At 48.5% G+C, this 71,075-nt stretch overlaps 1 protein-coding gene and 1 pseudogene across 3 annotated transcripts; both read right to left on the bottom strand.

The window, feature by feature from the left end:
* Positions 1–10,379: 10,379 nt before the first annotated feature.
* On the bottom strand, positions 10,380–12,158 carry LOC131908536 (ADP-ribosylation factor-binding protein GGA2-like; annotated as a pseudogene).
* A 13,217-nt stretch (positions 12,159–25,375) lies between these two features.
* Sirpa (signal regulatory protein alpha) lies at positions 25,376–63,895 on the bottom strand. 3 transcript variants are annotated; one of them, XM_059261404.1, is made up of 8 exons: positions 63,778–63,895; positions 46,879–47,229; positions 41,918–42,235; positions 41,158–41,496; positions 39,283–39,393; positions 36,535–36,559; positions 29,827–29,878; positions 25,376–27,725 (listed from the first exon to the last, which is right to left on the bottom strand). In XM_059261404.1, exons 1-8 carry the CDS (start codon positions 63,857–63,859, stop codon positions 27,468–27,470), a joined length of 1,536 nt encoding a protein of 511 aa, XP_059117387.1. In that variant the 5' UTR covers positions 63,860–63,895; the 3' UTR covers positions 25,376–27,467. The 3 variants fall into 3 exon arrangements, with proteins under 3 accessions (XP_059117387.1, XP_059117388.1, XP_059117389.1); XM_059261405.1 differs by having other exon boundaries at positions 29,839–29,878; XM_059261406.1 differs by lacking the exons at positions 41,158–41,496; positions 41,918–42,235.
* Positions 63,896–71,075: the final 7,180 nt, after the last annotated feature.

The following is a 71,075-nucleotide window of genomic DNA, read 5'->3' as shown; positions in this document are numbered from 1 at the left end:
TGTGACTTGTGTTTTTCCTCTTATAGTTTTCCTTTGTTACATATACTTAGTGTGTTGGTTTTTTTTGGTTTTTTTTTTTTTTGTTTGTTTGTTTGTTTTTTTTGGTTTTTCGAGACAAGGTTTCTCTGTGTAGCTTTGTGCCTCTCCTGGAACTCACTTGGTAGCCCAGGCTGGCCTCGAACTCACAGAGATCCGCCTGGCTCTGCCTCCCGAGTGCTGGGATTAAAGGCGTGTGCCACCACCGCCCGGCTATACTTAGTGTTTAAACTGTGATCTGCTGTGAGGATTTTTGTTTCGGGTCCTATCCATCTGGTATTCTGTGTGCTTCTTGTATCTGCATGGATATGTCTTCCCTGAGTTTGGGGAAGTTTTTTTTCTCTGATCTTGTTGTAGATCTGGTCTACAGCACTGACTTGGGATCCTTCTCTCTCATTTATGCCTATAATTCGAAGGTTTGCTATTTTTCATGGTGTCTCTCATTTCCTGCGATTTTAATGATTTGTTTCAACAGTCCTTGCTTATTTTAAAGTCTAGCTCCTCTACTTTGCTCTGAGTCCCAACAGCCTTTCTTCTGCTTTGTTCATTCAGTTAGAAGGCTTTCCTTTGAGTTTTCTGTTTCAAGTACCGGGTTTTTCCATTCCTTCTCCACTTCAGATTGAGTCCTCTTCAGTGGCGCTATCTCCTGGTTGAATTCCATTCTCAGGTCTTGGATTGTCTTCATCAGCCTTATGTATGTATTTTGGGGAAATCGTTCAGGTACTTATCAGCCTTAAACTCTCCCTCCTTAATTTCATTGAACTGTTTCTTCGTGTCTTCTTTAAGCTCCTTGAATTCTTTGATGAAGTTTATGATTGTTCTTTTAAATTCCATGTCCTGGATTTCATCTAGGTAATTCTCACTGACAAACCTTTCTACGGGACTGATAGTTTTTGGAGAGAAGATACTGATGTGATCTTGCATATTGTTGGTATTCTTGAGATGAAATCTGGGCATGTGAACTTCCTTTGTTAGTTCAGGCTAGACCCTGGAGGAGGACATGGAAAATCTGGGTATCTCTCTTTTCTTTTAGTAGCATATTGAATATGCATGCAATATGATTCCATTGTAATAAAAAGGGTCCTGGTAATGCAAAGGGGTGAGGAAATGAGAGTACGTGCTTGTCTGCCTGCAGTGGACAGGTTGCTGGGAGGAGGTGGCATTAATGACGAAAAGGGTGAAGACGACTTTATACGGTATACAGGACACGGTGTCATGGGTGAAAAAAAAAAGATAGTCCTTGGAGACTAGTAATCCCTTTCAGGTGATAGTGAAAGTTAGGTAGAAGGTGAAGCATGCCCGTGAGAGCCTCCTGTAGGAATCTGGCTCTATCCTGAAGGCATGGGTCCCTTGAGAACTTCTCAGCTCTACCGTGTAGCCTAAACAGTGAACCTGAGCAAGTACCGATCCAGCTAGGCTCTTGTGAGTTCACTAAGCGTGTATGCCAATGCTCTTCCTGTGGCTGCTGGAACCTGCTTAGCTTTGTAAGTCCCTCCTGGAAGGAGACTCCCAAGGCATCCAGATTCATGGATTGAGCAGCTGCTACATTCCAGCCTCTCTATTTTGCAAGCGGCCATTGTTGGACTACCCAGCCCCTGTCACGTAAGGCAATGCTGTACATCCTGTTATAGTATGTACATATTGGTTCTAGTGCTTCTGCCGCTTTTGAGAACGTTGCCGAATCCTCCAGATCAGTTTTAGAAAGATAACATGAAGCAACGTCCAAACAGCCCCACTGCCAGCACTAAAAACAAATTGGCACATGCACACTGCTCGAGAACTGTTGAAATCTTAGCTACCCACTCCTTCCCCAAAATGAACTAGAGAATAGGCTCAAAGTGAGGGGGAAGTAATGGAAGGATGCTTCAATCTCAGCTGCAGTGGCTACTGGTTAAAAGAAAGATCTTTCAAAAGCTGAGTGTAAAAAGAAAACCTTGGCAGCAGAACTGATTTGGAATAGAAGCCAGAAGGTCATTGGCCAGCAGGTGGTGGCTACAACCAGGAGCACCAAGGAGATGGGAGGTAAGAGAGTCAGGTGGGTCTCAGAGGGGCAAAAATTAGAGAGCTCACGGGTCAGTGGCTCCCTGGGTTTCTGGTATTCAGAGAAGTTTGAAGAAGGGTTTGCAGCAGCCTTTCAGTATCTGAAACTGCAGGGCCTGGCTTCACGGCAGTCTCAGGGCAGGGCCTTGCTTTCAGCGCTTAACAGAAGGAAAGCAATTCTGTGTGATTGGAAGAATGGGGGTAAATCGGCCCTCTTCTGGGGGTTGATGGCTGCTTGCTGGCTCCTCTTGGTATAGAAAAAAAAAAACACCCTAGATCAGGGGTTCTCAACCTGTGGGTCTTGACCCCTTTGGGATTGCAGATCAGATATTTACATTATGATTCATAACAATAGCAAAATATAGTTAAAATAATTTTGTGGTTGGGGGTCATCACAACATGAGGAGCTGTATATTAAAGGGTCACAGCATTAGGAAGGTTGAGAACCACTGCCCTAGGCAGTCTTAGCCACTTAGCCTGTTCCTCAGAGTTTCTTCTAAACTATTGGTAACTCCATACTGCATCAAGAAATCCATCAAGAAATGCATTTCCAACTGCTGGGTTTGTGCCAGGGGCAGAGGGTGTGTGCAGAATGTTCTCAGGAGTGTAGCATCTGAGAGTTGGCCGGGTTGAACGTAGGCAGTGCGACATCCTGAGAGTAATGTTCGTGCCTCTGACCCTACCACCTCACTTCTTAGAATTTTTATGCAATGATATTTATGACAAAATTTATTATAAGTAGGGAACACTAGAAGCAGCACAAATCTGTATCAATGGATTTGTAAATTAATTTATTATGGAGATAGCCTGTTTCTCCTTCAACTCCATCCTCATCACCTGGACATGCAGGTCACACCATGGAGGTATGCTCCTAGCTGGAGGTGGCCTCCAGGATCCCACCAGCATCATTTGTCTCATGTGCCTGGGTGACTCCAGGAGTCTAATGGCTTCCACCTTTCTCCGTTGGTGTCCCTCTAGACCATTTTTACACACAGCCCATGTTCCCACCCCAGGGGAGATGTGTGTTGTTCAGGATAAAGTCCAATTTCCTCATGAGGCCCCAGGTCCTACCTCACCCACATCCTTCAGAATGATCCTTCTCTCCCTCCTGGAGCTCAGCTCCACCTCCCAGCCTTAGCCCTTGCTGCTCCTGTCTTGGCTACACTATTCCCTCATCTTCTTCTCTTTCTCCAGGGCGAGGCATAAATGTCACCTCTCCATTTCCCTCTCCAGCCCAGAGAGGGAAAAGGCCCACAACTTTGCCTAGCTTATACTTTTTTGCATAACATTCAGCATAAAGGGATGCATTCTCAATTGGTCATGTTCTTATCTCTCCCCCTAGGACTGGGAGTAAGGATTTAATGGGCCATGTGTGCTTCTCTGTTATCCTTGCTTAGAAGTTGTTCACTCTACGTGTTTGACAAATGAGAGAATGAATGTAAGTTTTTTCTTTAAATGAGGTCTTTCTCATGAGATGTCCCAAACACACACATAAGAGCCTACTTATGAAAACATGAAGACCACAGGCTTAGCACAGCTGCCTGTTTTCAGGACCTCACAATCACTTGGGTCTATTTCTGCTTTCCTATTTATTGACTTACATAAATAGGTCTTCACAATAACTTTATCAGGTTGGCATGGTGTTTGGGACCATTCACAGAGGAGAAAATGGGCAGAGAGGTTAGGAAACTCAAATAACTTTAATCCCCGCACTCAGGAGGCAGATGCAGGCTGATCTCTGTGAGTTCAAGGCCAGGTTGGTCTCTTGGTATTAAGTTCCAGTTCAGCTAGGGTTACAGGGTCAGACCCTGTCTCCAAAATAAACAAACAAATACATAACTAAAGAGTGAACATTTTAGAAAAACTTGAACAAGAACAAGGCACACAGCCAGGAACAGGAATCTGGGAAGTCAGAGGGTCTAGCCTCCTGGAAGACATTTACTAAATGATTTTACAGTGCTCATGGCAGTGAGTGGGGAGGTGGGAGACAGGAGACTGTAAATTCAGGAAACAGTGTCTATACCAGTATACCTCCATAGCACCAAGTGACTTGAACAAACCACCTCCCTTCTCTCTGTGCACTACGGAACTAGAGCTGCTAAGAATACACTGGATAATGTGCTCAAAGTGTCCAGTGGGGACCTCACCACTGTGGACGCTAACAGTACAGCAGCAGACCTGTGGGAAACAGGCCTAGAAGTCACATCTCAATACCTTGACCAGGCCACACAGGGCCCTACGAGCCTGGTGGCTTGGCTTAAGGCATGAGTCCCTTGTGGAGCCCCAGCTGTCCCAAGGCTGTTGTTCCTGTGTGGTGGAACGTGACGCTCTTGGAGTCTCCCCAGGAGAATGTGCCCGGGCCAATTGTGAAATAGCTGGGATTCAGGCAGCCTCCAGGTGCTAAGCGCAGTCGTGACCCCAAAGAGCCTTTGCGGCAGCCCGGGAAAGATGAGCCCTCACAACTTTGCCACAGCAGAAGGAATCATGCAAAAGAGACATCAAGTGTCTGGGAAATGCGATACATGCTGGGCAGCAGCCTGTTTCTCCAAGAAATCTCCCATGAAGACTAGGTTGCACACCTCTCCATTTATGTCCCCTTTCCTTCCCACTGGGGACTTGACACTGACTATGGCGCAGTTCTTTTTCTTTTCCTTCCTTCCCTCCCTCTTCCCTTCTCTCCTTCCCTTCCTTTTTTCTTTCCTCCTGAGGAAGGCAGTTGTTATGTTGCCCAGGCTGGCCTCAGACTCCTAGGCCAAACCACATCCTACCTCTGCCTTTCAAGTGTTGGAACTATGGCCACATACCATGTTATCAGGCCCTGATGTAATTTTGATTACTTGGAAATTCCCCTTATCTTCAAACAAGGCCTTGGGTTTCTCAGCTGCTTTCCATATTCTGACCTGAAGTAGGCATAAAACAAATACTTCTCTAATTAATTTTTTTTTCCTGCTCATTTTGTTCTGTTGGAAAGGCCCCGGAAAGAATATTGCCTTGAACAATTTCAGGTGGGTAAACTTGGACTTTGTTTCATCTTTAACCCATGATCCTCCTGCCTCAGCCTCCCCAGGGCTCTGAAACTTTGCTTTTAAGTGTTGCTGGGCACAGGGATCAGCCTGCCTGGATTTTAACCCAGGCTCTGTTTCTTGCCAGATGTCACCTTGAGAGTTTTAAAATCTTTGTTGTACCTCAGTCTCCTCAACTTGGAAATGGACCCTCATGATACTTGTCTTAGATACTTTTCTATCACTGTGATTAAAACACCGTGACCAGGGCAACTTCTAAAAGGAAGCATGCATTTGAGGCTTACAGTTTCAGTGGCAGGGAGCAGGCAGGCATGGTAGTAGAGCAGTAGCTGGGAATTCACATCTATAGCTAACTGGGAATGACATGGGCTTTTGAAACCTCAACATCCACCCCACCCCCAGTGACACACCTCCTGCAAGGCCACACCTCCCAATCCTTACCAAACAGTTTCACCAACTAGGTACCAAGCTTTCAAACATATGAGCCAATGGGGTCTTTCTCATTCAAACCACCACAGCACCTCTTTAGAGATCGGTGTGGGGCCTATAAATAGATTGGCATACATAAAGTGCTTACAAGAAAAACTGGCACACAGTAGAAGTTAGCTATTACTTATTATTTCTCTTAAGATGAATTTTATTAAAGCATATAAATATTATACCATTTTTTTTTGTTTATAGTTTGACCAGCTCTGCTATCCAGACACTCCCACTGAATCTGCATACAGCACTCAAGATACAGAACATTTCCACCTTCCTCAAGACCCCTCTACCACTTCTGGTCCCCCCCCCACACACCAGCTTCTGATAGGGGAGATGCACTGATTCTTGGTTCTAGCACTTTGCATAAAATGGATGCATATCTGAGTGCTGGCTTCTTTGGATCCACATCATTTTTTTTGTGTGTGTGTGTGCGTGTGTGATTCTCTCTCTGAGTAGTTTACACCTTTTTTTAAATTGCTCTAAGTCAGATTATCGCCAATTATTTTCTCAACCTGAGTTTCTTTATTTGCAAAATGAGGTTAATGCTTTCTACTCTCTTGAAGATGGTAAGGTCACTGAGATTTGCACCCCTCACTGAGAACATGCTGTCTCCCATACTTCCCCTGCTTCTATGAAAGAGCTACCTACATTGATAGGGATTAAGCCCAGAAGGTCAAAGGCATTCTGGAACTGAGAGGGGAAAGCTTCCGAGTAGATTCACAGCTGCAAAAGAATGGCTGTGTTTATCAAGCAGACTGTTATTTTTTAATTTTTTTTGGTCTGGGTATCCTTTCTACCACCTCCCTTTTCTAAGCATAATTAAAATGCAAGCAGGCACTGCCCAGGAGGAGACAGCTGAACATTTAATTGCTCTGAGCAAAAACTTCTAGCAAAAGGTCATGCTACGATGGTAACCCAGGCTCCTTTGCATTCCTTGCCCAACGTCGGTGATAACGCATTAGTCTGCATGCATGTGGGACCCAACCCGGAGACAGCATCAGTCAGGCTACAGGGTTACCATTAAACGCTCACCCAGCCTCATTTTGAAGAATGTTTCTGTGGCTTGGATTCATGCCATTGACTTCCACCCCAGCTGACCCTGCCTGAGTGGACAGGCAGGGTCAGAAGGCCTTGGCCAGCGGGGACAGTTCCTTTTACCATAATGTCTTGGCTTGTTGTCCTTGAAGTGGGGCCAGAAAGACACATCTGCTGAGTGACAGGCAGTGGAACCCTTAGAATTGGGTCATTACCAGCTGGGGCTGTGTAGTCTTAGGATAGGGAAGATTTCGTGAACTCTTGTTTGCTCTAATTTTTATTTCAACATGTTTAAGAAGGGGAAAAAGTAAAGTAAATATAAACAAAAACCTGTTCTTAAACTGATGGCATCTTGTGGTCTCTGCAAAATTGTGCACATCACAAATCCCTGTTGAAAGTCTGGGAAAATTAGGTGAAGTTTATTTATTGCTTTGCTTTTTAGATAGGATCTCAAATATCCCAGGCTAGCCTCAAATCACTATATAGGTGAGGATGGCCTCGAACTTCTGACCTTCCTGCCCCCACCTTTCCTTGTACCATTGTACCTGGTTTTTGAAGTACTGGGACTTGAACTCAGGGCTTTGTGCATTTAAGGCAAGCACTCTAACAGAGCCACACCTGCAGCCTGTGAAGTTTATTTATAAAAAGGAAACAAAATTTAGATTAACAGGACCTATGGCTAGAAGCTAATCACAGGATTGATTTACATACTCATGGATACCACCAGAGACAAGGGTTTTTCCATGTTTCTGCCTCATTCTTCCTAGCAAGATGACTTCCAGCCTCACCTTATGCTGACACTACGAACATTAAGTCCCCTACTTCTGCTTCCCCAAGCTGTTGGTAGCCACTGTTCTATTTCCTGTCTACACATTTGAATATTTTCAATGTCTCATGCAAGGGAGTCAAATAATACTTTTGTGTCTGGCTTCTTACACTTAGTTTGTCTTCAAGTTTCGTTTTTGTTATAACATGTGTTAGATCATTTTCTTCCTATCTGAACAGACTTTTCTCAAAAGAAGACGTACAGAAGGCTAACAAGTCTATAAAAATGTTCAAAACCACCAGCCATCAGGCAAATGCAGATTAAAACAAGAAGGTATCACTTCCTACCTGTCAGGATGGCTACTATCAAAAAAAGCAAAGGGTATGGGAGAGAGTGTGGAAAAAAGGATGACCTTTGAACAGTGTTGTTGGAAATGTAAAGTACCTATGAAAACAGCAAAAAAAAAAAAAAAAAAAAAAAGAAAAGAAAGAAAGAAAGACAGAAAGAAGGCTGGGGTGGCTGCTCAGAGATAGGATACTTGCCTAGTACACACAAGGCCTTGGGTTTGATCCCAGCTTTGTGCAAATTAAAAACAGAACCATCATATGAAAATGAAGCAAACCCACTACTAGGTATATAGCAAAAAGGAGATGGAATCCATATACAAGAGAGAGCTGCACTCCCAATTTTGTGGCTACGTTATCCATGATAGCTAAGACACAGCCTTAAGTGCTCATCAAACAGTGAGTGGATATAACATGTATGCTTAATAAAATCTTTAAAGGCCCCACTTTAAAAACAAGAAAGGAATGCTGTCATATAGGCAACAGCAGGGATGACCAAGGAGGACATCATGCTGAGTGAAATAAACCAGACACAGAAAGAAAATTACAGCCTGACCTCACTTGTGTGTATAATCTGAAAAGACCAAACCCATAGAAGTGGAGAGTAGAATGGTGGATACCAAGGTGGGGTGAGGAGCTTAGGGAGATGTTGGCCAACAGTATAGTTTTAGTAACTCAAGCTGGATAAATTCTAGAGATCTATTTATAGTGTGGTGAGTAGAGATAATAACAACATACTGTATTCTTGACAATTGCTTAGGGAATCGATTTTTAAGAGTTCTCACCACTAAAAAAGATGAGCAATACACCCACTAATTAGCTTGATTTAGTCATTCTAAAATATATGCTTTTCAAACATCTTGTTTGTGATGTGTACAATTTTTATTTGTTAACTAAATATTTATTTTAAAAAAATCTGAAAAATTCCTTCTTAAAGCTGAGTATTTATGTATTTTTGTATTTACCACATTATTTGTTGATGGACCCTTGGGTTGCTTCCACCTTTTATCTGTGAGAATGCTGCTGCTGTGGACTTGGCTAGGCAGCTCTGGAGCCTGCTTTCAGTTATCCCAGGTATACACACAGAAGTAGAGCTGTGGGACACAGGGGGTTTTGTATGTGATTTTGGAAACCATCTACAGTAACTGCACCATTATATACCAGCAATGAATGCGTTTTCCAATTTCTTTATTTGCAAATGCTTGTTATTTTTTATTTGCTTGATGACACCAAATACAACAAGTATGAAATGACATCTCATTATACTTTTTCACTTCCCAGTGTTGTGGTTTGAATGAAAATGACCCCCAGAAGTCCCTAGGGAGTGGCACTATTGGAGGTATGGCCTTGTTGGAGTAGGTGTGGCTTTGTTAGAAGAAGTGTGTCACTGGGGGTGGGCTTTGAGATCTCAGATGCTCAAGCCAGGCCCAGTATCTCACTCTCTTCCTGGTACCTGCCATTCTGGATGTAGAACTTGCAGCTACCTCTCCAGCTCCGTGTCTGCCATGCTTCCCTCCCTGGAAATAATGGACTAAACCTCTAAACTGTAGGCCAGCCCCAATGAAATAGTTCCTTATAAGAGTTGCCATGGTCATGGTGTCTCTTCATAGCAGTAGGAACCTTAACTAAGATACCCAGTAAAGCTGAGCATGTCATTTGTGGATCTTCTTTGGAGAATTATCTAAAGGCCTTGCCTGCTTTGAAATTTTATTATTATTTATTAGTGTTATTATTATTATTGTACACAGTATTTATTTAGTGATGTTCTGTTCTTAATTACCACATGGCTCTCTATCTGCATCACAGTTCCCCACCTCGGATTATGAGGGCCACAGGGCTGGGCAGCTAGCTGTGATTTACAATGACAAACACAGGGTCACAATGAAAGAGCTTTGAGATGTTTGTGAACAGAAAGAATGAGGATGACATTGTGGGTTCTGAGTAAGGGTCCAGACAGGCTGCCCAACCCATAGAACCCGAGGCCTGAGCAAGGCCTCAGAGTGTCCATCTAGGGGAACCTGAGGCACTGTAGTGAAGAACGTGATTGGTCTCCAAGTGTGATTTCCTGGTCTTATGGCAGCCCCTTGCCTGGAACCAGTGCAATAAGCATTCCATTTAGAAGATCTTACTGAACATCTGCAAGCAGCATTTACTAATGAAAATGAAAACAAGGCCATTCTTGGAAGAGTGTGCCCCAGAGGACATTCTCTGTCACAAAACCAACCAGGTCCCTTTCCAAGGTCCCTGAGAATAGCAGCCTGGGAGCAACTAAGACTTTCCAAGGCTGACAAGGCACAGAGTGGATGGGTGAAAAGAACGATACATGGGAAACACTTTGGCTCATAAAACTCTAACCCGAGGCAGAACAATGATGTCAACCAACATGTAGAAGCAGATATGAGTGCAGCAGAGACGATCTCAGAAGTTGTCAGCATCCCCCACACTGCCAAATCCCAAGCCCAGCTCTCCCTCCTCACCCAGCACCCCAATAACACACACACACACACACACACACACACACACACACACACACACACACACACACACACACTCTACATACAGGATCGCCAATCAAGGCCTGACATCGGGAGAGAACACTTGGTACTCTGCACTACATCACAATGAGTCTTGACCAGTGATAGGAATGCTGGCCTAAGCTTGACTGAAGAGTCTTGGTTGAGAAGTTAGGTTTAAGACAGCTGGGCTAGAAAAGCTTTCACTTCTCCTCCTTCGCTGAATGGCTGCCCACACCGGTTGAAAGTCAACTTATACTGCAACCGGATAGGTTCTTCATGTGGGTTGTCAAGCAGCAGCACCTGAGATATCACAACTGGACGCATCAAAGGACTGAATTCAGGGGGCTTGGAACTGGATGCCAGCTGCAGCTTCACTCGCATTGACTTTGGGACAGCCACCTGAAACATATCTCAGACAGGCTGGGTGGCAGTGCTCATCAAGGTCAACATCAACACCTGCACATCCGGGTGGCCAGGGGTCCCAGTCTGGAAGAAGTACAGCAGAATTCTGAAGCCATTCTGGTCATACACAGTGATGGGTGTGTAGGCTGCTGGGCTTCATAGGGACAAACACTTGAGCCAGATATATATTCTGTGAGGCTGGGAAAGAAACCAGTGGTCCAGCCTACCAGAACCAACCTGAAGAGGACTTGGTACCTGGTGGCACTTCCTTGGGGATACTTTTTTTGAGGAACATATTTCAGTGATCCTGGAGATAGTTGTGGTGAGAGGAGATCCAGCAAGTTCCTGTCTGCCGAAAGGCCCTGGACTCCACCCCCCAGGAATGTGAGGGCAGCCGCTACTTCTTGTCTTTCTTTACAGCAACTTGGAATCACAACCTTGTTCCTAGCGGGAACATTGTATCGTTGATCTCTAAAGCTGCCAGGTCCTGATGAAGCAAAATTGGAGCTTCCAGGTCAATGAGAGAGCAGTTTTTCCTGTAGGCTATTTGATTCAGAGAGACTCTGGAGGCAGGAATGTCTCCCACCGCAGTGGATCACCTGTTGACTCATCCTGCTACCACCTGTTTTCACAGCAGAAACCCCTGGGTGAGAAGGTCATTTTCTTGAAGAATCTCCACCAGTGCATCCTCGTCATCGGTGGTGTCATTTGCTAGCCGGAACAGGGTCGGTCACAGCTTCTCCCATCTTTCATACACAACCTGCATGCAGGCAGGACCGGGCCTGGCCTATGGTACATACTCGGCATCTCCTGCAGCACCTTCACATGGCTCCGTACTTCCTCCACTGCGTTGACTCGCTTGAAAACCATCTCCGGACTTTTCTTGTTCTTCCTTGACCTAATTCTTGATCAGCCGGTTGCTCTTGAGACGTCTTGTCAGACAGAGGCTTTGACATTTCCTCATGAGTGTCAAAGCATCTTTGGCCAGGGAGAAGGTGGGGGTAAGATCAGCATCTGATAAGCATCTCCAATCTTGATGTCTTCTGGAAACCAGGCTGTCCAGCTAAAGAAGAGGAATTCAATAACTCTTCCTTTAACCTTCTCCGTGGCCCATGCCCCTAGGTACTTTGGCGATAATACTTTGACCAGCTCATCCAGGAAGCGGAACTTGGCCACCTCATTGTGGAACTACTCCCACACCACGCCCCACACGCACGCACAAGCCGTGGTTCACTCACATCTCCAGCATGGTCAGGGTGTAAGGGTCTTCCTTCTCTTGTGGAGACTGGATCTTGTGAACAAGTAGCCAGGGCACATGTGTCAGGCCATTGGGGTGGCATTCACTTGCTCACAGAAATTCTGGATAGCTGATCAATCCTGCTCCACCATGCTTGGGTATGTGGCTTTGTTGAGCCACAGCTCCAGCACTGCGTCGAGGTCCCGGGGCATCCTCAGCTGAATCGGTCTCCTCCAGGGTTCTTCCGGTCCCCACTGCCACTGCTGTCTCTGCCATCTGCCCAGCCCGGTGCTGAGGCCACAATCACCCCTGCCCAAAAACTGCAGCCACCACCACTGCCTAGCTTTCTCTCCAGCTGCCGACATAGCAGTGAATTTTTTTTTTTTTTTTTTTTTTTTTTGGTTTTTCGAGACAGGGTTTCTCTGTGTAGCTTTGCGCCTTTCCTGGAACTCACTTGGTAGCCCAGGCTGGCCTCGAACTCACAGAGATCCGCCTGGCTCTGCCTCCCGAGTGCTGGGATTAAAGGCGTGCGCCACCACCGCCCGGCAAAATTTTTATTATTGAAGTTTTTTCTTTTATTTTTGAGATTTTAACACAGTTATACCATTTCTCTCTTCCCTTTCTTTCCTGCAAACTCTCCCAAATATCCCTCCCCACTCTCCTTTTTTTCATTAATTGTTGTTATATGCATATTTGTGTATGTATACACAGATACATTCCTAAATATAACCCATGTAGTCTGTGTAATGTTACTTGTATACATGTTGTCAAGGTTGACCGTTTGGTACCAGATGTGCTCTTTCCTGAGGAAGACCATTTCTTCCACTTTTCAGCATTCCTTGGTAGCCTGCAGTTCTTTGTGTAGGGTCGAAGCCTCACAGGCTTATCCCTCATTCTCTTTGGCATGTCTATTGATGTTATTCTTGTTCAGCTCATGTTTAGACAGTCACGTTGGTGAGATTTTACGGGTGTAACTTCTGACATTTCTAGGAGACACAGTCTCACAGCAAACTCCCTGACCTTCTGGCTTTTACAATCTTTCTGCCTCTTCTTCTGTAATATTCCCTGAGCTAGATGCAGGGGTGTTTTGTAGATGTATCCATTGGGACTGGGTTCCACAATGTCACATTTTGATTGGTTGTGGAATTCTATAGTATTTTCCAATTGTTGCAAAGACAAGTTCCCTTGAAGAGAGCTGAGGACTATACTTACCTGTGGTTATAAGGACAAATATTTAGATTGTTGTTGTGGATTATGCTGGTTTAGAAAAGTAGGTTCTCCAAGATCCATGACGTTATTAACCCTAAGCAGTTGGTAGGTTTCCAGTACCATGAATGGTTTCACTCTTACTGAGCACATCTTAAGTCCATTGAGAGAACTGTTGGTTACCACCAAGGTATTCATGCCACTGTTGCTCATCTAGGGCTCTTCTGCCATGCTGGTCACTGTTGTGGTTCACAGCCACTGTAGCTGGGTAGTGCTGTTGGCTGCTTCCCTCCTGTGAAAGCTTGCCTGGTATCTTCTTGTCAGGGAGAAAGCACTCAGGTCAGTTCCTGCTCAGGGACCTCTAGATGCTGTTTCTGAAGTGCATGGTGTCTTCAGCAATAAGAGCTTCCCTTCGACCTCTGGAGGGCCACCAAGGGCAATAGCAACAGTCTGTAGGTTTTGGGAATCCTTTGGGGAGCCCAGATAAGGGCTTCTCATGTCTGCTCCTGGGGATATTCTTAGAAGAAGTCTTTGGTTCTTGGAGGGAGCATTGTCAGGCCAGATGAGAAAAGTTTATTTGAACTATATATTAATACTTTACAATATCATAGTGTCTTGTTTAGATAAATAGCTGATATGATTTCTTATGATCTTTTCAGACATCCCTATTATTATTTTACCCTCTTCCCTCACTAAAGAGCCAACCCTTCCCCATTTCCACTATCAGATCACTGTAGCTTGCTACTCCCCTTTGCCCCCTCCTGCTTTCTGCTGTATTTACTGCCTTCCCCCTCACTAAAGAGCCCCTTTCCCCATTAACCTGAGAAGATCCCTTGTACACTGCTAGTCCCCTCTATATTGCTTCCCAACCCCCCTACTGCAGGAATGGCCCCCTTTTACTTTCCTGCTTTCTGCAGTTACTCTGAGGTATGTAGCTGAGGATTTGGAGCTAAGAGCCTCCAATGAGAGAGAACATGTGACATTTGTCTGTCTGGGTCTGAGTTACCTCACTCAATACGATCTTTTCTAGTTCCATCCATTTATCTGCAAAGTTCATGGTTTTAGTTTTCTTTACAGCTGAATAATATTCCATAGTGTATATATACCACATTTCATTATCAATTTGTAGGTTGTAGGGCATTTCATTTGTTTCCATTTCTTGGCTATTGTGAATAGAGCAACAATGGACACAGCTGAGCAAGTGCGGGTGCAGTAGGATGTGAAGTACTTTGGACGTGTGCCAAGGAGTGGCATAGCTGGGTCATCTGGTAGATTTATTTTTAGCTCTTTGAGAATTCTTCCCACTGATTTCCATAGTGGCGGTACCACTTTGCCACCCCACCAACAGTGAATACATGTTCCCTTTTTCCCACACGCCTTCCACCATTTGTTGCTAGTTGTTTGTTGATCTTTGCCACGCTGACTGCGGTAAGATGAAATCTCAAACTTGTTCTGATTTGCATTGCCCTAATTGCTAGGAATGATGAACGTTTTTTGGAGCGATTCCTTAGCCATTTTTCCCTATTTTGATAATTCTTGTTCAGATCCCATGCCCACTTTTAGAATAGGTCATTTTTTTTCTAATTCTTCATTTTTGGAGTTCTTTATATGTTCCAAATATTAATCCTCTGTCAGATGTATAGCTGGCAGTGATTCTCTCCTATTCCGTGGGTTTTCCCTCCACCCAGTTGATTGCTTCTTTAGCTATGAGGAAGCCTTTTAGTTTGATGAAGTCCCACTTGTCCATTGTTGGCCTTAATTCTTGGGCAAATGGAGTCCTGTTCAGAAAGTCTCTTCCCACACCTGTATCATATGTGGTGCTCTCTATGTTTTCTTCTAGGAGTTTCAGGGTTTCAGGTTTCAAGTTTAGATCGTCGATCCACTTGGAGTTAGTGTTCATAGAAGGTGATGGATACGAGTTTAATTTCACTCTCCTGTTTGTGGACATCAGATTCTCAGCACTGTTTACTGATGATGTTTATTTTTTAACAGCTTATGTTTTGGCATCCTTGTCAAATATTAAATGGCCGAAGGGACATGGACTCTGTTTGGCTCTGTGGTTTTGTCCCACTGGTCTGCATGTGTATCATCTCACCAGTACCATATTACTTTTCCTCCTGCGGCTCTTTTTTTTTTTTTTTTTTTTTTTTTTTTTGGTTTTTCGAGACAGGGTTTCTCTGTGTAGCTTTGCTCCTTTCCTGGGACTCACTTGGTAGTCCAGGCTGGCCTCGAACTCACAGAGATCCACCTGGCTCTGCCTCCCGAGTGCTGGGATTAAAGGCATGTGCCACCACCGCCCGGCTTTTTTTTGTTTTGTTTTGTTTTGTTTTGTTTTGTTTTGTTTTGCTCCTGCGGCTCTTTAATAGACTTTAAGGTCTGGAATGGTAATCCCTTCAGCATTGTTCTTTCTCCTTAGGATTGTTTTAGTTATCTGTGGCGTTTTGTGGTGCCAAATAAATTTTAGCATAGTTTTTCTCTTTCTGTGAGGAATGAGATAGAAATTTTGATTGGGATTGCATTGAATCCTTGACTAGCTTTTTTGAAGTTGGCTATTTTCATAATGTTACTGCTATCAATCCACGAGCATGGATGTCTTTCTCTGTCTCTTTCCACAGAGGTCTAAAGTTTACGTTGTAGAGGTCCTTCTCTTCCTTGGTTAGGTTTATGCCTAGATATTTCCTTTTCTTTGAGGCCATTGTGAAAGAGCATGTACCCATGATCCCCTTCTCTGTATATTTGTTGCTGATGTATTGAAAAGTTATAGATTTGTGCCAGTTGATTGTCCTACCGCATTGATGAATTGATTTATCATTTCTAGAAGTTTTCTGGTGGAATTTCTGGACTCTCTAATGTATAGTGTCATGTCCTCTGCAAATAGGGATACTTTGACTTTTTCTTCCCATTTTCCTATCCCTTTAAGTCCTTTCTCTTGTCTTACTGCTCCAGCTAGTGCTTCTAGTACAATGTTGAAAGGAATGAAGACTGTGGGCATCCCCATCTCATTTCTGACTTCAGTGGGATTACTTCAAGTGTTTTTCCATTTAGGATGATGTTGGCTGTGGGTTTCTAAGAACCTTTATTGTGTTGAGGCCTGTTTCCTCTAGCTCTACATTCTGTAGGACTTTTATCATGAAGGCATGTTGGATCTTGTCCCAGGCCTTTTCTGCAGCTATTGAGACAATCATGTGACTCTTGTTTTTAAATTCATGTATGTGGTTTATAACATTTATTGACTTTTATATTTTAAACCATCCCTGCATTTCAGGGATAAAGCCAACTTGGTCATGGTGGATAATCTTTTTGATGTATGTCTGTATTCTCTCTGTAAGTATTTTATTGAGGATTTTCGAGTCTATGTTCATAAGGGATGTTGGCCTGTAGTTTTCCTTCTTTTGTTGTTTCTTTACCTGGTTTGAGCATTAGAATGGTACAAGGAGTTTGGGAATGTTCCTTTTGTTCCAGCTTTAATTTTTTTTGAATAGTGTAATAAAGATTTGATATAGATCTGCTTTGGATGTCTGGTAGAATTTTGCCATGAATTCATCTGGTCCTGGGATTTTTAAAGGATTTTTATTACTATTTCAATCGCCTCACTTGTTATGGATCTGTTTAGGTGGTTGACTTCTTATTGGTTTAATTTTGGTTGTTTGGCTGAATCTAAAAATTCATCCATTTCTTTTAGATTTTCCACTTTAATGGATTACCGATTTTTAAAATATCCCCTTATAACATTTCGAATTTGTTTAGAGTCTGTTGTAATGATTCACTGATCAGTTCTGATTCTGTTTATTTGGGTCCTCTCTTTCTTTCATTTGTTTAGTTGGCTCAAAGGTCTGTCAGTCTTGTTCATCTTCTCAAAAAGAGAAGCGCTTATATTTATTGATTCTTAGTATTGTTTTCTCCTTTTTATTTCACTGATTCCTGCTCTAATTTTTATTACTTCCTACCATCAACTAGGCTTGGATTTGTTTTTTTCAACTTTTTGAGGTACACCGTTAAGCCATTTACTTGTGCTCTTTCTGGGTTTTGTGGGTTTTTGTTTGTTTTGTTTTTTGAGACAGGGTTTCTCTTAGAAGCCCTGGCTGTCCTAGAACTAGCTCTATAGACCAGGCTGGCCTCAAACTCATAGAGATCCACCTGCCTCTGCCTCTCAAGTGCTGGAATTAAAGGCATGTGCCACCACCACCTGGCTCTTTCTGTTGTTGTTGTTGTTGTTGTTGTATGTGCATGTGTGTGTGTGTGTGTGTGTGTGTGTGTGTGTGTGTGTTTTAATGTAGGCACTTAGAGGCATAAACTTCCTTCATAGGATTGCATTTAATGTGTTCCAGGGGTTTTGTCATGTTGTGTTTTTACTTTCATTTAGTTCCAGGAAATTTCTTATTTCTTTCTTGACTCCTCCTTTGATGCATTCATCATTCAGTCATGAGTTAGTTCATCTCTATGAGTTGGTGTGTTACTAGGTTATTTTTTCTCTTTTACTTTCAGTTTTCTTGCATTGTGGTCAGCTAGTATACAAGGAGTGATTTCAATCTTTCTGAATTTGTAAAGATTTGCTTTGTGTTTAGGATGTGGTCTATTTTAGAAAAGCTTCCCTGGGGTGATGAGTAGAATGTATATTCTTTGGTGTTTGGGTCGACCACTCTATAAATATCTGTTAAGTCTATTTGATGCTTGATGTCAAATAATTCTGATGTTTCTCTATTTTTGTTCAGAGGACTCACGTATTAGAGAAAATGGGGTGTTGGTATCTCTTACTATTAATGGCTTGGTGTTAATCTGTATTTTTGAATCCAGCACCAGGTGTTCTTACGAAACTGTGTGCTCTAGAATTTGGTATATATATGTTCAGAATAGTAATGGCTTCTTGGTTAACTGTTTCCTTGATTAGAAAGGAGTGTCCCTCTTTATCTCTTGTAATTACTTTTATTTAAAGTCTACTTTGTCAGATGTTAGGATAGCAATGCCTACTTGATTCCTGTTCCCATTTGATTGAAGTACTTCTCCATTCTCTTCCTCTAAGGCAGTGCCTAACTTTAAAACAAAGATATCTTTCTTTTAGATAACAGATAGATGGGTTTTGTTCTTGATCCATTCAGTCAGCCTTGGCCTTTTGATTGGAGAGTTGAGGCCATTGACATTTAATGTTATTATTGAAATGTGTGTTAATTATGATCATTGTGTCATTGACTTTTGGTGTTATTTGTGTTTTCAGTCGTATCTTACGTTTTAATAATTATGGCTTCATATTTCTTCCACATTCTCTCTGTTGGGCTCACTCATCTTTTCAACCTGAATAAATATTTCCTATATTTTCTTTAGGTTTGATTTGTTCACTATAATTTTTTCAGGCTGTTTATGTTATAGAAAGTTTTTCTTTGCCCTTCAATCATGGTAGAACGTTTTTCTGAATATATTAGTTCACGTTGGCCATTAGAGATTTTAGTATTTGGAAGTCATTGTTCTAGACTCTTCTGGCTTTCAAAGTTTCCATTGGGAAGCTGTTCTTATGGGTTTTTCTTTATATGTGACTTGTGTTTTTCTTCTTGCAGCTTTAATATAGTTTCATTGTTATGTATACTTAGTATTTTCACTATAATTTGTTGTGTGGATTTTCTTTTTCGGTCTTGTCTATTTGGTGTTCTGTGTGCTTCTTGTATCTGTATAGGTGTGTCTTCCCTGAGTTTGGGAAAGTATTCTTCATTGATCTTGTTGGAGATCTGGTCTACGGCATGGACTTATCCTTTCTTCTCTCTCATCTATGCCTGTTTTTGAAAGTTGTATTTTTTTTCATGGTGTCTCTCATTTCCTGTGTGCTCCTTTCCCATGATTTAATTTTTTTTCACATTACTCACTTACTTTGTCTAGATCCTGTACTCATCTTTGAATCCTGATGATCTACCTTCTGTTTGATTCTCTCTCTTGTTTTTAAATTTTCTTTTTATTTACTCTTTGTGTCTTTCACATCATGCATCTCGATCCATTCATCTCCCATCCCTTTGTATCCACCCTCTGCCCTTGCAACCTCCTACTCTCCCAAAAAATAAAATAAAATAAAATTTAAGAGGAAGAAAAGAAAATTTTCATCATACATCCCATCATGGAAGCTGCAGTGTGACACAGTGAGTCATGCAGTAAACCCTTTGTCCATACATCTTTACTTGCAAGTGTTCATTGCAAAGAGTCACTGGTCTGGTTTGAGGCCTCTGCTATACCATCAATACTGGGCCCTCACTGGGGTTCCTCTTGGAAATCCTGTTGTTGCTCTATGTTGTGGAGATCCTGCTGCTTTGGATCTGCAGAATGTGCCTTCCTGTGCTTCAGCAGATCATAAATGGGATGGATGTTGGAGTGGGCCAACTCAACTCATAACCTTGTTTCTGGGCCTGGGTAGTTGCAAGGTTGGTGAGTCCACCAGCAATCCCCCATCCTCACCACCAGGGTGAGCTTTCCAGCATTGTCCTGGCTAGATCATCCTTTGCAGTGATAAGCAAGGGGTAAGACTGGTTCTCCTGCTTTCACTCCTCAGGGCTGGCTCACCCACTCCTACACATCAGGACCAGTTCTACTGTGCTGTCCAGGCAAAGTGCAGGGGCCACTCTCCCGAGTGCTGCAGCTAGTGAGGGTAGGCACAGCTCTCCCTCTCATACGACCTCAGGGCCAGCTCTTCCATCTGCCACAGGCAGCGAGGGGTGCAGATGGGGTGGAGTAAAGAAATCTCTTCCTAGCCCATGATGCCATAGGGCTGATGAGGGACAGGGCCAGATCTCCCAAGTTCATGTTCTCCGGTCTGGTTCACCAGCACCCCAGTCAATAGGGTCAGCTCTACAGTGCTGCCCAGGGGAAGTGCAGGGCCCATTTCCCTAGCGCCGCAGGTGGTAAGGAGGAGGGTCAGCTTCCTCATCTGCTACAGGCGGGGAGGGGCAAGGGGTAAGGGGAAGCATCTTTTCCTCACCCATGCCACCATATGGCAGATGAGAGGCGGGGCCAGATCTCTCACTCAAGCCCCTGCCAACAGGGTCAGTTCCACTGTGCTGCCCAGATGAGGCACAGGGCCTGCTTCCCAGAGTGCTGCAGCTGGTAAGATCTTTTATCATCATCATCATCGTCATCATCATCATCGAGACAGGGTTTCTCTGGGTAGCCTTGGCTGTCCTGGGACTTGCTTTGTAGACCAGGCTGGCTTCAAACTCAGAGATTCAGCTGCCTCTGCCTCCCGAGTGCTGGGATTAAAGGCGTGCGCCGCCACCGCCGCCGCCGCCGCCGCCACCACCACCCAGCTCTACTTGATTCTTTCTGCTTGTACGGCTCTTCTTTGAGTTTTCCAGTTAAATCATTGGGTTTTTCAGTCTCACCTTCATTTCAGCTCAAGTCCTTTTCAATGTCACTGTCAAATTCTTCGTTGTCATTAATTATCATTTCCATCTGCCTTATGCTTGTGGGTTTTTCATTTTTTCCATCACTCGGGTATTTATATTCACTAAGTTCTTCCTCTTTAATTTCTTGTTTTTATTCATTGAAAACTTTTTTTTCCATACAATATATTCTCATCACAGTTTTCCTCTCTTCCAAATCAATGCTAATTCAATAGTGGCACAAACATTGTGGGAGTAACCAACCACTCTCTGATTGGATTACAGTCCTGCTCCATGAGATGGAACCCATGCCTGACACTGCTTGGGTGCCCAAGAACCTGAGACTGGATAGGCCACAGGCCTACAGGAAAACCAAATACTGGTGTTATGCTAAAACCTAGCAATAAGATTACTCCTGAGATTATTCTGCCATACCCATAGATCAGTACCTTTTCAGCCATCATCAGAGAAGCTTCCTCTTGTGGTAGATGAGAACTAATGGAAGATTTTGGAATATTCAGTTCTTTCTCCTTAATTACACAGTGTGTGTGTGTGTGTGTGTGTGTGTGTGTGTGTGTGTGTGTGATCTTTAAATTTCTTGAATTCTTCATAAAATTTGTGATTATTCTTTTAAATTCTCTGTCCTGGGTTCATGTAGAAAATTCTCATTGGCAGACATTTCTACAGCACGAGGATGTTTTGAAGAGAATATGTTGGCTTACTCTTTTGATTATTGATATTTTTGTGATGAGATATGGGCATGTGGAATTTTCTTCCTTACTTCTTAGTCTATTAGGTACAGAACAGGTTGGGGCTGAATAGAGGATATTGGGTGGGTGGAGATGTTGAGCCTAGGGTTTGGAAATGGCTTGGGTGGAATGAATCAGGTACATGAAGGGGACTGGGAAGTATGTGCTTCCTGGTCTAAGCCTAGGCTGTGGGGTAGATTTGGCTTGATGGAAAGGTTGGATATTGCTTGGGAGGGTCCTGTGGGTTGGAGAATAGGACAGGTCTTGTCCAAAGCCTAGACATTGTAATTCAGGCAGGGATAGGGGTGGTTGTGGTAAAGGCATGAATGAGGGGCCAAGGAGACTCACTTGGCTAGACCCTGGAGAAGGAAGTGGTATCTGACTGGGTAGGATGGTTGTAAGAGATAAAGATCTGTGGGGATGTTATCGGTAGGGAGGGTCTTAGTTGAAGCCTAGATTGGCTGCAATGGAGGCAGGCATGGTTAGACTAGGTTGGGTCATTAGATGTGAGACCCAGGCTAGATCTGGCAGGTTAGGGAGGAGACACTGATAGAGAAGTCAGTGAGACTTCCTGGGCTAGACCATGGAGGTAGATGTGGAAAGATTTATTATTGAGTTTTGGGAGTTCTTTATATATTCTATATATTAATCTCTGAGCAGATACATGACTTATAACTATTTTCTTGTAGTGAATAGGTTGGCTTTTTATTCTGGTAGTAGTGTCCTTTGTAGAATGTAACTGTTCATTTTTTTTCTTTTGACATAGGATCTTCCTATCTACTCCTGACTGTCCTGTAACTCACTATGTAGACCACAATGGCCTCAAACTCAAAGAGATCTGCTTGCCTCTGCCTCCCAATGTTACGATTAAAGGCTTGTGCCATGATGCCTAACAAGTTATTAATTTTGATGAAGTCTAACTTGTGGTTTTTATATTTTTGTTGTCTGAAGTTTTGGTATTATATCCAAAAACATCACTGTCATATCCAGAGTCATTAAGCCACCTCCTACGTTTTCTTACATGAGCTTTATAGTGTCAGCTCTTACATCTGAGTTTTTTGTGCATTTGGATTTTCGTATATGGTGTTAGCAAAGTGAAAATCTTATTTTAATAATTTATTTCTCTAAAATCTATTATTTATTTGTTTTATGTGTATGAATATCTTGTCTGTATATGAGTATGTGCAGTACATTCATGCTTAGTGGCCATGGAGGTCAGAACAGGGCATCAAATCCCCTGGAACTGGAGCTACTGATCGCTGAGAACTGAACCTGAGTCCTTTGCAAGAACAAGTGCCCTTAACTGTTAGACTGTCTCCAGCCTCAACAATATGTCTTTTATTTAGTATCATGTTTAAAATAGAAATTCAAATATTTATTTTTATGCCCTTTAAAATGTTTCCTGAGTTTATTTGAATATAGTTGTATTCTTTCATCCTGTTTTCCATGTATAGCTCCAGCTTCCCAAGAAGAGGCACCAAGGGTTTAAACAAGTGTCACTGGCTCCTTGCCAGTTGGGAAAATGTACCCATGGCAAATGACAGAGAAGCTCAGTGGGAAAAGTTAGGGGGATGTGGGCTTGATTCTGATTCTTAGCCTGACAGCTAGGGCCTCTTAGTGTTCCTAAGATGTCAAGTAGGCTTCAAACCATGTCCTTTCTCTTCCTTCCTTTCTTTCTCTCTTTCTTTCTGTCCATCCATCCATCCATCCATCCATCCATCCATCCACTCACCCATCCATCCACCCACCCATCTATTCATCCACTTACCCATCCATCCTTTCACCTAGCAATCCATCTACTAATTCTCCATCCTCCCACCCTTTTATCCATTCTCTCACCCCTCAAACAATTATTTGTTGGATGCTGTCTAGGGGCTGGTCATGGGAATCATGTTAAGGAACATATTCCAATACCCTACTTGCAATCAGGCAGCTCCCAGGACACTATAGAAGAGGGATGCTATCAACCAACACAAGATCCATGAGTAATTACAAACTGCAATATGGGCTCCAACGACTTGCTGGACTACCCAATGAAGTAGGCCCACACTCCGGCTTGGAGGGCAAGTAGAAAGTGGGTGTTCCGGGCAGGGCAAGCCTGTACAAAGACCCTGTGGCCCATGTTCAAAGCTGTCAGGAGGCTGATTGCCAGTACAGGGTGGGGGGATGGAGAGAATAACATGAAAGGGAGGGGCGTGCAGCTCTGATGGGGGCCAGTACCTGCAGGGGAGGCTGGGTCTGCCTGGATCTGGCTCCCCTGCAAAATGTGACTCACCCTTATTCAACATTTAGATCTCAGCTTGGGGATTTCCTCTCTGGGAAGCTGCTTTGCCTCATGTAGGCTTAGCAAAGTCCATCTATTTTCATCTAATAAGAAAAAGTATCCCAAACTCTTAGAAGTAAGGCAAAAGGAGGGGCATTTCTCCTCATCGCCACAGTAGAGCATGGTTTAAACACACTACTGAAGGATTAGTTAGTCCTGACAAGGAAGACACCTGAATTTGTTTCTGCCATTTGACTAGGGACCCGATTTTATAAAGTTATGATATATGCCCATTCGTTGATTTTGTCTGGGTGAGGGACAAATAGCTTGTTTAGCAAGAAAGATAACTCTTGAAGTCTGGTTTATCACCCTGGGGGCTATAAACCAGTTATATCTCTAACTTGACATTTCTTTCTCACATCCCTTCATAAAAGCCTGTGGGCATTCATTTCCTCTTGGCAGCAGGGCTGACCTCCTACAGGGGACCCGTGCTCCCTGGCTGACGTTCTCATTCTGTATGCTGGCCACGGGCAGTCACAGCAGTGCTGTTAGGACGGCTAGCTGCCCTCACTTCCTCCTGCCCCATGAGCTCATATGGGTGTGGCCCGCTTTCATCAACACTGCATTCTCAGAATTTTGCGAAAGGCCTGGTTCCCAGCAGGAGCTTGAGAAATAGTTATTAACTCATTAAGTGATCTGGAGTTTGTCTCTTTACCTCTCTGAGCCACATTTTCCTTTCTGTGAAATGGACACCACAACACACATCTGCCAAGATTCCATGAATTGAAGAATGCAAGAGACCACAAGCGTCTCAGGCACACTGCATTGCTTAGATATGTCTCCCCAAAGGCGTATGTGTTGAAGGCTTCATTTCTAGCTGGTAGATGGAGTCAATGGGAGGGGATGGACCATGAGGACTACGACCTAATTAACAGGCTATTCCCCTGATAGTCATAATTTGATGGCATTATTGGGAGGGGGTGGGAACTGAGAGATGGGACCTGGGTGGAGGAAGCATGTCCCTGGACGCATGTCTTTGAAGGGTATGTCTTGTCCTTGGAGCCTTCTTCCTGGTTGCCATGAGGTCAGGAACCTCTATGGACATGTCCCTCCTCCACTGCCATCATGCTGTCTTGCCACAGGCCCACAGCAGTGGGGCAGCTAAACACAGAATCTCTGAAACCTAGCGCATTATTTTCTCAGGTGTTTTGTCAGTGACAAAAAGCTGGCTAACACACGAGGTGGACCGAGGCCTCCCTTATTCTAGGGCCTGGGCACTAAAGATGGGAGATGAATTTCTGGAGTGGGGAGCTCATGGTCTGGTTGAGAGGACACCAAGCCACAGAAGGAACTCCTCTACGGCCTCAACATTGCTTCCTGCCCTGACTTTCTTCGATGGCGGACTATGATGTGGAAGTGTAAGCAAAATAAACCCTTTCCTCCCCAAGTCACTCTTGGTCATAGTGCTTTATCACAGAAAGAGAGAGCCTAAGGCAGAGGTCTTCATCCCCTCTGTGCAGGCTGAGAGGACCAGCCCAGCGCCCAGTGCAGACCTGCCATGTAGCACAGGGTGTTCCTTCCTTTACTCCCCACGGAACCCTGGGAGGGGACTCGATTAAACCCCATGGTACAGCCAAGGTCCCTGAGTAGTAGGTGAGTGGGTGAAGTGTACAAATCCCCACAAAACTGAAGTAGTAGAGAAAGGCTAAAACCCCATGTCTGCATTTCCAGCACAACCAACGCTGCCATGACTCCCTCTGAGCCGAGAGGACAGAACCTTTACATCTGTAAGGCCTGGAGCGGATCAAGTTATACAGAGTGTTTTGAAGCCTTGGCACAGTCCAGCCTCACACCCCAGGGGACAGGTAACTGGCAGACTCCAAGGACAGGGGCCCAAGGACAAGGATGCAATACCCAAAGGCATCATTGTTACCCAGAAATCTTTATTACAAAAATATTTTGCAAGCCAAAAATTTTAAGTTGCAACTATGTACAAAATGGGGCCTGTTTCCTTCTCATCTGGTCTACAGATAAACTGGAATCCCATTCCTCTCACAGGGTGCATTTTGCCTCTTCCTTGTACCAGGGTTCCATACACGGGTTTGGGGGCCCTCTAGGTTACCTGGCTAAAACTATAACTATACACCTTCCCTGCCTCATTCCCTTTCTCCCTCCAAAAAAACTTCAGACAAAGCTAGGATGTCAGTGAGAGGGCATCCTTTGTCTATACAGCTGTGTGTGTACTCACGTGTGCCGGCAGAGGAGAAGGGAATGGAGGCTTATAAAGCAACCCTTTGGAATTAAAAGGCAGCCCAAGAAGATGGCAGGGCCACCCTGGGTCCCAGATGCCAAAGACAAATTCTGGTTGGCTGGCTCAGTGCTGCCAACACAGCCTATTGGCTCAGCTAATTCCTGGATGCCATCATGGGAAGTATCAGGTCACCAACCCTAGAGAGCTGTGTTCCTGACATCCTCCCATCATACCTATAGAAGCAGGCAGGTTGGTTCAGCTTCCTACTTGAATAGCCCGAGCCAGGGATCCCCAGGGGTCAGGGACATTAGTGCCTCAACTTGCTGAGCTACATGTTAAGACCAGACAGCCAGGGTTGTAACATCCGCTTGCCATGGGCCCAGCCAGGCCTCGGCATCCAGTTTGAAGGATGTGGGTCAAACAGAGCCTCTGCCCAGACTCCCTAGCCAGTGACAGAGGGGTAGTCCGCCCTGGCTCACAGCTGTGTCGTCACAGGTACGATCAGGTTCGGTCCCAGTGTGATCTTGCTGAGGTCTGATGGCAACAATGGACTCCTCCTACATTGATTACCTCAGACTGCTGGAACACCGGCTGCTGGCTGAGCGTCCCTTCTCTCTGCATGCCTCTGAAGTGCTTGTGAGTGAAGGAGGCCGTCACTGACCTTCTCCCCTCAACGTGGAACGGCCGACATTAGGTCAGCACTGGGTCAGACAAGGCTGCAACTTACCACAGCAGCCATGGAGGCAAAGGGCCGGCCAGCCATGTGGCTTCGTAAGGACAGGGCCCGGTTCGTCCCACTGAGGCTGAATGCCTGAAAGTAGCAGCTGAGGGATCCCTTTTGGTCCTCAGAGTTCTGGGAAATGGAAAAATCTGTTACTGCTTTAAGAAAATCCTTCCAGGACAAGAAACTGTTAGACCTCAGACTTCACAAGACCCAACCATTCAACACATGACGAAGAGCCAGGATGCTGCTGCTGTTGTTTTAAGAAAAAAAAAAAAAAGAAAGAAAAGAAAAAAAAAAAAAGAAAAAAGAAACCCAATAACAACGAAACAGCACAAATCAAATTTTCTAACACCTTAGCTTCAAGACTGCACAGTTCACATTTCTCAATAATTTACAGGTGTCCACAGAGCGCTGCTGCTGAGCTAGTGCTGGCCGGAGGAAGCAAGCTGGGACTGGGAGGGAGGTGGGGCCACACTGAACATGCCCAGGGAGTCTCCGCTGGTCTAGGAGGAGAGGGTTCCTTCTCCCCCAGGGCTAGTCAGTCTGGCAGGCGGGAGGCCAGCACTGTTGGTGGAAATCTTGCTGTCTCCTGATGTAGATCTTCCACGGAGGGAGGGGGCAGTTGATCTAAAGGGATTCTTGCCCCAAAGCCCAAGTTGGGTGGAGGTGGGGGCGGGGAGCTCTTCTCCACACAGGAGACCAGGCTCTGGAGCAACAAGGAAACAACCTGGAGTCGCCAAGATCAGGATCCAGACCCACGTGTGATGGGCCGAGGCACACGTCTTGGATTCCAGGCAGCTTTCTCCAGTCCCCCCTCTGGTTCGGCAACACCAGCCTCCAGAAGCAGGGAACATGGCTGCCCTAGAAGTGTTGGAGAGCCAAGGAGGGAAGACAAAGGCCACCCTTACTCCTGGTCCTAGGACCTGTTCCACCTGGCCTTCTAGGGACAGGACTGGCTGGCTGGTTGTCCGCACCATGGCCACCCCATGTGGGACAAGACAACTTGTGGCTACGGGCCCTAGAGCCGACCCCAGTCCCATTCACTTCCTCTGGACCTGGACACTGGCATACTCCGAGAAGGATGACTCAGGCTTGGGGGCTGGCTGTGCCCGGCTAAGGTGGACCATGTCCAGGTCGGCATAGGTGAGGGTATCCTCTGGCCTCGGCACTTTGCCTGTCTCAATGCTCGCATATTCTGTGTGGTTGTTGGGCTCGGGGGCCCGGGGGGCGGGCTTCTTCTCTTTGGGCAGATTCAGGTCTGCATACGTGATGTCGTTGATGTCGTTTGTGTCCTGGATCTAAAAGACACAGAGAGAAAGTCATTCTGGAGCCCTAGCCTGCCCCTCCGTCAATGGACTACAAGGTCTGCCTGCCACTTTGCCAATGGACTCAGTCTTAATTCAGGCCCGTCTCCTGCCAATGTAATTTTATTCCCAGCCTTTCTCCTTCCGATCCAACTTTCTCCACACAGAGCCTGGAGGCTCTTCTGAAATACTAGGGCGGTTATCTCATATCCCTGCTTCATGTCACCTCCTTCTCTCTAGGTGGAACTACCTGCAGCTCTCTCCTCTCCTTTTCTGGGGCTTTTCCTTGGCCTGGAGTACCCGCCCTCACTTCTCTTTGGAAGAGACCCAGTGCACCATGGACAATTCTGCTCTAGCCTGCTCCATCCTAAGCTACGTCTTGGCCCTCAGTGCCTCTGGCTGGGCCCAGAGCCCCTCCAAACTCTTCAGCTCACATCTCCCTATCATCACATCTACCACCAAAGACTATGTCTGTTTCACAACCCTAGCGAGTGTGATCTCCCAGGAGATAGGGAAAACTCCTCCAGTTACATGTCTATTCCACAACCTTTTGTTTGTTTGTTTGTTTTCAGACAGAGTTTCTCTGTGTAGCCCTGGCTGTCCTGGAACTCGCTCTGTAGACCAGGCTGGCCTCGAATTCACAAAGCTCCACCTGCCTCTGCCTCCTGAGTGCTGCGATTAAAGACGTGTGCCACCACCGCCTGGCTTATTCCACAACTTGTTACTGGGCATTTGTTATACTGCAGACAACGACGCTAGCACAGAGGCCCAATCCACGGTGACAGGACGGATGGACGGACGGACGGACGGATGGAGGGATGGATGGATAGAGGGATGGATGGATGGAGGGATGGATGATGGAAAGATAAATAGTCGGGAGCACGGGTGGCCAGATGGCTAGAACCACATAGAGTCATTTAACTTTGGCTTGACCACAACTCTGCTCAGGAAGAATTACTGACCCTATTTTACAGGAAAAAGAGTGACCTAGGGAGATGAAAATTCAATAATTTGGGCTAAGTCACTTAGTTGGGCCCTAAAGTGGTGGACTTCCCATATTGTGAATGCCTCTACCCTGAGCCTTGCAGGTACTCACTGTTGTCTGGGAAATCATGACTGAACTGGTGTCCCTCCCTAAGACAAAGGTCTGCCGGCTCCCGGGGAGAAAATTGGCCACCTTGCTCTAGGACCGGACACTGAACTCTATCCTCAGTAAGTTTGGAATGTGAATTTCTACAGGCTTCAATAACCACTTCTCACCACCATCTTTTACCCAGAAGATTCCAGAAGGAAGCTCAAAAACAAAGTAACAGGGGGAAAGGAATCTCGCTGCCATGATTAGAAATTGTTTTAGGTTTGCCAATTACCACTCGGCGTATGCCTAGGGCTGGCAGGGGCTGGGACACCAAACCAAGAGGTCCTGGCCTCCAAACACCTTATCTCTCCCAGCCTGGCTCTGTCAGCAGAGTATGTCTAAAGTGGTATCGGCTGCCTTGGGAATGGCAGGAAAGCTGGTTCTTTCATTCCAGGTCCAGGATGGCACTTGTCTTGTAACCAGGCTCTGAGGAACCCTGTGTGCCCGGAGCTGACATGATGGACAGAGACAATGGGGCTCAGAGGTCTGGGATATACACTAATGATCCTGCCTATAAAGTCTCCTTATCAATGGGGGGGGGGAGCTACCAGGTCAAGGGAGGTGCCCTTGTAATCCAGGTAATTAGTGACTCAGCTTTTCCTCCTCCACAAAGGCAAGAGAGGCCATGGCTGGCAGGGAAGAGCCAGGCTCCAAGGAGGTAGGAGTGAGCTGCTGATGGTGAGGCGGGATGTTCAACACAAAGGAGGCTGCAATCTGACTCCAGGGCATCGGTTACTTGGGACACATTGCCCTTGGTACCCCCTGGAGTTGTGCAATGGCTAACAATGAACCCAGCAGTCCCCAGACTCTTCGGAGCAGAGAGAAGGTGCAGAGGACTCATGGGTGATTCAGTAATGCACAGATCCTCCCTACCCCCAGAGTCTTAATTTAGAACTGGATCCGCAACTCCGGCTGAAGCAAGGAAATCACACCCCAAGTTTCCCAGGAAGAGCAGCTCACCAAAGACTGTACCTGGGTTATTTCCCTGGCATTCTTCTCGGGCTCATGCAACCTAAAACGGAAAGAGACACAGATAAAAATATCTATCTCAAGAGCTTATGCAAATCAATCAGAATAACATCCAGGCCCTACTTCCTACATGGGCCGGGGAGGGACCGTAACTGCTTATTAAATGTCTGGACACAGGAGCCGGTCTCACTGAGGGAATTCTAAACAATGCACACTCATTTCTTAAAAAGCCTCTGTTGGAAGGATCTTTCAGACTGATACTGGAAAAGGTATGCGTCGAGGAAGGTGGGATGAGAAGACACGTCCACGAACTGCTGTGGGGGAGGCAAGCTGGGGCTATCCTTTGGGAAATGGTGGACAAACCATGAGAAGCGATAATATCCCATTTTTTGACCTGTGACTGTACCTTTCTGAGGGATTCAATATACAAAGGCATGTGCCCTGGACAAGATGTGGAAGTAAATTCACATCCTAGTAGTCTGCCAATGGGCAGTGGTTTGGGGAAATTAGCATAAACCAAATCATTTTGTGTTCACAAAGCAGAGGAGAAGTTTCCATTTGACTTTTGTGGTGCTGGGGATGCGACCCACTGCCTTGTTCATGCTAATTAAAGTGGCATATCTGAGTCATGTCTCTAGTCCTAGGAGATTTTTGTTAAGTGACAAATGCTTTCATTAAACGAAGTGAGAAATCAAGTCTCTATGAAGTATCCTTGATGAAAATATGTGGAAAACTGGAAAGAAAATGAAAATAGCAGTGGCCTTCTAAGTATCTTTCTTTGTTTTAGTGTCCCGTATTTCCCAAATGTTATAAATATACCTATGTAGTGCATGTTAAAAGAAAAGGAAGAGGAAAGATCAAAACGCCTTGCTTAATAAACAACAATAACTGTTCACGCCCCTGATCCTGTAATCAGAACCCAGGCTGGGCTCAGTGGAGGGTCATGGTGAGGGTGATGAGCAAGCTGGAGCCACTGGTTCCTCGGGGGTTACACACATCATCGAGCCAGAGACTCGGAGCGCGTGAGCGTGCATAATGTCAGAATGAGCAATGGGGCTTGGCAAGCAGGGTTTCTGATAGAGCTGTCACGAGTGCTTGGATCATAAAGTGTCCCAGGTGGCCAAGCAGTCCTCCAGGGTCCAGGACACAACGGACAGGAGGTCATACCACTCTCCCCGGTCACCAGCTCCCACCTTCTGCAGTCTCCATCGCTTGTTTGGTCCACATTCAGTCACCACCGTGTTCAGACCCCCCCCCCCCATCCCCACCCGATCCCCACCACGGTCTGCTGTGTCTGCTCCCTTCACCACTCTTACTCAGTCCCACATCTGCACACTGACTATGCATGAGGGCTGCTGCTGCTTTGCATTTTCTGCTTCAGCAATAGCCTTGGGTGACTCTGTTCTATTGCTGTGAGGAAATACCATGACCAAAGCAACCTGGAGAGGAAACGGTCTGTTAGAGGTATGCCTCCTCATCACTGTTATCACTGAAGGAAGTCAGGGCAGGAACCTGCAGGCAGGAGCTGCTTACTGGCGTGCTTCCCCTGGCTTGCTCAGCCCACCTTCTTATAGAACCCAGGACCACCAGCTCAGAGATGGCACCACCCACAATAGGCTGGACCCTCTCCCATCTATCACTAATTAAAGAAATGCCTTCCAGGCTTGCCTACACCCCAGTCTTATGGAAGCATTTTCTTAACTACAGTTCCCTCTTCTCAGATGACTTGAGTTTGTGTCAGGTTGACAAAAACTAGCCAGCACGGGCTCCTTCCTACTTGTTTTCTTGGTTAACGTATAAGGATCCTTTTTAAGACGTGGTTGTGTTTCCTCTCTGGAAGGCTTCACCAAGAGTGCTCAAGTTGGTGGGACCACTTCTCTATGACAACCTTGCTGTTTCCTGTTCCTCCTAGCCATGCTGTCTTACCACACAGGCGGAGGCACCCAACCCTGAAGCTAGCACCTGTCAAACAGCCCCAAGGCCTTTGCACAGACAACTCTCCCTTCAGATCCTTGAAATCCTATTTTAACACTTTTCTTTGGAGACGGGGGTCTCACTGTGTAGCCCGAGCCGGCCTTGAACTTGTAGCGATCCACTCGCCTCTGCTTCCCAAGTGCTGGGATTAAAAGCATACACCACTGTGCCCGGCTGAAACCCTATTTTAAACCATCTGATCTGAACCTTCACAGAACTTCCACACTCTGTTCTCAGGAGATCATCCCTTTCTTTCAGAGCAGTATTCAACACTGTAAGCATTTGTCTACTCTGTTTTAAAATATGGCACCATCGTTACTCATCCTGGGCTCAGACTAGAGTGGGGGTGTATCCTGGATTCCTCTCTTCAGCACAAGGTGAACTGGCCATCTCCAAAAGCTACATCAAATTCGGCTACTTGGTCACCTTATGTCACTGGTCCCAGGTCTCCAGGCTGTGGAAATCCGTGGTGTCCCTGCCTCCATTTCTCGCTTTTATAATGCATAAGTAAAAGCCAGGAATGTTGGTTCATCCCTGTATCCCAGTACTAAGGAGACTGAGGCAGGGATTCAAGTTCAAGGCATGCCTGGGTTACATACTGAGACTCCCATCACAAAACAAAACAAAAAAGAAGGGAGGAGGAAGAGGGGAGAAGGAGGAGGAGGAGGAGGAAAAAGAGGAGGAGGAGGAGGAGGAGGAGGAGGAGGAGGAGGAGAAATAATTTTTCTGTGCAGAACCCTTACCACAGTGTAGTCCACCTCCATATCCTGATTGGTGAGGTTGTGCACAGCCTGCTCCTGAGCCCTGCTGTAGGTGTCCTTCCTTATCCTCTGGCTAATCTAGTCCTGTCCACACCCGTCTCAGGGCCTTCGCATTAGCTACTCCTTGTCTAGTGTATTTCGCCCCGACAGCCCCACACTAGAGCTTCTCATTCACTAGCTGTCTGCCAAGTGTTGCCTCCTTCAGGAAGCCTTCCCTGATCACCCCCTTGTTCTGCCTCATCTTACCTTTTCCAGCTCTTGCTGCCCATTGATTATTAAGCTTGTAGTTTGCATGGTAAGCTGCCTCCCAAGGGACGATGAAACCGTAGCACCTAGTCCTGGGCTAGCTCAGGGCTTATACTCCCTTCATAAATGCTTGCTGAATGAATGGGTGAGTGTTTTCTCACTGAATTCCCCCAAGTCTGGCTCCAAGCTGAGCTCAATCCAAACAAATAAATGAACAACTGAGGTAGTCCTAGTATCCCGAGAATAAATGTGGTGAATGTGTCGCATTTAAACAATGGCCATCCAAATGAACCCAGTGTCCAATAAAAGAGCAGGCAACACTCTTGTGTGGGCGGGGATAACAGTGTTCTGCCTGTATGTCAGAAGCCTGGGCCTGCGGCCAGCCAGCAGCCCAGGGGCCCTTTGAGTTCAAAGACTCAGGATCCCCGTCACCCTCTCTGAGGTGCTAGGCTTTCTTCTACACCAGCACCAGTGTCTTTCAGAAAGTATTTGATCCCATGCTGGGCCAGAGCCACTGCTGCCCAGGAAACCACCATTAAGGCTTGCTACCCACCATCACTTTGGTCTAGGGACATGAAAGGAGCTAGTGATTTAGCTCCCTGGGTAGGCTCACACTGGAATGATATGAAAGGACAGAAAACGTCCTGCTTCTCTGGAGGAAGAAACAGATGGCGGGAGGCAGCAGAGCATCAATGGGGACATGCAGGTGTCAGTACCGGCAATCCTGCACAGACCTGGGGCAGCTTGGCATTTCGTTGACTTCTCAGATCCTGGCCGCCTCAAGCGCAGGAAGGGGACTATAATAACCTCCTGAGAGAGGGGCTCCCAAAGGGTGGCATGGAGTCGGGATCAGAGGCTCAGCTTTGGTCTGTGTTTGAACAGCTCCCGGGCGTCAGCCTCACTCGGGTCTGGGAACCACTGTCCTTCAACAAGGATAGGAATAGAAACTCACGACCACCAGGGGGATAATATGAGTAAAGGGACAGATGGGCCTTGGGACACAGTAAGTGCTCACTGAGCAGACGCTGTGGCGGCTCCTGCCAATCTCATAATGCCACTTTTTCTTCTAGAACTACAGTGTAACCAAGTAAGACAAGTGAGAAACAACAACAACAACTGGACAGCGGCCCCTCCGTGGGGAAGGGACTTCAGGGGTTCAGAGCTCACAGGCACTGCAGCGGTGGGGGAATGACAATCATTCAGACATTCTTTCACTCGGCGAGCCTTTATGAAAAATTTATCCCGTCCCAGGGATGGCACCAAGAGCAAGAGCTGCTGGCTGTGAACAGGAGGGACATAGTCCCTGTGCTCAAGAGATTTGGAGACAGGCTGGAGCTACTTCACACGGACCGGGATGTGCATGCTCGCAGGAAGGCTCCTGATCTAAGAGGAAGTACTGGCCTCACTGCGGAAGACCAGGAGGGGACCAGACGAAAGAAAGATACCAACTCTAGCTGTTATGGTGCACAACTCCAGAGGTGCCGTTTGCAGGACCCACTGTGTCCCCATATCCTTTAGAGCCCCTGAAGGGCACAAGTGTGGAAGAGGCCCGTGTGAATGGACTAGGAGGAGAGCCGGGGCCCCGCATGTGGCAGGAGAGAAAAGAGGCCCAGCCCAGTGGGAAGCCTCCAGGTTGGCCAGAACTCACAGTGTGTAAGCACAGGGGCCGGGCCATAAGGCCTTTGGACTTAGCCTTGAAGGCCCACTCAGAGCAACTGCAGGTCTCTGAGCAGAGGAGAGAGACGAGCCTTGTCCTTGGGAGAGACTATACCAGGTGAAGGAATGTGACGAGCAGAGGGAGGGTGACTGGATAGGATTCCTGAGGGTGGTGTGGGTGGTACATCGAGGAGCATGTTCGGGGCGGAGGCTGGAAGGCTAGACAGGGTCAGGGGAGACCAAAACAGGAGGCAAGACTCATCCCAAGGGCACTGTGCCCTCTCTCTCGGTGGGCAGACAGAGGCAGACTGAAGCTCCCTAGAGCCCATGAAGGTAGGCGAGGCTCCCCTGCTATGTGCAAATTCCCATTATGGATGGTTCTCCAGCCAGGACAGGCTCCTCACTGTCCCCAATGTGAGGTGTCCTTGACTCTACATTCCAGCAAGCCCTCTTGGCTCCGTCTTTAGACTACAACCAGAACCTGACCATGTCTTAGCCCACACTCCACCTGGCCTAAGCCTTCACCATCTGCTTAGACCACCGCAGGCATTTCCTCATTAGCCTTTTGGCTTCCACCTCGCCGGTCGCCCAGCTTCTACACACCAAGAAGGCGATACTTGGAAAACAAAAGCTAGATCACATCTCTCCATGGAACCACCCGGGTCCTTCTACAGTCACAGGCTCTATAGTACTGGATTCCACTCAGGACCCTCCATTCAATTCTGAACTCCAGAAGGAAGGGAAGGAGACAGAGAGAAAGATGGAGGAAGGAAGGAAAGGCCCGCACAGCTCATATGATGGCACAGCCTCACTGGAACCAACACGAAGCCATTTTAGCACACTGGCACACTTACACAACAGACTATGGGTGCTGTCCTACTCTGCAGGAGAGCACCAGAGCCCGTCTTACAAGCCAGAAAAGCCTTTCTCCAAAAGGGCTGACGCACACTTGGCTGCACGGACTTCCTCATCTCTTGGCTTCCCATGTCCCAGTCAGTTAGGCATCCCCACTCCAAACTCGGCTCCACCTGTTCTTGTCCAAGCATGCTAAGCCTACCCCAGAGCCCCTGGCTTCAGGTCCCTGCTCACATGTCTCTTCAGAGGCTGTGGCTTCCTCTGCCTAAGCCATACATGGCCACCCATCCCTGCTGTGTGGGAGCCAACATACTCTGGATGGCTGTGTTTCCACATTCACTTTCTCCCCAAGTCTGAGCCTCGGTTGTACCTCAGCCCCTAGAACAGAGCTCTGCAACAAATCCCCTTGAACATAAACAGCTGCACCAAGGTGTCCTGTGATGTCATCACCTGAGTTCCTGAGCAGGCTGTGACCTCAGAAGGACTTCCTCTACCACCCTAGCGGGTCTTCAGGCTACATCCTCGTGAGGGTGCTTGGCAGAAGGAAGGAGGGCAACATGACTAAGGGCTGGGGAGATGAGTCCAGTGGAGTGTGCAGGATTTCATGAGCACAGAGGGCACAGGGAAGGATGCTACCCCCAACACTGTCAGTGGGGATTAGGCAAAGACCTCGAGCTACCAATTCGAATGTGTCCTGAAACCTACTCCTTTAAGGCAATAATCAAAAACAGTCCTGACAAGCAGGGTACAAGAGAGAAAGGAATATGGACAGGTATGAGCGAGGGTGGTGATTTACAGTATTTTGGGGTCTGTTAGACAACTAAGGAAAAGGGGGGAAGTCTGAGTGGATGGGTCAGTGGGTGAAGTGCCTGCTGTGCATGAATACCAAGTTTAGATCTCCAGAACCCAAATAAAGTCAGATGAGGCAGCTTAAGTCTCTCTGCAATCCCAGCGATCCTAAGGGGAGATGGGTGATAAAGACAGGAGTGACCCCAGTTCATCGGCCAGCTAACCTGACCTACAGAGTGGAACCAGAGGCCCGATCTCCAAGTGGAGGCAAGGACCAAGGTATTCGCTGCGACCTTCAAATGCATGCTGCGGCACACATTCATGAACATGTCCACATTTGTGAACACAAACATGTGCGCGCACACAGATTTAAAACAACTGTTACTACAATAGTATCCTGGTCCACAGATGTACTTACCTTGTGGAAGAAGTCGACCCCTTGGCTGAAAGAGACAAAGAAAAGGTGGTTATTTAACCAGAAACAATTTTCTGTGTAACTTCTCACATCTCAGGGATGCGGGGAGAGTTAGCTCAGGGAAGGCCTAATGCCAAGCCAATAGATGGTCTACCATCATCCACCATCTTCCAGGAAAAATCCAGAGGGCTAAGCTAGGCTACTACATCCCTCTCTTGTAAGATGCCAACCAGTCCCACACAGCTTTCAGCCTCAGAGGGCCCAGGTGGCTTCCTATTCCCTGCTGGGGTTCCATCTCCATTCAAGCCCATAACTTTGGCAGACCCCAACTAGGTCCCACAGTGTTGGAGAGTAGATTCAAGCAAGAATTTGAGTTGGGGAGCAGGTGTGAACCCCAGGGTGGGTCACTTCCTGTCTGTGAACGTTGACTCGCAGGGCTAGCCATGGCATCCATATTTACCCAGTCTCACTTTCCAAGAAAGCAGCTGTCTGCTTCCGTGTTTTCAGGTCTGTGGTGCAGGAAGGGCATCCCACAGATTATCTCTGGGGGATTACACTATATCTGCAGCAGTCTGATCCCCATTTTGTTATAAAATCACAACTAAAAAGCAGCATATGCACCGTGACGGGCTCAGCACTGCACTTTGCACAGGCCACCCCAGGATGATGAGCTCAGGCAGCCGGGTGCAGCAGACTGGGGCTTCTCAGGAACTGGATCTGCAGGCGAGCAGGTGCAGAGGGGGCTGCAGCCAGCATGCCACATCTGAATGGGGGTACTGGAGCCAAGCACTGGGCACAGCCATCTTTGGGAGTCCAAGGACAGAGACTGTCCTCATTTTAAACCAGACAATGGTTATCTTCCCAGACCCACAGAGCTGGCAGGTAAAATGGGGTCCTTCCCCCAGAATGTAGCCATGATAGGGGAGAAGGGGTGGCTCTTCAGGGTAGAGGAGAGAGAGGGGAGAGAGAGGTGGTGTGGTGTGTGGAGGAGATCCTAACGTGTTCTCTGGTTCTGAATTCTGGCCTACCAGCCATGAGGTTCTGAACAAGTCTTATAATGCTGCCACGCATCAGTCTCCTCATCTGTAAAATGGGTCAGTGAGGCCCCCAAGGTCTGTGGTGAGAATTGATTGCATTATTACATGCAAAGCATCAGAGGTACTGTGGGTCTGGACTGAGCACATTTTGTCTGTCCCTGTTGCTTGAGCCTGTGTATGGGAGCCGGGCTCTCCACACACTCACCACTCACGGGTTGGGTGGTCTCCTGTGTTCACAGCCCTCCAGGCCACTATTCCTCCTCCGATCTCTTAGGCATTGATGCTGAGCCACACAACAACGAGCTTCCATGAGGAGCTTGCATGGCCCCCAGTGCTGGGCCTCTGAAAGGACGGACCGCTCGAGTCTACCTCGAGTGGAGCAGGGGCCCCACCTATGTGCCCCCTCAAGGCACTCTGGGAATAGTCATGCAAAAATAAAAAAAAAAATAAAATAAAATAACTCAAGTCCTTAGACAGGACTTGAGGCTTGGCTGCTGTTTCAGAGATGAGTCCTTCCAGTTGGTCCAGAGGGGACAGAAACTGTGGGACACAGACGGAGGGGTGCCGTAGGGATGGGAGACGGGTGGGCCACACTGTCCCTCCTGAGCAGACACACAGCTCCGGAATGGCAGCTCGGGGTGGTGCTTGTTTTCAGGCAGTGGTTCCTGAGGGTCACAACTGGCATTTTTTTTTTAAACAGCCAAGAGAACAGAATATAAAAAAAGAAAACCTCAGAGCTTCAAGTTGATATTAAGGGTGTACTGAGTTGAGATATAAAATGTTACATTCTATAAACATTATGGAAAACCAGCCCAAAACAGTCTCCTCCGGCAGAGTGAAGAAGATGTATACTGGTAGGTCCCAGAAGGTGGCAGACCCGTTATTACACAGCAGTTCACTTGGGCCTCAGAGCTACCCTCCAAATCAGTGCCCCTAATTAGCGGTGTGACCTCGAACAGGTCAGATGAACTGCTTGCCCCCTGCCGGCTTCCTCTACTGTTACTGTGACGGAATGCAACATTAAAGCAACCTCAGCTGGGGGAAGGGAAGCTGGTGGAGGCTGAGGCGGCGAGTATGAAACAAGGGTCTGGAGCTTGTTTGCTGGCTTCCGGGTCAGAGGCCTCGCCCAGCCATAACCACACACACACACACACACATATATGTGCGCACACAATGGAAAGATGGCCTGGCCTGGAACTCGCAACTTCCCCTATGGAGTTTAAGGCCATGTACCTCGCTGCCGTGAGGAGGCTTTCCTGGGAGGGGCTTATACAGGACACTGGCTGCAGGAGCTGCCTTTATTAAGCACTGCGTATCCAGGCACTTGCCTAATATCTTACATGGACACTCCACCAGCTCGCCCACTTTCCTTGGCGGTAGTTGGGAGAACTAACTAGGAAACCTGTTAACATGGAACCTGCACACACACACACGAGGGACGTGGAAGGCTGCAGCAGCTCAGGCACTTCCTCTCTGAGGCTGGCAGGAAGAGTCTCTGAGGTCCCCCTTGCCACCCTGGCAACTCCACATTTCCTACTACCTCAGTAGCAACCCCACGAAGACATGAGACCTGGGGCAGTGGTGAAGCTGTCCCATCAACCCCAGGACTACCCTCTGGTCTTCTTGTCATGGGAAGTCGCATATGCTTAAGACACCAGTGGCCATCCTGTGAGAAGGACGGCCCTGAGAGAAAGCAGAGATCAATCCCACTCACCTTTCTTCTGTTTGATCCGGAGGAGGTAGAGGGCCGCCATCATCAGGACTACTAGCAAAGCGCACACCACACCCACAGCGATGAAGATGTTCTGGCTGGGAGAATTATTATCTGAGGACAAGGAAGAAGGATTTCACCAGTTAGCCTTAGCCGTGGGCATCTGGCTGATTCTTCCTAGATGTCCAGGCTTGCCTACCCACACACACAGGTCACTCACGAGCAGAACGCACGCAGGCACGCACGCTGCTGGTGGCCACAGAGAAAGTAGCTGCAGGACACCAGCAGAAACCACACTCCCTATCTCGAGGAATGGAAAACCTTCCCTTCTCATCTGCCACAACCGCAGGACAGAGCCACTGGAAATCAAGTCAGCGACTGTCAGGTGGAGGGGCCATGGAAGACGGTGAAGATCATGCTGCTGGCATGGGCTCTGTGGAGCACCCAGAGCTTCACACTCTCTATGCCCAGGACGTAACCCACAGTGTGTGTGTGTGTGTGTGTGTGTGTGTGTGTGTGTGTGTGTGTGCGCGCGCGCGCTCACGGCAGGGGCCAGGCAGGTCCTAGACCACAGAACAGTACATGGCAGGGCTCCGTGACACAGAAATGTGAACTCAAATAACTATCCCAACTAGTTCTCATCCACATCCATGGAACCATGTTCCCCTGCTGGTTTCCTCTACTGGGGCCAATACTAATCTCTACCTCATCCTACAGCACCAAGGATGGCCGGACAAACCTTTCATCCTGTCCCGGGGTATTTATTTAGTGATTCCCTACCATGTTTGGTGTGCTCTGAAGCTACAGTGTTAAGTAAGACAGTTGTGGCCCTTATCAACTGAGGAGCGACAAAAATCTATCCCCTTCAACATGTCCATAACATGCAGAGGCTCAGAGACAGAGAGAGAGAGAGAGAGAGAGAGAGAGAGAGAGAGAGAGAGAGAGAGAGAGAGAGAGAGAGAGAGAGAGAGCGCGCAACATGTCCAAGATCACACAGCAAGTCAGTGATAGAGCCATTGTGGACACCAACATGTCCCGCCTGCAAGTTCTATGCATCCTATGAGAACCAGGCATGGGTAAAATGAAAGGAGCACAACGCAGGTCTGGGGTTTCCTGGATCGTCTCTGAAGGAGGAATGAGAAAATGGCCCCTGTTCTCTTCCCTTCAGAGCCTCTGCTCTGCACAAAGCATCTGTTGTGGTGGGGACAAACGACGGGACAGAGCCAAAAAGCTATTGCCTGTGGTCACTGTCCAAGAGAAGAGCTCTTGGTGGACAGCACACTCGAGGGGCTGAGGCGACACCATCGACATGCTGTCACAGGACAGCGGAGCATGGCACTGTCGTGGACACACACGCCTTGGTCTAGAAATCGTCGTGGGCAGACTGTCCCACGGAAATAGCCACCTGGCGACCGTATGAACGAGGATGCTCTTTGCAGTACTGGCTGCCCTCGAGCCAGGCCACCAGCATCTACGGGAGGTGGAGGAGCACAGGCAGGTACAGGGCAGGGAGCAGAGGCCAGAGAGGGTGAGCGTAGGGAGGGGCCGCGGGGACAAAGCAATTGTTAGGTGAAGAAGACAGGAGGTAGGATGCAAGCAAAGACCGGCCCTTTCTCTTCCCTCTTCTTTGGTGTACTTTGTCAAAAGACCCAACAGGAAACCAAATCTTAACAGTGTTCTCTCTAGGGGTATGAGAGTTGGGGAAGAGGAGCCCACTTTAAATTGTGCTTAGTTTATAGACTTCTATAACAAGCATTATATGTGACTTTAACATTAAAAAACAGATAACATCAAGATAAAGTTTTGGGGTTTTTTTGTTTTTTTGTTTTTGTTTTTTTTTTTTAAAAAAAAGCCAGTCAATGGGAGTAGAAGCCTCACCAGGGGTGGCGTCCATGCCCTGCTCCTTCTGGTGGGCAGAGACCGGCAGGGTATGGTTTTTGGTGACCGCTGGCTTCCCATCATGCTCCACCTGGCATGTGAGCACCACGTTCTCTCTATGGGCAGACGTGTTCACCGAGAGCCAGCTTGTCCAGTTATAGGTCCCATCCTTGTTCTCCGTCAAAGCCGGGAGCTTAGGATCCTCTGTCCGGGTGATGTTTCCATTCTCCAGCCAGGTCAGCCGGAGTTTGTCAGGGTAGAACTTCTGCACCTGGCAGGAGACGTTCACCGGGTTGCCTGCCACTGTGGGCTGGTGGGTGACATCCAGGATGGGTGAAACTGAAACAGTAGAGGCAGAAGCTCTAATCTTAAACTGCAGAGGAGGGGCTGCAGAGATGAGCCTCTCCCACCGCAGCGAACAGAGGACCGCTAGGCATGCATCCGGTCAAACACTGCGGGTCTGAATGTGAATGGGATCACTAAGCGGAGCACCCAGAACACAGCAGGTGCCTGGTCTGGGGACCGGTAGCTACTGTCAGGGTGATAATGAATGAAGTCAATGCATGCAGCTTCTGGCATGGAGTGGGAAAGCAGTAACCAGAGGAAAACAAATGAAACTAGCAGGTAAGGGTGTATGTGGCTCACACTGGGTGCCCAGCAACTGCAGTTGCTGTTGGTAACATAAATGCAACTACCAGCGTGGTGCTAGCCATAGGGTAATGGTTGCTGTGTACTTGGGCTAGAAGTCAAGGACATCTACCTCGGATGGTGTCCGACAAGTTAGCAGTCCCACGAAGAGGGCTTCCTTTCAAGGTGACGTGGGCTACTTCGCAGATGACCCGAGAATGAACATCCCCGGGCTTCAGTACCACCTGGGCTGTGCTGGAGATGTTGTAGGAGACACTCCCTCCCTCAGGGTCCACGGTGGTCTGGAAGCCAGGGAGCTCTTTCCCATCTTTGAACCACTTTAGGGTGATGTTCCGGGGAGAGAAGCCATGAGACTTGCAGGTGAAGTTCACTGTCTGCTCAGGTGTGACCCTGCTTGCTGGGCCGGATACCACCGGCGGAGAAGGTTTGGCTAGAGGAGCATTTACAGAGAAGAGACAGGACTGTGAAGGCCAAGTAAAGGGAGTGACGTGTAAGCAGCCTACCTAGATATCATCATCATGACTGGGGCCCTAGGGGTTGGCCACAGCGCTGTATGTGCACTCAGTACATGTTCTAATTCTAAACTGTGTCCGTGTCTCCAGTCTGCTGACACTATTCATTAATCTTCCTCCTGATAAAGCTGGGATGGCCATGTCCTTAGCCTTCTGTCTGAGGAGGAGGCAAAGGTTCCATGAAATGAGCGGGTCAGACAGTAAGGTAAGGCCAGGAACTCCAGGCCTGAGAGCTAAGTCTTCTCTGCATTGAGCGTTTCCATGACCTGGGCACACATGAGATTGCTGACCTATCTCATTCTTTGCTTTAACTACTCCTAACCGCATTCCTGGAAACTCTGCCAACCCAGAGGAAGTATTTGCAGAAGTAAACACAGGAAACAAACAGTACTGTAGGACAGCCACGAAGGTGGAACCCAATGGCTGCTCCGAGGTGTGTGCACCTCCCAGAGCCACACCTGTGAAATGGGGAGCAATGTTTCTCCTTTCTGGATGCAGTGAGAATGAAGTGAGGCCCTGGGAGCTTCCTGCTTTTGGATGACAGACACACAGAGATGCTTCTCAAACATGAAGGCACACAAATCTGTCCTTGACCCAGATTTTTGTTTTGTTTTGTTTTTTGTTTTTCGAGACAGGGTTTCTCTGTAGCTTTGGAGCCTGTCCTGGAACTGGCTGGCCTTGAACTGACAGAGATCCACCTGCCTCTGCCTCCTGAGTGCTGGAATTAAAGGCATGTACTACCACCGACTGGCTGACCCAGGTTTTTATTAAAAAAAAAAATTAAATTTTTTAAGTGTGTCTATACATGAGTGGGTTCCTGAAGAGGCCAGAAGAGGGCACTGGATCTCCTGGAGCTGGAGTCACGGGTGGTTGTGAGGCACCTGACGTGGTGCTAGGAACTGAACTAGGGTCCTCGGCAAGAGCGGTACAAGCTCTTTAACCACTGAGTCTCCCCAGCCCTAGACTTCATTCTTAAGTTCTCCCTGTAAGAACTTAGGGATTCACTGAATGGGGTTTCTTCTCTCTCTTCACATCCTAGTAGGTCTCACCCATGCCAAGTGCCATGAAAGGGAGAGGCTAGGGATGTTTTTGTTTTGTTTTTCTTTAATCTGGGGGGCTTTTGTTTAGGGTTGGAAACAAAGATCACTTGTGTGTTGAGAAAGTCAAAGGTGGGTCTTGATTTCTAATTAGTTATTAAAGAGACAGACAGACAACAAGCAGCCCCACCAGGCAAGCAGAAGCACTTCTGGTCCTGAAAGAACATAGGGTAATTGGGAAGGAGGCAGTGTCCCTTGGGTATTACTCCAAATTGCCCATTATCACCCAGCACCTTTTCCAGGTAGCAAATGCCACTTTTCCATTTGTGAACAAATAACTTGCTCCCTAATAGCCACCTAATATGTTGAGGGCACAGCAAGGAGGGTGTCACTTGAAGAAGTCACATCATCAAGACACCAGCAGCTTTAAGATCTCTAAAGTGGTGAAGGGCTGCAGAGCCATCCTCCCCAACCCAGGGGCTCCCTGTGCTTAAATCTAACCAACCACAAATGTAAAATACTGTTGAAAACGCTGCATTTGAACTGAATAGTGACAGACTTTTTCTTGTCACTCTTCCCTAAACAACGCATAGAACAACTATTTACATAGCATTTGCATCATATCGGGTATTATAAGAAATCCAGAGATGACTTAAAATAGTCGGCAGGATGTGTGTAGGTTACACGCAAATCTCCTCCATCTTGGATGAGGGCCTTGAACATTTTTGGATTTGGGTATCCCATGGGTGCCGAGATACAACTGAAGTTGCCATCGATTGAGTTCTTGGGAGCCACGATGGTTGCCCCCTCTGCACTCTGCAGCCCACTGAGTGGTATCTAGGATGAACTCTTTCTGTAGGACAAGTCTCAGGATAGTGTGACTAGCCAAAGGCACATAGTGGATGAGACTCATCTCTTTCACTCAGATGATTAGTTTAGTATTAAAAAACAAAAAAACAAAAAACCCTCTGAGCATCTGTGTTTCCTCTGCAAAAAGTGGACAAAAGCATCACCCTGGGAAGATGATGTAAACATGACTTCTGGCATACAGTAGGTGCTTAATAAATAACAGCCATGATTACTATCTTTAGCTCTGAGACTACACAATTCTTCCTTGGCAGCCAGAAGGCACAATAAAGCCACCACATTGTAGCTCTTTCCTCTTTTATAGTAATCTCCCTCAGGACCTGAGGTAGGCCAGCAGCTTCAAACCCCTGGGGTCACAGGTGTTTCATTCAGATAAGTCATTTAGAAAGCTTGGAGCGCTGAGAAAGACTGTGATATTTGGGGGTCATCGAGGCAGGGAGGGGCCGTGCTGAAGATGGAGGATTTATTTGGCGCTGTTCAGGCACAGATGTGTGTAAGTCAGGAAGGTCCCTCATCTAGGGGGTCTGAGCAGGGCTGGCAGGGCTGTGTGGGATACATCTCCAGTCCTCTGGGGCCAGCTCCTGGACATGATTCTGCTCATCATTGGGACCCAGAGAGCACATGCTGTTCTGAAGCATAAAAGTGTTTGAGCACCAGCTTCATGGGAGACCAACTTTGCCAGGGAAAAATAAGCCACAGCTTTTCTTCTGTGGTTTCAGGACATGTATCTCACCTGGGTGTGGTAAGAAACTTCAGACACAAGCAGTAGAGATGGATCTGAAGGTAAGACTTACTGAGCAAGTATGAGGACCTGAACTCTGATCCTTGGAATCCATGTTTAAAAAGACTGGACAGGATGGTATGTGCCTATAACCCCAGTGCTGTGGGAATGGTGTGGACACAGAAGGATCACTGGGGTCTGTTAGCCAACAGCCTAGCTCTAGGATCAGTGAGAAACCCTGTGTCAATGGAGTAAGGAAAAAAGTAATATAAGAGGACACTAAACATTCTCCTCAGTCCTCTGCTCATGCACATGTAGATGTAACAACACACACACACACACACACACACACACACACACACACACACACACACACACATTTCAGATCCATGTCAAGCCAATTACAGCAGAATTTCTAGGGTAGATATGAGGTGTGGATTTTTTTTTTCCAGTTTTTAGATGAGTCACACAAGCAGAGAGATGGAAAGCCACCAACTCATCCCAACCCCACCAACATTTGAGGCCTGGGAAGGGAAAGTGGCCCATCCAAGGTCACATGGACACAGCTCAACATACTTCCCACTGATGGGATATGTCCTACAAGCCAGGCACTGTTCTAAGTGTTTGATATGATGTCACCACTTCAGTTCTGACCACATACTCTGTAAGAGAGTCATGGACAGGTGAGGCCACTAAGGTGCTATGTGGAGGGGTTTGCCCAGGACACAGGCAAGGGAGTGGTTTATCTGGGATATGGTTCCAGACAGTTAGACTCTGATCCCTGTCCTTCTGGTCACTGTACTTCTGATACTCAGTAATGACCCTGACACCCTATCTAGGGCTTTGTTAACATCTTGATGCCCACAGAACCCAGGATGGGGGCCATTACTGTTGTCATTTACAGAAAGAGAAACTGAGGACTGGACAGAAGGCAAACTTTGCTCCAAATTACAAGCTTTTGGGCAATTCCTCATGGCTTCCTAAGGGGCCAATGTCCCAACACCCTGGAAAGGTGGACACTCACAGCTCTGGTTTAAGGAGAAAATGCTATGATGAAGATGTGGCATGAAGCAGGACGCTGCCTGCTAGTTGTAGTTGCCTAGACAAGAGACACACTACCTGGGAACGTCAGTGTCTGTCATACTTGCAAAGTCAGGAGAAGCTACCTGCCCTGCTTCTGTGCAGGGGTGGATGTCCAGGAGAGTTGGCTGCTACCTGGAGGGGAAGCTGGTAACATCCACACAAACTAAAATGATGTAGTAGGCCTCTTGCAGTGGGTATCTCCGTCCTAGACACGTGGGATGAGCCATCCAGTGCAGCATCATTTTCAAAGTTCACAGCTGGGAAGAACTGAACTACTGACCAACAGAAGACTGCAACCAATTGTAGAATTTCTAGATGCTGGAGTAAAATGCATCCATTTACACAAAGACCCTTCATGTCCTGATATGGAACAAGGACCTGACTGACATTTGGGAGAGGTTTTCCTGTCACTAATGGGCCTCAAGTTCTGAATGGAAGGGGCATCTGAATCTTTGGGAAAGTGATGCGTGCTGAGGCTGGCTTTCCTAAAGGCTCAGCATTTCCTCAGCAGCCCCGTGTACTTGGCCCACCTGTGGAGATGCTTAGTGCCTGGGCAGCAAGGAGCCTGGCCGGGGTCTGCATTCTGGTCTACACTCTGGCACTCACCAGTGACCAAGGAAAAGAGAGGGATGTGGGGGTGGGTGGATGAGGATGCAGATGTCCTCTTACTTGCTGGCACTGGAGCCTTGAGCAAAGAACTGGCCTTGGCTTCCATGATCTGCTCAAGGTTGAGGTCAGATCATGACCATGCTCTCCCGTTGACCTGCTGTGAGCCACACTCACAGGTCAGGGGGTGCTATTCTATGACCTGCTGCTACACACCAGGGGGTGAAGAAGGCACAGGCTTACTTACCAAGCACATTGAGCACTGTTCCCCCTCCAGATCTGAGTTCCTTGTCAGAGTCTGCCTTCTGGAACTTCACACAGTAGTAGATGCCGGCATCTGCTGGGGTAACATTACTGATGCGGATGGAAAAGTCCAAGTTGTTTCTCTTAGTGGCATCTGTGACATTTGTAATTCGAGGAAACTTTTCTCCTGTGAAACTGTAGATTAGATGTCGGTTTTGCCCTGTTCCTCTGAACCACTGAATGGGTCCCACAGGGAACAGAGAGGTCACAGTGCAGTTCAGAATGGCCGGGTCCCCAGCATCAACAGACACTGACTTCTCAGGCTGAATCACCTTCAGTTCCTTCTGTGTGGATCCTGGAAAGAAAGAGGCAGCTATGATTCACCTTAAGGGATCCTGCAAGTTCAAGTTTATCACTGATTGAGCACACACAATGGTACTGAGTTCAGCACACTGCATGTGTTATCATGTTCAGTCCCCACGTGGACCTGTAATTCAAGACTGTAATAAGGAAAACTACGAGACAGAGTGCTAAGTCACATAGCTTGGTGTAGCAGAGTGTCCAAGCCCTTTGTGGAAGTGTCATGTCTGAGCTGGGCTCTGGAACTCAAATCTGAACTTGTCAGGTAGACTGGGAGCCTGGACTCCCCACTGAGGGAACGAACTCAGCAGAGATGCAGTGTGGGAGCCCGTTCTCGGGTTCCTCGTGGCTTTACCCAGCAGGTCCTCATAGAGGATGATTAGACCACGGGCCTGAGTGCAGGTGTCTGAGATGGTCTGCACTTGGCTGTGCTGGGGGAGGAGGTCTTTTGCTCCACCCCTTGGCGTCTCTATAAAAACCCTGGGGCAGAGACAGTCGGGGCCCGTTGGAATAGGTTCCAGGCCCTCTCGAGGCTATCGTTTATTTTCTATCTGTTTATCTCCGCGATATTCTCCGCAATAAATCCTTCTATCTAATATTTCCTGCTGCTCGCACTCAAGAAAACTCTGGGGAACTGTGGGGGTGGTTGGGTAAACGCCCCACAATGCAGAAGCAGGAGACCCCAATATGTGTGGTGCTTTTCAAAGAGGTGGATTCTGTACCAGAAAGCAAGCCCTGGGCAGAGCGGCTGCTCTGAACAGTCTGGTGGGCGGAGAGCTGAGAACTCGGGCCCTAGGTGAGGCTCTGTAGCACACAGCTGCATCTCTAGGAGCCATCAGTAGGTCAACAGAGAAGGCCCAGGTGCTCACCCACTGCCAAGTGCTGCAGGGATACGAGAGTGGCTTCAGCCTTGGCTCTTTATGGTCCCTAGCCTTCATTTCTTCATCTGTAAAATGTTAACCATGAGCCCATCTTGATGTACTTCTGATGGGAACAAGCAGGCTGAGGCCGGTGAGCATGTTAAAGGCAGCATCTGGGGGCTGAGGGGGCAGCTCAGTGGATAAAGTCCTTGCCATCCAAGCATAGTGGCCCAACCACCTTCCTGAATGATGGTTTGGTGGAAGTGTGGACGTGGAACGTGAGCATTTGGACACACAGACATGAGAGATGCAGTGATCCAGACAGGAAGACAGGATGAGGACAAGAGAAGAAGGATGATAACAGGAGTGGCAAGACAGGAACAGCTTGTCAGGTGATCTTGGTCCCCAGTGGACTCCCCAGTGGCTTCTAATGTGACCTGTCTATTAGACAGGGCTGTGACAGAATCCTTGGGCAGCCCCTCTTACGCTGACCCAGTAAGAGATGCTGTGTGTTTGCCCACCAGCCCATGGCCTGATACTGACGCACTGGCAAGGGGAGAGAGCCTAAGACAAGAGAGCTCCACGGAGCGGCTCTGCTATCACTGCAGGTCCCCAGAGCCCTGGGCTAGGCCTGCCATCAGTTGCTCATTGTCCTGCCTCATCCTCTTCCTCAGCCAGGGCTCCCCTTGAGGCCCATTTTTCATGGCAGATATGAGCAGAGTCCATAAGTACCAGCCTGGGCACAGCCTGATTCTCACACTACAGTTAAGAAATGAGAACTGTAGAAAGCAGGGACTCAGGCAGCAACAGCCAGCCTAGAAAGGGTAGGGCTGGTGGCCAGGCAAGTGACAGACACAAGGAGGGAACAGGCTTGAAGAGAAAGGAAACCTCTCAAGGGCGTCAGTGACATCACCAGCTACTGCCAATAGCAGGGAGCCATGAACATTCCGGTGCGTCATGGGAGACTGGTTGAACAGGAACCACCACAAGCATGAAGTACAGGCCTGGGCAAGAACAGGCTCTCTTTGCCAGCTGGGTATTCATGAGTGGACTCCCATTCAATCAGACATAAGCAAGGAACTGGTATCTACCCTCTGCTTTGTCGTGAAGATTGTTCCAGAGCTATACAGAAGCTCCTGCTGTACACTGGCCTGTTAAGTTCTAGTTCTAAACCCTATCATCACATTGCTGTATTATTTATATAACGTGTATTGCTGTCGACTGTTATCTTCCCACCATTAGGATGGTAGATCCACTAGGAAGTACTGTCTAGCCTCCTGTCTGGTATACACTGTGTCCTCAATAGACACAGGCTTGAGAGGCAAGTGGATCTCTGTGATTTCCAGCCCAGCCAGGGAGACCCAGTCCCCAAAACACATATATGCTGAAGGAACACAATGATGAACTGAGAAAGTAGGGGTTTTATTTGCTCTGTGACCCTGGCAAAACCCTGAGCCTCCTTCCTTCATCCGTTGAGCGGCGCTGACACTGGCTACCCCAGAGCCGGAGCCGTGCTCCGCTCCGTTATCATTATCCTCATCCTCAACAGTGCACAGAACTGTGTGAGTCAGCGCTTGATGAGGGAGCTGCGCTCAGGGCGAACTTGGGAATTGGGCGCTGACAAGCTGGAGCAGGGCTATTCTTGTGGTGCAGCCAGAGGCCTGTAATCACACCCCAGGCAGGTGACAATAAAATCTGGGGCTGGGGAGAGCTGGCTCCTCCCCTTAACCCCCCCCCCTCCTTTTTTAGCTCCTCTGGAGATCTCAACCAACTGCAAGCAGATTTAGGCAGCTTAATTAATTAGCTAGTGTTTCTAAAGCGTTTGAAGAATTTTAAAAGTGTGATGTAAGTGCCAAACATTATTTTAATCTCTGTGTGTATTTTCCAACAGAGATTTTTGGTTTTTTCTTCTTTTATTTTTGCTTGCTTCCTTTTCTTTCAGTCTGCAGGTTCTGTTCTGGGAACTGAGCTTGTTAAAACTCACCCCTGCGGGCCAGGCCTGGGGTCATCACGCTGTCAATGCCAATGAAACCATTTCCTGCTCTCTTTGGCCTCCTGGCAGAGAGCACAACCATTCTGGGACCTAAACCAGACAGTATCCCTGTAGGTGTCACAACTGCTGCTGGTGGTGGGGAGCAGTTCGGCAGGGTGAACGGGCAGGGTGGGCCGGCAGGGTGGACAGCGGCTCTCCACAGTCTGCTAGGCACTTCCTTGAGGACTCAGTCACAGATACAGGTGGGTCTCCCCATAGAGACCTTGAAAATGTGGGGAAACAACTCAAAGGGCAAGTGACAGGGGTGAGGAAGAGGATGACAGTTTATCCCACAGGTGAATTATAGACTAGTCATAGCAAACTGTGATAATATAACATTTTCCATGGCACAGTTTAAAATAGCATGGTGGCTATGCAAAAATAAACAAACAACAACCCAAAACCCCCCAAACTTTTGCAAAGCATTTAAAAGAAACAAAAAGTCTAAAAACCAAATAATAATACCAGGGCTAGAGAGATGGCTCAGAGGTCGAGTAGGTACTGATCTTCCAGAGGACCTGGATTTGGTTCCCAGCAACCATACAGAGGCTCACAGTCACCTGTCACTCCAGAGAGCTCTGATGCCTCCTACTGGGATTTGCATCCACATACCCATACCCTCCCCTCATATACACACAGTTTAAAATAAAATACATCTTCTGAAAAGTCTCATTTAATACTATCAAAGATCACTGCCGTCAACACTTTGATGAACTGTACTTAAAATAAGTGAATAAAAACACCATAAACTCACACCTTCCAAAAACTAAGAACACCTGAAAAAACACTCTGCATTTGCTTGAGCATTCTTAGAGCAACGGGAACTTGAGGATACCATATCCAAGGAAAGAAGACCGCTGGTCCCACTATGAAGTCATCTCATGGCTAAATCCACAGCCCTGAAAGGCTGTACATAATCACAACAAAATATGCTGACCGTCGGGGTTATCTTGTGACATTTGGTTTGATCCCAGACCTTGAGCTCCAAGTGCAGGGGGAAGGTTATTAAAAAGAGTTAGAGACTGCCAAAGAAAGATTCCTTCTGTGTGGCACGGGGTTTGCTTCTGTTTGTACGGCCTGTTAGCAGCTCCTGTGTGAAACAGTCTAAGGAAACCTATATTTTCAGTGTGCCTGGGGTTCTGTGAAGTATAACTGTTTACGAACAAACCCGAGGAGCTCTCCAAAGTATAGAACTGTCTTTGGACTGTGGATCTAAAACTGATAAAGCTGCCTTTGCCTTTTTTAATCTCTACCTTGGATATTTTTCAGATTTTCTAGGTTGGATGAACATTAAGGAACACATACAGCTGTGTGAGGTACAATTCGGTGATAAGAGTGCTTGCCTACACGCACGAGGCCCAGCCCTGGCCCCACAACTCCAAAGGAATGCATACAGTGTCTCGCTGTGTTTAAAGAAAACTATGCATGTAACATGAATGGTCCATGTGTGTCTGCTGTTTGAATGAACTTTTCTTCCACAGATCGGTCCATTTTGCTTATTGCTGTGTTTCCAATTCCTGATAATTGTGCTTGTGATAGAGCAGATGCTCCATACACATCTGCTGGTGGACTGAGAGGCCACATGTCTAGGGAAAGAGGCCTGGATCAGTAAAATCAGCACCTCTGTGTGCTAGGGCTCCATGTGGGAGTGAGGTGGGAGTGGGAGTGGGGGGTAGGGAGGTGGGGTGGACACGTCTCTCTCCTATCAGTTTATATAAGTACCACATTGAATTATTAGTCTTTCTTTTTGTAGCTAATGGTTAACACTTTGGGAAAAGATACAAATAATGAGGAGGACATGAGTGTTTCTAGGGAGGGGTAACTGCCCTGTGTGCTTGTTGCTGTGGAAGGCAGCGATGAATCATGGGATCCCCATGGACCGAGGCCTATGTGGCTGTCTCCGGCACACTAGGTATGAAGTCAGATTTTTGAAGAAGTCATGTAAGTGACTACATTCAGAAGGACTCCAATCAGTAGGATAAACAGCTCCCAATGGCTACTCTGATACCTTCTACCCTATTTCATTCCCAGTGACCACTACCTTGTCACCTGGAATCCTTTTTTTTTTTTTCCTTCTTCTTCTTCTACTGGCTGAAATGTCAAACGCTTAACCAGTATGCTAAATGCTACCAATCTATGCAGTAAGGTGGGACTGAGAATTTATTAGTGGGCTTAGAAACACATACTTCACTTTAAAAATATTCACGTGTAGCTTTGAAGATGAGGAAAAATGAAAATGGATTTATAAGAAGTGAATAAAAAGAAACTGTTCTCTTTCTAATGAGAAAACCAAATCAACTTAGAAGGGAAGCTAAGGCAGAGGGCAGGGCCTAGTGACCCTAGGGTGCGAGTTCCCCCAAAGCCTCAACCCTGGAAGAGTCTATAACAACAGCCCAGAGATCTAGGTTCCAAGAAGCCCAACACCCCTAACCCTCAGCACAGCAGCAGGACGCCCCCTCCCCACCATCAGCACCGCCATCTGTGGTTTATCACTTGCACGCTAGCATGCTAGCACGTCGCAGGGGTCCACCTTCACTGTTAACGTGACTGGATTTCAGATGAACTAAGAGAGTTGGAAGGCAGACCACCAGGTGTGTTTGTGAGGTCATTTCCAGGCAGACCTCCAGATGTGTTCATGAGGACATTTCCAGGCTGTGTTTGTGAGGACATTTCCAGGCAGAATTCACTGAGGAGCAAGAGTAACCCTGGCTGTGGATGGACTCCTCCCCCACGGACTAGGAACTCCAAAGGAATGAAGGGGGGGCTGTAGAACCAGTCCCAAGCCAGCATCCCTTTGCTTCTGTCTACCAATAGCAGTTCCTCAGTCACACATACCCACTGCCATGATGTTCTTCTGCCAAGTGCACAGGGCCAAGTGACCACGGACCTAATTCTCTGACACCATTGGCTAAAATAATTCTTTCTTCCTTTCACGTTATTCTCAGATATTCTACAATGCAAACTTAATCAACACACACTTCACTGGTGCTATTGCCCATACCTTCTGGTTGTGAGTTGGTGGTTGGGTAGACAAGCCCGTCGTGCCGGTACTTGTACAACGAGATATGAGGTGTGGGTGTGGTGGAGTGCTTTATAGCAATGCAAAGTCCTGAATTTAATGCCCAGCACCACACAGACACACACAGACAATATGTGAACACAAGCATGCTAAGTGTACACAAAAGAGTACATATATACTGAAGGCAGAGGCATGTGTGTATATACGTAAGTGTGCAAAGCACAAACATCCACACATTTACAGGAGGAGGGGGTGGTATATAGGGTTCTGGGTAGAAACACAGTAGGGTGCCATATACAAAAATTTGATGTACGTATGCAGAGACATATTAGAGTACACCACTGGAGTGTGTTCAGAAGGGAGTGGGGGGAGTATGTAAATAGAGTATGGTGGCATGAACCATGGGACGATTGTCTGAACTGTAGGATATCTGTGGGGGAGTGTCTGAGGGTGAATGAGTGTGTACACAGGGAAGGTAACTTTGAAAGCATGTATGTATGGTGTGTACACAGAGGTGTGTGTGTGTGTTCAAAGGTGTGTGTGTGTGTGTGTGTGTGTGTGTGTGTGTGTGTGTGCAGATGAGCACATGTGTAGGTAAGAGTGTACTGCATATGAGCAGGGAGGCACTTAGGGGTCACTGTTTATGAACATGCTGTGCACCCATCTACTCAGGTTTACCAGTGTGGCCAATGGGAACATGCCCGGCTCAGACGAAGCTGTGAAATGAGATTCTGCACAGAGCGTAGTCAGAGGAAGGAGGAGCAGGATGGGCACTGTCATCAGCACCATCAACTCCCAGTGGGCCAAGTCTGCACAGTGCTAAACCTAGGTCCTGCCCTAGAGAGGCAGGACTAACCTCCTGAGAGTCTTGATGTTGGATTCTAGAGGGCGCTGCCCCAGGGTACAGCTGCATGGACTCTGTGGTTCCCGAGTTGGGAGCTTAGGACTCTGACAGCTGTGGCTGGTCAGTGGTTTTCCTCCGAATGATTCATCTATTCCCACTTACAAAGTTTCCTCCACTGGTAGGGCCTGTCCTAGACACCACAGGAAAATGAGGAAGTTGGGCCTTATCCTTCAATAGCTTACTCTGGGGGCACCCAGAACACAAGTAATGACTACACATCAGTTGATAAGTGTTATGAAAGGAAGCCTGGGGGGTCTTGGCAAGGGGCTCAATCCAGGAAGACCTTCTGAAGGTGGTGGCCCCTGAGCCAGGTCTTGAAGCCACCAGAAACCAGGTAAAGGCAGGTGTTCCAGGAGAAACCACATGAGTAAAGACAGAGGTGAGGCAAGGCATTGCAGTCAGGGACCAGAGCAGAGTCTTTGGGACCCCAGCAACAAACTTGCATGGGGCTGGCCTGCATCTACACCAACCTAGAATTTTGGAGGATGGCTTCCAATACATATTTGGGGGGCAGACCATCACTGAGTAGATATGTCCAGATGGTACAGTAGGTGCTACCACCCACCCTAAAGCATCCGAGTCAGAGATAGAAGGCCTGGTCAACAGGAAGAGTTTCCAATTTATCTCCACAGCAGGCAACTCCGAGGACTGGGCATTGTGCCACATCCCTGGTGGCCTCTCTGAGAGGCGGCAAACTCCTAAGGAACCCAGACAGTGGTGAGCTCTGGCTTGGGGTTGGAGGCCTGCATGTCTTGTCCCCAGAGGGGTGACTTGGCAAAACGTCTTCCCTCATGTGTAAGCGGGGATCCAGCCCTGCTCCTACTCGAAAACACATGTTCAGTGGTGGAGAGCTGAGCGGAGAACCACGTGGCTTCTCATCCCTCTCTCCCAGGCTGCACACTCCACCCATTAGCAAATCCTGCTGGCTCAAATCCCAAGCCATGGATGGACTCTGTCTTCCTCTCCCCGACTCCCACTACACTCCACCCCAGTGGCCTCCCTGTCTCCACCTCATCTCTCCACAAGCCATGCTCCCCTGTAGTCATGGCAGCCTCTAGGCTTGAATCAGGGGCACCTCCCTTTTGTTCTCTGCTGAGGCCCCCCCACTACACTGAGACCCAGGATCCTTACAGTGGCCCCCAGAACCCTATGTCTTTGCTCTCTTGCAATCATACCAGATTCTCTGATCACCCCAGTGCCATCCCATCTGTCCATTGCTCATTCCTTAGATGTCTACATACATGGCTTGTCCCCTCACGCAGGCTATCTGGAACTTTCCCTGCCACCTGCATGAAATGGTACTCCCCACACATTGCTCTGGTTGATTTTTCTATGTATCACCTACTGCTTAACATACTGCACATTAACTTTATGTTCTTAGTGTCCGATTCTCTGCCTTGGACTGACGTGTAAGTACTCCGAGAGTGGGGACTCAGTTTCCTTCCTCGGGCTTAGAGCAATACCTGGCACTGGCTAAAAGTTATGTTTTGGTCTGGATTCTCATCCTCCTCCCGACGAGAGTCCAGTTGGCATTCTAAGCACTGTGGACCTCTGGCTTCGCTGTGAAATGAGGATGGTGTTGATATTAGGTTTATGCCACAGATGGAAGGGGCCGGCGCACTTAAGGAGCTCAGCACCGCACCCAGGAGAGCAAATGCTCAGTGCGGGCAGCGACTCCCGTGTATCTGGGTGTTTAAAGGAGGAGAGAACAGATGACTATGTCCTTCAGCTGGAGGGCTACAGGGTCTCTCTGACCTAACATACACAAAGCCACCGTGCAGACTGCGCACACAGGGCCAGCAGCCTGATGAGCAGCAGCTGGGTCAGACAGAACCCGAAGGTGACAGAGGAATGCTTGTGGCCTGGCAGTGTTTGCCCAAAGGCTGGAAGAGAAAAAAAAAAAAAAAAAAACACAAAAACTGCAAATGTATGTGTACTGTGACTACCCTTTGAACTGTAATGGACCTCTGGGGACCAGAAGTAGCTGAGAGAGGTTGAAGTCACTACTGTCACAGTCTCTGGAGTGGTGCCTCAGCAACCTAAGAGCCTTCTTCCCACCCGGAAGTGAGGGCGGAGGTGAGGAACCCATTGGCTGTCTCCCAACTTCCAGTCCTGACTTGCTCTGAAACAAGCACCATGCTGCCCAGCATGTCCTCCTAGGATAATGGACAGACTAGACAGACCCATAAGATGACCGCTGCTGCTTCCAGGCCTCCTCCATAGGAGGACATGCAGCCCTCAAGCCTCAGAGCTGGCACCACCCTATGCTGCTGCTTCTCTCAAGATGGGGTCTCCTGCTCAGACTTCTACATTGCTGGGCTGCCACGGATATGTGTGCATTCTCCTGGCCAGGCTAAAGGCCTTCCTAAAAGCAACATGCACTTATTAAACATCATCCACCGTGGTTACCATGCACTGAGCCAGCAGAAGACGGTCTCCGGATGGGATTTCTCTCCAGCTAAGCTGATGTGATTCACTGATTCCTTTCATGGAGCTTTTTCAGCTCAACTATTAGTTCCTTTAACCCTTCACAGCCTCTATGTAGGGCAGGACAGTGAGAATGGGTTAAAGATTACAGATGGAGAAACCAGGGCATGGAGCGGAAAAGAAGACGTGTGTCTCGGTGTCAGCCAGGAACTCGGGAAAGAGTGCACAGAGGGTGCCTGCCACATGCTCTCCCGTGCCAAAGAAGAAGCTGGCCAGGGTACCACAGCTGGAGAGACGTGCCGAAGCCTCCCCTTCAGAGGGAAAACTCAATGAGGTGGGGGCTCTCCTTGCCCTTTGGAGCCCAAAAGCACATGAAGAGGCTAGGATATACAGGGCCATAAAGACACCTAAAAACCACCAAGGCTGGACAGAACAGGGCAGGCCTCAAGTATGGAGCCTCTGCAGGGACCCAGTAGGACAGGGCCATCACCAGCGGACTATGGAGTACCATGGGGACAAGGAGAACAAAAACATGGTCAAGGCCACAGAGTGATTGTGGGATCTCACTCACCCTTCCTGTCTGTCCATCTTCACCATCCCTCAACCACACTGCCTAACTGGATGCCTTGGCAAAGTCCCAGGAATGGGGTCCTCCTGACAATGCCTGGCCGGAATGCAGAGCACTTCCCACACCACCATCACGGAGGCACCGGCGAGGTCACTATCACTGTGGAGTCTGAGGCGGGAGGGCGTGTACAGTGGAATATAAACACCAGTTCTGGGGCTGCTCAGCTGCCTCTGTAGCAGGCACTGACATGAGCCTCCCGCTATTTCAGCATGTTCGAAGAGATCTGTAGCATAGTCATGGCCTGGGCCCTGGAGGAGGGACTTTGTGGCAGTTGGGGAAACAGTCTTTGTCCGTGCAACCTCATGGCCCCCAGCCCTTCTCTTCTAAAAGGGGGTTTTCATACCCATGTCATCCCTCTATTCCACGAATGCAGATTAACGCCCCCACTGTGGGCCAGGTCCTGGGCTAAGTTCCCAGTAGTTTCAGCATCACCATCTCTACCCTCACATAGCCTCGATCCTAGCTGGGGGAGGGGAATGAAAGAACAAAACAAGCAAAGCTGGAAATGACCTATAGACAATACTCCATCGATTCACTTGGGTTTGTTTTGGCTTTCTCAATAGAATGTGAGCTCCATGAGGGCAGGGGGTGTGCCTACCTTAGTCACAGCTACATCTCCAGGTACCTGAACCACACAGCAGCTGTTCAACCCACTGGCACCAATCACATGCTCAAAAATACCAAGTGAGCTCCAGGAAAGGCGCAAAGCTACACAGAGAAACCCTGTCTCAAAAAACCAAAAAAAAAAAAAAAAAAAAAAAAAAAAAAAAAAAAAATACTGCACAAATACAATTAAAATTACCCTAATAAGGGCATCACAGCAATAAGAGTAAACAGATCATGGTTTGGGTTCTAGCTGGCTGAGCGGCTTGGAAGAAGCCCCACTTGGTTTTTGGGAGCCTCAGTCTCCTCATCTATAAAATGGGTAAAGTCCATACTCTGGGCTCTCTGTGAGGATCAGACAACAGTGCAAAGGAAGACATGCAACCTGAGCATCCATGAGGAATGGCTGTGTCCAACATTCACTGTGCGAGACTCCCTGCACCTGCTCCCATCACCCAGCAAGGCCAGGAGAAACAAGAATGGCAGAAAGTTGTTCAGCATCGAGGCTGGGGGCCATTACATCATTCCTTCTCAATTCGCACATCATGTCTGAAGTTCCCCCAAAAGGGAAGAATATGGGAAGACAACATGTGTTCTGTGCCAAGGACAGGTACACTAAGCATTCTCTGCCACCTTATGCTTCCATTTCTGGAAGATGTAGATGGTTGGCTTGGAGAAAGGGGCTGTATAGTCCCGATATGGCCATCACCTATTCTAGCCATTTTCTCCAGCAGCTGCTCACCCCAGCATCCAATCTCCTCCGACCCCAGCACCGCATGTCCTCAGCTACTGAACTCATCTGCAGCTTCGGAGCCCCAAATGGATGTGCCAGGAAATCCTGCTGGCACCAAGGACCGTGCTGTACATTTTCCACTTCTGCCTCTGCTGTTCCACATCTTCCTGGACCAAAAGCTTGGCAAGCCATTCGACAGGGAAGACCCAGCCTGCCAGGGTTCCAGGAACCCCGTGCAAACAGAAAAACAGCATCAGCCATCCTAAGAGACCCCTCTCCAGCACGTAGATGAAAGCACATGTTGGAAACATCCATTGTCCTCATCTCCTGGAGGACACACTGATCGATAAAACTATATGAGATGTCCCAAGGGAGCAGGGTGCCGGAAGCCCTGGTCGTCAGCCACCCTGCTTGTCAAGCAAAGCAAGGAGATGTCTAAAACATGGTGGAGCAAGGCTTTGAAGCCTAGGCTGATTGAGCTGGGTGGCCATCCGATGCAGACACCTTGCTGAGCCATCATTTCCTCGCTGGTCAAGTGGGTTAGATGATCAATCATCAATGGTGCACCCTCCAGGGTAGCTCTGAGAGCCACTGGGATCACACACAGTAGGATCGCACACAGTAGGATCACACACAGTAGGATCACACACAGTAGCATGGAGGCCACGATTATGGTGAATATTTTTAGCACTTTCTCACAGAATTCGGGATCCTGTGAGAACTCTGACTTTTACAGGGGAAATGCCCAGCCCCCTTTTAAAAGTGTCGGCCTGTATCGTAGGAGGCCTGGCATCTCCTTCCTGGGTCTGGCCTGACCTGACTCTGCATCTGGAGACCTGTGCTAAGCTCAGTCAGCCCTCTATCCCACTGCACAGGGAGCAGCTCCCAGCCCCCTCCAGCTTTCCAGGGCTGGGAAGCCACAATTCTAGACACTGAGTCCAGAGGGAGACACCTAGAGTCAGGTTGGGTCCAGAGCTCATTGGCACTAACAAGGCAATTAGATCACAGTGCTGGTTTCCTTACAACCTGTCCATCCCCCAGGAGAAAGCTTCAGGGGAAAAGAGATCACTGAGTCATACTGACATGTACTTCTTCGTGGTCCTTGTCTTCTGAGTGCCCACTATGTGCAGGGGCCATCCTAGAGTGATTGCTTTACAAAAATCCATCCCAGCTTTACATATGAGCAAGTCAAACAGGATAAAACACTGGCTGCATGATCGCTAACAGGTACCAGGACGAGCAAGTCAAAAAGCATAAAGCAGTGCTTGTATGATAGCTTACAGACGCCAGGCATGCTTCAAGCACCATCTGACTCTGCATTAATTGACTTATTCCCTGAGAAAGAGCTGTTAATGACATCCCTCGTTTCTAGAGGAGAAAAAGGAGACGTGGAGAAGTTCAGCAAATTGTTCAAGTAGGTGGCAGGACCAGGCCTGACTCCCAGGGGGGTCTTGGCACTGTTGTGTGTACATGGTGAGGCTAATAGTCAGGGAGCCTGCAGAAGCAGATCTGAGAGTTAAACACGCAATGCACACAGTCACCAAACAAAGAAGAAGTAGTAAGTAGCCTCAGAGAGGAACAGATGAAATCATGGGATGGGGTCAGAGGAGTCAGTTCCTTGGAGCAGGAGGCATGTAGAGCAACCTAGAAGGATGAGGATTCGGACAAAGGGAGGCGAGGAAGTACGGGAAAGGTCATTTCTGATGGAACAGCAGGAGCAAAAGTAGAGAGATAAGAGGCTAGCTGGGGGCATGGATTTGTCCAAGAGCCAAACTAGGTTGCATATTAACAGATATTGTACAAATCAAATGCCTCTTATTCATGTGGTGGGCCAACACTGAAACAGCTGGGTGGTCTCCCATGTGGGATTCCCCTGGTCTTTTGGGTGTGTGTGAGTGGCCAGCCAGGCTTCAGTCTGCAGCAAAGAAGCCCTGTTACCTCACAGCATATGAACATGTATGCCTGTTGGAAAACAAGTAGGAACTGAGGTCTGGTGGGGAACACCCAGGCCCTGATGTTATTTTTCTTTCTTTCTTTCTTTTTTTTTTTTTTCTAGGAAATTTGGTTCAAGGGATTGCCACTTAGAGCTGGGGAGTGACATGATGACATGATCGGAGCTGTCTCCAGAGCCAGGTGTCTGAGCACGTTAAGGAGGGTCCTCTTCCATCAGCCCATGATGACAAATAAGAAGGAACCTGTCACACGCAGGCCCTGCAAGTAGCGAGGTGGTGCGTGTGGGATCCACTCAGCACTCTTAGACTCCCTTCCTTTCGCCCACTGTTCTCCATCTGTTGCAAAGGGCAAGACGCAGGGTGGAACATTCCAGTGCTGGGGAATCCAGAGCTCACCAGCCCAGATGGGGCCTCTTGTTCAAGCCACATCGCTCCCCGTGCATGTCATCTGTGAAGCCAAGAGGCTGCCAGTTCCACACCCAGTGGGTTTCAGGGAGACTCGACCAAAACCCTTTGCTCACAGGAGCCTTCCCATAATTCTCCAGCTAAGCCTCAGGTGGCTCTTCTTTACCCCAACAGTGTGGACTGCATACTCCTAAGTCATTTATTCCTCCCACCAGAAGCTGTATCCAGAATTCTGGCTCCTTTACCACTTACTCCTGGGACAACTTTTGGACTCAGTTTTCCTCATCTGTACATCCCTGGTAAGAAGATCCAAATGGCATATGCGGGTAAATGGGATTGTGCAGACAAAGCACCAGGCTGGAATGCAGTTAGCTACTTAATAAACATGGGTTCTCCTCCCTCATCAACACACAGTCCGAATCAGGACTTCTTACAGACTGAGTGACTGCAAGCAAGAAAAATCAGCCCATGTGTCCCCATGGGATGGGGGCAGGGTTAATTAATGGCCACAAAGCTCCCAGAGAACACGGAGGCTTCAATGAATCTTACCTCTGCACGTCAAACATCGAAGCTAGCCCCCACTCCACCCCCTTTTTTCCTATGAAAGAGGAAGTAAGAACAGCTGTAGTGCTGAGGAAAGCCCAGAGGAGCCGCCAGCATGCTACCATCTACCCAAGGGTCACAAGTTCACTGGAGGGGCCCACTGCCCCTCAAAGCTGGAACCTCAACTTCCCTCAGCCACCTCCTACTAGAGCAAAGGAGTCCATTCCCAGGCTTCAGGCCCAGCGAGGGCCAGGTGAGCATCCTGTAGTTGACTGTGAGGCCTGTCCCCATGTCGTTCGGAACAGCAGGGCTGGCCCCTACACAGGCTGCAAGAACCCACGGTGGTGACTTCACCGGAGTCTTTTTAGAATTTTCCTTTGGCATCATTTATGTCAAGTGCAATCTTTAGAAACTTCCTCTCCTGCCTCCCGGAGGCAATAATTCACATGACCAGCTCCCTTCACCCAAGCAGTGATCTTGTGAAGCCCAGCCATCACATGACACCTCCCAGGATGACAGTTCTGCCAGAGACAGCAGTCATTCCACCCAAAGCTGTCTTCTCGAAGCTGACATTTGGGTTTCCTGCTCAAACAAATCCATTTTCCTAGAAAACTGGACAACCGCCTTCTACCTGCCTGTCCTTCTGTCTTACCCCTTGTTTCCTGTAAATCCCACGCCCGAGCAAGGGAGGCCGAGTCCAGCCGGGGCTCAAGTCCCCTCCCATAGGAAAGATGTGAATTTGATGCTGAGCCCCAGCGGACTAAACGTGCAGGTTGCCGGGAGGCTGCAGCTCCATGGCCATACATCATCCCTTCCTCACCGAGAATCACATTCTCACCTCCCAAGACTTACGCTATGAAGTTAACCTGTGTCCCTCTGCGGCTCCCACCCTTTCGGGTTACTGATGCCGAAGGGATGAGAACGGAAGGTCCATCTTTACCATTTTATAGATAGTTTTTATAGGTGAGGGTGGGGAAGCAGGGGATAGATATGCTCTTAAGAAAGGTGCTGTCATTCTCCTAGCCAGTGCCCAGGAAGGGTAGCCTGCTGGGTTGAACACTTGTTAACCACTACCCATTTGCCAGCGACTGAATCATAGGGGTCTGGTCAGAAAGAGGTCTAGAGTAAGCATTTAGATATTAATCTGGGCCCAGCTTTCTGTACTTCTGAGAGATACCTGTGGGTTCCCAAGCCCTGGAGGACGGCAGGGCATGGCTGGAACTTTGGCAAGGAGGCAGGAGGAAGCAGATCAGACCCTAGAGCCACTCATAGGAGAGAGGCGAAATTCATCAATTAGTCCTGAAAAGACCCAACAGTATCTGAAAACTATGAATGGGGAGCGGCACTTGGTGGTTCCTGGGTATCAGGGGAAATCGCAGGGCAGCAGAGAGAGCTCCTGGCTTCCCTACCTCTTCCAGCTTGCTTGTTACTCTCTTCCCTGGGGCTGGCTCTCTCTCTCCTCTTTCTACACTGCTATCATATGCCAGGCTCTAGGCAAGTGTTGGTGAGGAGGGAGTGCTGAGAACATCTTTACCTCCCTGCAAAAGCCAGGTGGTACCGGGATCCCTATGCCCATAACACCGATCCAAGAAGACCCTAAATAAGGCCCCCTTCTCTTTCTCCCCAGCTGTGTCTCCCGGCCTTCCTATCCTTTCAGGAGAGACCCAGGATTTTTGCAAAACCCCTTTAAGATGCAGGACTCCCGAACGGTGACCTCACTCCTTGGCCAACCGGCCTTTAGAGCCCTCCTGCGGGAGACAGCCAGGTGTTTGATGTAGACCAACAAAGAAGACAAGCTCAGAGCCACAGGTACATGCGGGAACTGCAGGGAGCTTCTAGAAGCCTGCCTAAGGAAGGCAGGAGGGTAGCGGAAGGAGATCATCCAGGGAGAGGCTGTGCCACCACAGGTAAATCCACTGTGTCTCCCAAGGGTCTGTTGATTACCCAGGCCTCTCTTCCTCTCTCCCACACCTCCATACACTAACAGTGCTTGCTCTGGTACTAGGGGGAGAGCTCACTCTTCCCTCATGCCAACAGCCCAGCAGCGCGGGAGGACCTCTGCCCCCCACCCTCTCTCCAATCAAGTCTAGCAAGGGAGCAGCTGGGGAAGCCAGGCGCCCTAATGCCGAAAGCTATGGCCAGCCTGCCTCTTCATTCGGGTTGGGCAAGGGGTACGTACGGTACACCAACTCATTCCTATACCTTGCTGCTCAGCGCAGGGCTGCACAGTCGCAGTCCACAGGGCAGATCCGTATAAGAAGAGTTCTATCCTGGCTTCTAGCCTGGGCTATGTGACCTTGGGCAAGTGGCTGACCCTCTCTGGGCCTCAATTCTGTAACCCCGGTTACAGGCATCTGTCGACATGAGCTGAGCGGCAGTGTGCGGGGCCTGAGCCCGCAGCTTGGGGAGGGTGGCAGTGGGAGCTGAGGGTGCTTACCTGCTCCGGAACCGAACGCGGAGAGCAGTAGGCAGAGCAGCAGCGGCCCTAGGCGGCCAGGGGCCGGGCCGGCGGGCTCCATGGGCCGCGGCTGCAGAGCAAGGAGGGAGAGCGGCGGTGAGCGCGCTCGGCAGGCGGGCGGGCGGGCGGGCGGGCGGCGCGGGCGAACGTCTAAGGCCCCTCCCCCTCCGCTGCCCCCCAGCGCCACCGCCCGGCGGGGTGATCTGACCCCCTCCTACAAAGAGACGCCGAGCGGGGAGACTCCGGGAGCGTGACGCCGGGCCAGGCCGGCGGGAAAGGGGAGCGGACCCGAGGGAGCCAGGCGCAGAGCCAGAGGCACGGGGGCGGGGGAGCGGGTAGCGAGGGAGAGGGAGCGAGGGGGAGAGGAAGAGGGAGAGGGAGCGGGGACCGAGCACGGAGAGCGAGCGCGAGCGGGGACAGCTCGCAGAGCGAGTGCGGGCTGCGCGGAGCCGTCGCGAGGCCAGCGCGAGGGCGGCCCGGCCGAGCGCCCCCACCCTGCGCCCGCACCTTCCCGCCCGCGCCCCAGTGCGCCCCGCGAGCTGCGCCGCCCGCCTCGGCTCTGCGCGAGCCCGCTCTGCCCGTGCGGGTCCCCGCCAGCCGCTCGGACCTGCGCCGCCGCGCGCAGGGCTGCCAGGCGGTGGAAGCACCGCTCCCGCTGCCCAGAGGCTGGCCGCGCAGCACTTTGCGCAAACTTGTTTTTCTGAGGTCGGCGCCGCGGGCTGGCTACTCCGTCCTCTTAAGGTGGACTGGGCAAGTGGCGGCCGATCGCCCCTGGCCTCGGCCTCTCACCCTGGCCAGTCCTCGCCTCCAGTGGGCAAGAGGCTGCCCGTGGCGCGCTGGCCCAGGGTAGAGAATGGAGGAGGCGGGGAGGCTTGCTTTCTGCCCCTCCCCAAGAGGCCTTGTACATGTGTCCCAAAGCAGAAGGTCGGCCTCCGGGTGGGTGTGGGTCCTAGGGGCCCAAATCTTTCCAAGCTGGCCCGAGGTAGAGCAAAAGCAGGAAGTGAATGCAGGGGGAAGGGGGAGAGAGGAAGGAGAGAGTGATGGTACAAAAATAGCGTGTGTGTAGGAAGGACTTCAGTGCCTCTTGGTAAAGACGCGCTGGGGGAGAGGAGCAGCAAGAAAGCTGTGTCAGAGAAAGGAGAAGGGTAGGGCTGGGCCTTAGGGAGGAGACTGACCAGAGGCCTTCTCATCAGGGAGAGTAGATTGAGGTTGGAGAGGGCACAGGCAGAACTGTGCTGGGAGAGGCCTGGCCTGCAAAATAGTGACCCTAATGAGGAAGACAGAGAAAGGAGAGCCAATCCCAAAGGACAGAGCCTCTGGATGCAAAATGCACCCTGGCTCCGGGTTTCCTTGAGGGAACACTAGAAGCAGTCAGATCAAGTGCCTGGTCATCTGCAGAAGGCTGCACACCAAGGTAGGGAAGAGGAATCAAGACCCTCTACTAATTGGAGAGTTTCTGAGCTGAAGTAAGTTCAGAGATAGCCAGTTTTGCCTCCCACGATGGCAGTTGAGGGACATAATGAAGCAAAGCAGGCCCTGCTGGCTTGGTCTCTTAATAAAGAGGATGCTGAGGCTCAGGGAAGATGATTGCCTAAGGGCAGGTCTCCGGTAGAAAGGTCCTGATGCAATGGCACCCCCCTGTCCTCTGCACCTCTGGCCAAAAGCCTGGTTCTGTTTTTTTCTTCCAGAGAGGCAGGCGGGGTGCAGCTGTTGGGCACAGGGACCAGCTTCCAAGGTTAAGATCCTTTCCCCCCATCTTAGAAGCTGCAGACTTGGAGACAGACCTTGTTTCTGTGTCTTGGCTTCCTTTATAGCAGCCAGGCCAGTATGAGAACTGCCATCGGGAGGGTTATACTAGTTGATATTTGCGCTGTGTTTTAAGAAGAGCTTACCATGTACCAAGGGCAAGGACAGTGTTTGAGAAGTGTTTGGCAGTAGTCCTTGAGGGACCGACCACAGGGCAGCCCTAAGGAATATTAGTTGTGTTTCTTTGGGCCTAGGGGATTATAACAAGAACCCACTCACAGTCTAGTAGAATACGCAGGCACACACAAGCCGAAAGAATGAACGGAGAGCCGGGCGGTGGTGGTGTGCCTTTAATCCCAGCACTTGGGAGGCAGAGACAGGTGGATCTTTGTAAGCTCGAGGCCAGCCTGGTCTACAGAGCGAGTTCCAGGCCAGCCAAGGCTGCACAGAGAGACCCTGTCTTGAAAACAAAAACAACAACAACAAAGAATGAACAAAGAAGGTCTGGTAAGGAGTATATGTGCACACATGCACATGTGTGTTAGCTCATTTAGCTGAGGACGACAGTATGTAACCAGCATGTCTGGAGGGTAGTCCAGAAGACCAAGAGAACTGGGAGCTACTGCAGGCAGGACTCAAGTAGGGACTACCATGTTTGATTTACATGCTCAAGAGGCCACTTTGCTTGGACCAGGGAGGGCTGGAGGGAGAAGAGTCTGGAGTCAGGGGACTAGGCAAGAAAGATGGCCTGCTTCTAGCATACAAGGAAGGCGCAGGGAGGAGAGTCTCCAGTTCTGGATTATGTCTGGCAGGACCGTGGAGGGGTCCAGTGAAGCCTTGTGAAAATTCTCCTCCAAAATCTGCCTCGGGTAGGCGGGGGAAGGGCCTACTGCTGGAGTCAGAGGTGATGCAGCCTCCTGCCCTGTGCTGCTCATAGTTCTGGGGCAGGCACACACTGCTAGACACAGAGCTGCCTGGGATTAGCAACCGGGGGATTAGGAAGAATAAGCATTGTCCCACCTGCTATTTATATATAGCATCTTTGGCAAAGGCGCTCAGCAGAGTTTCCAAACTACCCCCTTCACTCTCACATCCAAGTGTGGGGGAGTTGACATTTGTCCACCTAAAAGTCACTTGTGCTCACCCATCAGTTACTGTGAGTCCACTGAGATTCGTGGGCAAATGTGTAAACTAAATGGGCAAGGTACAGCCTGCCTGGGTCACACAGATGATGACAGATAGTTGATATGAGCCAGCCATCATAGCCATCAGTCTGGGTGCTTTAGTTCAGATATTATTCGTGCATGCACTTACCAGTATGCATTAAGTGTCTACTACGTGCTTGACAGTGCACTGGGTGGTGGAGATGTGGCGGCTGCTAGGAACAAACCAGGCACAAATCTGTGCTCACGGAGCTGACGGATTGCCCTGTAATGCCTCACGTGTCAGGTGGGCATCAGTACTCTAGGGAGGAATAAATAGAGAAGGGCCACAGGTACCCATGAAAAGGGGCAATGTGTTTCCAAAAGGCGAGATGGGGAGGTGTGTGTGTCCTCCCACCAATGAACATTTCTTCCCTGTCTCCTGTCCATGCCTCACTCGGCAGTCAAGGAATTCTTTATATGAGTGTGCACAATAAAGATTTAATTTCATTCTTTCGTGTGTGTGTGTGTGTGTGTGTGTGTGTGTGTGTGTTGTGGTACAGGGGAAGGGGTTGGGGAAGTGCCAGAGAGGAGACTTGAATGAGCAGGAGGAGGGGAAGAACTGGGGGACTTCAAAGATAAGACACAAGTGATTTGGCTTGAGCAACCAGGGCTTTTTTTTTTTTTTTTTTTTTTTTTTTTTTTTTTTTTTTGCCTCAGTCTATGAAAAAGGAATAACAAAGACACTTTTAATATGAGTGGCTACTAGTGGCCTGGATGTGAATGCAATCTCAGGAGGTTTAGGCCTCTGTAAGAGTGATAAAAAGCATCCCAGTGTGTGCCAGGCACTAAGATCCATGTTCTCTCCTTGAGGCCCCAACCATCCCCTTTGTGTTTCCAGATGAAAGGAACAAGGCCAGACAGACATTGACTTGACCAGGGCCATTCTGCCAGGCATGCTGCGGCCTGCAGAGACTCCGTGCTGCTGAGACAGCCTTGCCCACGCTTGCTCTTGATTCCCATAGCCCTGGGCTGGCATCAGCAGGCCGGGCCTGGCTGCCTTTGTGTGGGACCTGTCAGGAGGCTCGAGCTGCCAACGACCTATTTTTGCAGGGCAAGAGGAGCCATTTAGAGTTAGAGGCCTCAACTCTGAAGCCAGAACAATTAAAAATAAGTATCACAGACCCCTGGGCAGCGTGGAGCGCGGGCCAGCTGTACTGGAGGGAAGCTGCTGAGCAGGCTGGAAGCAGAGGGTGAGGTGATTGACTGGCCCCCCCACGTGCTTTCTGACCCTCAGATGGACCACTCGGCACCTCACAGCAGCCCCTTTCTGGGGGTGGCTGCTGGCATTACCATTTTGTAGCTGTAGAAATGGAGGTTCAGAGAGGTGCCATGACTTAGCTAGGGCACACAGCTGTTAGGTGCCCAAGTAGTCAAGATTTGAATTCAGCTCTCAAAATAACAACAACAACAACAACAATACTTTTATTTGTTTAGCATCTACTATGCTTTGCAGGCTTGTTTTTCTGACATAGTCATGCCACACCTGTAACTACTTCATTTTACAGCAGAGAAAGGCAAAAGTTGAAACCACCCTCCTGCTAGGCCTCTCTCAGCATGGTCTTGCCAGAGATCACTGTTGGTCACACCCTCCCCCTGCCCCATGTCCTATCCTCATCCCCATTTTCTCTGACTTTACAGCATGTGCTGTTGTGTACCAGTATTGTGAGCCTTACTGCATTTCCTCCACCTCCCTACAGGTTGGCTCAACCCAGAGGTTCAGTGATTGTCTCTGGGGACAGATCCAAGGACTCAAAGTTTGGCATGCTGAGATTAGCCATGGAGCAAGTTACTGGCAGGATCTCCTCACTTGTGTGGATTAGGGCAATGATAGGGCCCTACCCAAAATGTTTCTTGTTAAATGAGTTTGTATTATAATTGTTTCCCCTAGAACTGCAGTCTCAGGACTTTCAACACTAAACAAGAAGTTGTAAATTAGTACGTATTAAATTCTGCCCCAGCACACCGAGTGAGGAATCACAAGAGCCCACATTTGAAGGCAGGTATCTCTCTTTACCAGCCTATACTGCAACCACCCCACTTGACAACCACCTCTTCAGCCACAGCCCCCCCCACATCTGTGTGGTTTTTCTAGTGTGGGTGAACTTCAGATCCCCTAGAAAGATTGTTAAACATAGGTTCCAAAACTCTACCCCAAATTCACTAGGTGTCAGGTAAAGTCTGAGAATCTGCATTTTAAGCAAAGGCCCCAGGAAGCTAATGCTGCTGGCCTGGGAACCACACTGTGAGCTAAGATAGGAAAGGGTTGTGAGCCCAGCCCCAGCTTCCCTGTTGATGGTCAGTTTGTTCTGGTCCTGGGAATTCTGTCTTCTTCAGGGGAAGGCGGAGGTCAGGGCAGCACCTTCTCAGAGATGGCAACAGTGCTCCCAGGTGGTGGGGGGCGCTGTGACAGATCATTGGCCTGCCCCCCAGGGAGCCATGTGCTAATTAGTGCTTTCCCAGGAAAATAAGAGACTGAACCACTCAGCAAGCAAGCAAGCAGGCAGCAAGCGGGCTAGCCAGCCAGCTTGCCTACCCTTCCGCCTAAGCTCATCAGGGGTGGGACACACTGTCAGGCCCGAAACACTGTTCTCAGACTCTGGGGATCTGGTTCTACCCAGAGCCAGCCCAGCTGTGCTGAGCCGAGCCTTCCCCACAGCATGCCGAGAAGGCAGAATGCTGATTACATCTATGAATATCAAAAGACCTGGGTTCCAGGGCTGAGTGCCTGGTAAAGACTGCTGATCACAGCCAACCGGTGGAAGTCCACAGAAGCCCCAGCCCTGAAAGAGTCCAGTGTATCCGACTCCACACTGTGACTCTCTTACCTGGACCCCTGGATACAATCTTATCCCCACTCCACAGGTGAGAAAACTGAGACAGAATGAATGTAAGGTGCTTGTCCAAGGCACAGAAGTTGAAGGCTCCAGAGGCTGGCTTTAAAGTGAGCAGTGCAGCGGTCCCTCCTCTTCACATACTGGCTTTTGCTTTGCCCAGAGCTTGGGACGCCCCCAGGGATCCTCTCTGGGTCTCCTCACCACTGAGGCGATAGCTTACTGGTATACACGACCTTCTGCGGTCCCAGCACTGAGCCTGCTGATAGGTCAGGGCACACAGGTTCTGGTGAATGAAACAACAAATGTCACATAGCTCAGGGCCTGAAAGACCTGGTTCGTTCCAGGGTCTACCCACCCTAGCTGTGGGACCCTGGGTGGCTGTAAGCCACATTGAAATCAGGATTACTAGGTGCGGGGAGGGAGGCAGGGAGGGAGGGAAGGAAAGAGGTAGATCACTAAAATCCGTAAAGTGTGACGTGAAGCGCCTACTTCAGCCCCCTTTTCCATTTTGATTCTGCTCATGGGATATCTCAGGCATAGTCACTTGGGGTCCCTTTACACATCTCTTTTTCTACCTCCCTACACACAGCCCATTAGCCAATCTTCTTCATAATAAACCAAAACCCACACTCCCTGCATCAGACCCTGCCCTGGCACCCGCCTTCCTCATACCCTCTCCGGCTCCTTTCTCCTTAGACTCTCCACCTTCTTCTTCATTGCTATAAACCTCCCGGAAGCCTTCCTCGTCAGTTTTGAAATGAAATCAGAAATTCTTAGGTAGCTCAAAAGGCCTCACAGGGTATGTCACAGTTTGGCATGATTCACTCCATCCCAACCATACTCATCTTCGTAGTGTCCCTTGACTAAGTGAGTCTCAGGTGAGCCCCTGCCTCGGGGCCTTTGCACTTACTGTTGGCTAGGACAACAACCCTCTTTCCCCAGTTAGCTGCCTTGTTTGTTCTGACTCTTCCTGCTCTACTCAAGGGCAGCCTGTGCAGTCTCCTCCGGAAAGCCCGCCTCAGCCATGCTGTCTAAAATGGTGCTCCTGCTTTCCACCACCTCGTTCCTCTTTCTTTTTTCTTTTTCTCTTGAGTGTGCTGATGTTTCCTGGTGGCTTATAAGTGTTCCATATTATGGGCTGGGGTGACTCTCCACTCACACTGGGGCTCCGTATAGACTCTTCCTTTATTCCCAAATACCTGAGCTGAGCCTGTACCCAGTGAGGCCTCCCGAAGTCACTGATGGCAACGGAAGCCGCTGAGCAGGAAGCTCTGCCTGTGAGGGCACTGGCAGCTTCTCAGAGGAGTCCTATATCCTGAGGGCCTGGTTTGGCCTGGCTTGTCTCAAGGAACAGGTGTTTTTGTCCAACTCCCGCTGCCTTCCCAGACAGGGAGTCCAAGCCTCCCTCTGGCATCATTCCTGTTTTATGGCTGGAGTATTGGCCCCTTCTACAGGAATCACTTGAGTCTGAGGGAAAGCCTGAGCAACATAC

This window comes from Peromyscus eremicus, chromosome 4 (genome assembly GCF_949786415.1).
Source record: "Peromyscus eremicus chromosome 4, PerEre_H2_v1, whole genome shotgun sequence".
NCBI classification, from domain to species: Eukaryota; Metazoa; Chordata; class Mammalia; order Rodentia; family Cricetidae; genus Peromyscus; species Peromyscus eremicus.
Note: the sequence above shows the minus strand (reverse complement) of the source record. Positions and strands in the feature narration are given on the sequence as shown.

Excerpts from the sequence above, each read along its gene's own strand:
- Sirpa (XM_059261404.1), bottom strand. The coding sequence starts at position 63,859 with ATGGAGCCCGCCGGCCCGGCCCCTGGCCGCCTAGGGCCGCTGCTGCTC. Across the intron at positions 29,879-36,534 it reads GGGTCGACTTCTTCCACAAG|GTTGCATGAGCCCGAGAAGA; the intron begins GTAAGTACATCT and ends TTTCCGTTTTAG. Across the intron at positions 27,726-29,826 it reads TAACCCAGGTACAGTCTTTG|ATCCAGGACACAAACGACAT; the intron begins GTGAGCTGCTCT and ends TGTGTCTTTTAG.